The sequence below is a fragment of the Haliotis rubra genome, unplaced genomic scaffold (genome assembly GCF_003918875.1).
Source record: "Haliotis rubra isolate DU_JTF1 unplaced genomic scaffold, ASM391887v1 Scf7, whole genome shotgun sequence".
Taxonomy (NCBI): Eukaryota; Metazoa; Mollusca; class Gastropoda; order Lepetellida; family Haliotidae; genus Haliotis; species Haliotis rubra.
Window position 1 is genome coordinate 3,788,122 of NW_025767412.1, and position 60,948 is coordinate 3,849,069.

General features: G+C 40.8%; 1 protein-coding gene across 1 annotated transcript; it reads right to left on the reverse strand.

Moving 5' to 3' along the window:
- Positions 1 to 22,499: 22,499 nt before the first annotated feature.
- On the reverse strand, positions 22,500 to 59,958 carry LOC124258668. The gene is made up of 4 exons (XM_046692743.1): positions 59,462 to 59,958; positions 41,093 to 41,283; positions 28,211 to 28,302; positions 22,500 to 24,214 (listed from the first exon to the last, which is right to left on the reverse strand). Exons 2-4 carry the CDS (start codon positions 41,251 to 41,253, stop codon positions 23,895 to 23,897), a joined length of 573 nt encoding a protein of 190 aa, XP_046548699.1. The 5' UTR covers positions 41,254 to 41,283; positions 59,462 to 59,958; the 3' UTR covers positions 22,500 to 23,894.
- Between the last annotated feature and the right edge of the window lie 990 nt (positions 59,959 to 60,948).

Here is a 60,948-nt window from a genome sequence, read left to right on the forward strand (position 1 = left end):
TAGTTTTTAAAAACTCACAAAGACATTTTCATTCGTGGTTGGATTGACTTGTAATTGAAGTTTATGTAAACCTTCTTAAAGTATAACTGATATTAATTCTTTGTGTATGATTCGTTTGATAGATATCCAAGACGAGTATTGGTGGACAAGGTAACTTGTCCCCGGAAGCAGCACAATGCATGTTTACGAAGAACATTGATCCTTTGCTATCGCTATACAGTGCTGTTCTTTCCTGTTCTTGTGAGTGCTTGGATTTCTTTCTACATACACGACAACTTGCAATTTACTTTTCGCAGCGATCCTAATTCCAAGGGATAAAAATCCTACAATTAAAAGGAAACGGAACTGCAACGTCTTTGCCATTCGATCGGTGTAAACCGAGACACTATTGTCCTAAAACGGCGCAGGTTGATGTGCAGGGCATGTCTTGAACACATAATTCCCTCACACACAAATAGTTAAGATACAACAGATCTCACATAAAACATAGGTGTCTGGGCGGTATTTGATGTCTTGCATTAAGAGCCTTCAGCACCTGGAACTGAGTTCCTCCCTGAACCGTCAGAAGGTTGAGCAACAGATGAGGTATGTTGTAACATGTCATGACATTGCTACCAGATTGTGATGACAGCGAGGTCCGCCATGTATCATATCAAACCGTCAACCTATTCCTACTCGTGTCACTTGAGACAGTGGTATTGAGGTAATAATACCAGTGTCTTTTGTAGTTTATTAAGTATTCATACCATGATAAAGCCTCATGAGACAACCCTTGGTGATATGCCTCCAGTACCTCTGCCATACGAGACAATGCTTAAAAGGTATTCACAGCATGATAGTGTCTCATCAATGATGATAGTGTTAATTTATTTCCACATGTGTCTCTGTCACATGAGACAATGCCACAGAGGTATTCACACCATGTTACTGTCACACGTATACCATGTTAATGTCAACTGTGGCATCCGATGTCGGTGTTTCTACATGTGCCTCTGTTTCACGAGTCAATGCTCCCAAAGTATTCATACCAAATTAATATCACATGTGACATCCGATCAAAGTATTCCTACATGTGCGTCTGTCGCGTAAACGAACGAGACTCCTTCCACTTTTTAACATATATTTCTCGATTCATTTTTAAAAAAAGTAAATTAAAACTTGTAGACCATAACGTTTGTTATATTAAGATGAACACTTATTGATTCCTAACTTGTTAAACGATATGTGAAAATCTTTGCTTGCCAAATGTCCGAGTTCAATTTTGACACTGTGTCAAAGCAGTTTTTGGTGTCCCGTGTTGCGAGAATGTTGCCAGGTTATTGCTTAAAGCTGCAAAAAGCTTACTTATTTGTCCACTCATTCATTGATCTACCCTTCATATTTAACTATTCAACTTATATTTTACTATTCAATATTGTCTTGAAACAATATAGAACAATGAACCTTGCGCTTGTTATACGGATCAGGAATCTTTTCAGGATCAGGAATGTTTTCGTTTGTGTGAGAAAAGATAAAAAAGATGAACACATTTAATAAACAAAACCTGTCCTCGGAATGTTTCACGTGCAAATGTCCAAACACCTTTTGTGTGTGTACTCACATATTGGGTTTGTTATAGTTTTGACAGATTAGGTAGTGTTACGATCTCATTTCTCTGTCAACATTTAAACTGACTCATATTTGTTTCAAGCATAAGTGGAAATGTGGAACTTGTCTGATCACACAATCAGTTCATTAAATCGTCTGGAGGAAGCTGTGGACTTTCGTGACAAAACCTGTAAATCCTTTAGCCTTTTTCAATATAAAAACGGTGTTCTTTTTTATTTGTTCCCACCAGTTAAAACATTGAAAATGGAACACATGAAATCGAAATCTAGGATTGCAAAAACGATTTTGGCTGGGGCGCTATTGAAATAAGCAGAACCTTGGAAACATTAACGCGTGCTTAAGTCCCGTTTTCGAACAAGGTCGAATGACGTCATCATATTTGCATATTGCATTCGTAATAAGGTGACAAGTTGTTACAGTTACAGCGGCCGTTTTGCAAGCGTTTAATCCCCGCTGAGTATAGACCCGACAAACATGGTTCACAGCCGTCCAGAGGCTGGAAGTCTTGGGAACCAATTATGGCGTGAATGTCTGGCGCGGTGTTATTGTACAATGTATATACCTGTATACGTCATAATAATGGTTATTGTTTGTTTGTTTGTTTGTTGTTTAGTGCCTCACTCAGCTGTATGGTAGTCTGTAAACAATCGAATCTGGTCCAGACAATCCAGTGACCAACATCGTGAACATTAATCTGGGATAGATTGACATGTGACAACTACGTCATCGAGCTTGACCACCCGATCCCGTTAGTCGTCTCTTACAACAAGCATGGATTGCTGAAGACCGATTCTAAACCGGAGCTTCACGTGTAGGCATTTGTGCTGTATGTGACATTAACATCGGGAACAGTCCGTACAAGTATTGCATCTCCAAACTTTATATCTCATACCCCTTAAACATTTAGAGAGGCGGTTGGGTAGCCTAGTGGTTAAAGCGTCATCGCCGAAGTCCTGGGTTCGATTCCCCACATGGGTACAATGTGTGAAGCCCATTTCTGGTGTCCCCCGCCACCAGAAATATTGCTAAAAGCGGCGTAAAACCATACTCACTTACCTCAACATTTATGTCACGTGAGAGTCCAGAGCAAACAGAACGGATTAAGATACTCTCAACTTTAATCTTGTTGAACTTTGTTTGTTTCTTAAAACAAAAACAGTTTGTGTAAATGAGCTTACACTGCAACTTAGAAGGGATTATCGTTTACATAGGCGAGGAAGAATGTCTTAGGAAACAGTGGGCGTATTTCAGGAGTGAGGGCCCTAGTTAATAGTTTTAACGTTGCTTTTAAAGTACAATAAGCTTGAAAGCCTCAGAATTAAAGAATGTTCTAGGCTGCAACGAATTCAAGTCCTGTTTGAATAAATAGCTTCGGTGGATTGATGTTTGGTCCGCATGCATTGTCAGAAAGATCTGGTCCCCAACCCTTTCTTCTACATATTCTGTTGGACGAAATGTGAGATTATGAGTGAGTGAATTGAGTTTTACGCCGCTTTTAGCAATATTCCAGCAATATCACGGCGGGCGACACCAGAAATTGGCTTCACACATTGTACCCATGTGGGGAATCGAACCCGGGTCTTCGACGTGACGAGTGAACGCTTTAACCACTGGGCTATCCCACCGCCCCGCGACATTATAACCATGGTGGACCATATTTGTCGTACAATATCATATGACACATTCTGTGTCTTCCATTACATAAATGTTGTCAAATTAAGAGACGTTAAAAATGGCACTTGTTACTCTGCCTGGCGGTACTCATTAAGGTGATAAATCAAAGACCAGACTGTCCAGTGTCAGTAGACTTTGTCAAAGAGGGGCTTCAGTGTTAAACATCGACATCTCACCTCGCCTTTGTTATCGTAGTTGTTGTTTGATGTTTAACTTCGTTGTACAATGTTGTATTGCGCATCGTGTGTTTGTTGTACACCACCAACTTTGTACAAATATGACTAGATGTCCCACATGCATGTGGCTTCAGTCTTCTAGATTCTCTTCAAACAATAGACAACATGACAATTACATGTTATATTGCCCGGAAGTGAAGACTGTTAAACAGAGGCACTGTAACTATCCAGTAACAGTAATGATTGTTCAACTATTGTCCAACTATTCTTCAATTATTGTTCAACATCGGCAGCTGTTATGAATCATATCAGCTCGACATTTAAATAATCACGCGTTTGTTCTTAGCCTCCTCTTTGAACAGAACAATAAATTTAGATCTTCAAATTAATATTTGACAAGTCAACAATGCCGTGCAAGCAGGAGGAACTAACAACTGCAATAGGAATGTTAAAAATGTTGTGGTAACTAGAATTCTTTTTTAATCAGAGGATTTCTGCTACTGGCAAGAACGGTTTTCTTCGCGAAGGTCATTGAAGGTCATTGAATGCTGTACAGTTGGCTGTATTTCCGCAGGTCTACAAGAAACAGAATTTCTTGTCAGTGTGTTCATCGAATCAACGTCAAGGGATCACTGCTGTAAATGACGAGAAGGTCTGTGTTCGGTTAGTTTTTCACATTCAGGATACGTCCTGAAATCTTACACTATGTCACCCCCCGTGCTCCTCTGCATCTCCTGACGTCAATGGGGTGGTGGGGTAGAATAGTGGTTAAAAGCGTTCGTTCGTCGAAGACCCGGGTTCGATTCCCCACATGGGTACAATATGTGAAGCCAATTTCTGGTGTCCCCCGCCGTGATATTGCTGGAATATTGCTACAATCGGCGTAAACCTAAACTCACTCTTTCATCTGAAGTCAATGTAATCTTGATGTTTCTTTAACAGTTGCCTTTCGTTTTTTCGCCTTTTAACTGAACATCATACCCTAGCCATTCTTCATGCTGTTCATGTTTGTATCATATTTTTGAGTTGCTGAGGGAGTTGATGAATCTACATTGACCAACTTTCCATAGATGCATCTCTGCTAAGACGATTATACAAGGAATATCCCAAACTCTGACATACATTTTCAGAAACTATAAACATCGCCGTTGCGACAATCCGACAAAACGTGTAGCTGACTTCTCTTGATGAAATTATTTCAAATGTATTTACACAACCTTTTCAATACACCTCTTAGCAAAGTTCATTGGTGCATTATATTCAATACCTCGGTCGCAAGAAAACATTATCAAGAACTTTACGAAACATGAAAACAACGGTATGTTATTTGTGTGGTAAATCAGTCAGAATTAGTCAGCAAAGCTAACACACCTCATAAATAGCTTGAGTATCAAGGAAGTTGCCAGGGTTTTATAGACAGATCCGTCTGGACGAAGCGATCAAATTCCATTCGTCTGTGTCACGTGGGGACTCAGAGAGTTAATTACATCCATGGACAGCCTACGTTATCCACAAACACTCACTCGTGTGTTTAATTAAGGAGAGAAAAAATGGTTTCGTATTTCCGCCATTCTCACTGTGAAAAGTGTGGTGAGCTTGCGGAGAATGGGAAAGGCACACTCATTTGCCGACCTCCGGAGTGAAGGTATGTGGTGTTTTATATTCTGAAAATGTCAATTATCATGAATTTTTAGCAGTCACCATTCAGGTGATTCCTTGGTGAGCCAGAACACCATTCTTTTCCAAACATGGTCACATTGTCATCTTCATCATTGTTCTTATTGACTGGGGAATGTAGTTAAAGCGTTTGCTCGCCACGCGGAAGACCCGTGCTCGATTCCCTGCATGGGTACAATGTGTGAAGCCCATTTATGGTGTCCCCCGTCGTGATATTGCTGAAATATTACTAAATGCGGCGTAAAACCTCACTCACTTACTCATTTATATTGACTGAGTCTGTTACCCAGAGGACACTACCGACGAATGCATAACAATTCATTGTAGTGTGTATATTCCACTATCCAAATGTGACATTTTCCATCATTTTTAGGTGAACAGTTGATTTGCCTTTGCATGTGTTTGTGACGTATGTCACAGGTGGGGTAGGAAACGCCCATCTTTCGTGACCACTTAGAGTTTGTATTAATAAAAACATAGTCATTATATAGTCAAATGCGTACAGCTGTAATAGATATTTGTTATATCTATAAATTGAATTGGCGTTCTTTTATTTCATTTGTTATGAAACACCAATGATGTAGTGAACATATCCTTGACTGGCTTAAAACCAAGTCATCATGTTTGTTAAACAGTCATCCTCATTCGCTGCTAAGAATGTTTTTCTCGATATCATCAGAAAATATGTAGTATTCGTTAACAGAGATTACATTGGGAATTATATGAATGGATCATTGAAAATCAGTAACGACACCGGGTGTTCGCGGACACTTCAATCAACAAAAGCACAATACAGTTCTAACTGGAATGTGCTTGATCAGTTGGCCACGTGTTCCTTGTCTTATTCCACCTTTGGAGGAGTGAAGACCTTCATCTAACATTTGAGACCGTGTGGAAGGAGATTTAAGATATTCCCGAGCTTCGATTCCTTCCCATATTAGAACAATACACGAGGTAACGCAAACGACCTTCAATACTTCCAGCTCACATCATGCTATTATTCTCCAGAGCAATGGTCGGGGTACCCCCCAGAATGGGCCTCAGACATTGTACTCTCTCATACGTCACAAGCACTCATACATACAGACATGTATCAACAGAAAGCTTGCCAAAAATGGATGGTTTGCTGTAGATATCTGATCTATTTCTACAGTCAGCAGACGCATTTCTAGAGATTAGGTGAGAAAAATATTCATTCGCGATGACTGATCGTTTTATAGAAAATAGTTTTATTTTAACTGTATTAGAAACATTTGTTATCAAAGGATACTAGGGGAGATTCTTGTATTCATTCTCCGATATCATTTTGAAGCATCAACTACGGTAAAAAGATTTTACATTTGTAAATGAAATTGATTTTTGACTCACTCTTAAATATGTTTCATTTCCGCAGAATCCTTTGCGACCTGACCATTTTATATAAAATATTAAAGATACGAAATATCAATAAAATCACAACAAATGAGTGGCCAACGTTCTTTATGACATCACAGTTAAAAGTGACGTCACATTGTCATGCCGTGACATCACCTAGCAGGAGCAACTTACTTAGATTCCACATGTCAATCAATGGAATCTGCTTCATACATTATATTATATGTACAATAGGACAGATGTTAATTCAAAAACGTGCATTTTTTGTCAACATTTAGAACCCCCAATTTTACCTTTGTAACACAATGACAACACACTCAAACGATAGGCTACATAGGGCATCACACCAATATATACATCGATTTTCATAGAGCTGAACTTTGTGTTGATTTGCCAAAAATAAGTAGGCACTGGTTGAAATGCGCTGACAACTGCATATATACGTGTTGCAGAGATTCCCGTGCCAACACCACTCGTCACGTTCTATCCTGCGGAACCGGCTAGGATAGTCTCGTTGACCTTGTCCTGTACGTGATCTCGCGAATTTCTACGTGATTCACTTCTCCTTGCGTGGGGTCTCTTGGATTAATATAGCATCGGAGAAAACGTTTTAGTTTTGTAAGTGTTGTCTGTTATTAATTTCAAATGTGTGGTTAGTCTTGAGGTGTCCCCATGATATCTTAATGAACCGGACATTTTGTATCTGATTAATAGTATTATACAAGTGAGTGAGTGAGTGAGTGAGTATGTATGGCTTTACGCCGCTTTTAGCAATATTCCAGCAATATCACGGCGGGTGACACCAGAAATGGGCATCACGAAATGGGAATCGAACCCAGGTCTTCGGCGAAAACGCTTTAACCACTAGGCTACAGCACCGCCCCAGCATTATACCAACATACAGTACAACCAGAAGTTATTGAGAATTTAAAGATTGTAATTTTTTTAATTTTTTCACTCATTACTCACGTATTAAATGTGAATATTAGCAGAACATAGCTCCAGATTCAAAGACAGGTGAACAGTTAGTATTTTGTCAAGTCACCATGGGCAGCAATGCAGGCTTCAATGCGGCGGGGCATACTACTGATCAAAGAAGTTAGAAAGTCGTGGTCCATGCTGTCCAAATATCAGACCACCTCTTCTTTCATTTCAGCAATATTTGTCAGTTTTTTCTAATTGACACTTTCCTTCATAAGTCCCCAAACATTTTCTATTGGATTTAGGTCAGGGGTATAGCTTGGCCAATCTAATAATGTCATATTTTGGGTCCGAAACCAGTCCTGTGAATGCTTTGAACGATGTTTTGGGTCGTTGTCCTGCTGGAAAATCCAAAACTTTCCATAGAACACGTAAGCAGATGGAAGTAAATGACCCTCGAGAATATCTGTGTACCGCTCACTGTTCATATTCCCTTCAAATACACAGAGGGGCGTTGCCCCTAACACAGATATGCCACCCCACACGTTAAATTTCGGACTGTACTTTGGGCGCTGATACAAAGGTTTTTCAGTTTGTTTGGTCCAGAATTTCAGTGTATTAGGAAACAGCCACACAGAACTTTCATCTGAGAAAATCACGTTGTCCCAGTTAAAATTTCTATGCTGTAAGCACCAGTTCAACCTTCGCTCCTTTTGTTCAGGTTTCATGATCGGTGATGGAATTCCTCGACTTTTCTGCCAAACCATTGCATGCAGCTCAGTTCTAATTGTCTCCTTACAGACAGCCACAGTTCCTCTATCAATCATATCCAGCCTTAAGTTTTCTAAACTCCTTAAATTCGTTTGTGTTTAGAAACAGGAATACCAAGCCGCCTCCTGTCACCGACAGTCAATTTTCTGGGCCTACCTGCGCCTCCCTGGTGATCAATGCCATATCCATTTGCAATATGTTTCAAAACACGATAAACAGTTGACAAAGGGATGCCTGTTCTACTTGAAATCACTTTAGCTGATTTGATGTCCTAGTTATAATACTCTAAAATCAACTTCCTCTTCTCTAAATCATCCAAAACTGAGGATCACTGAAAATGTCGTCTGCTAGCAAGTAAACAAAGGGGGATAACTCTTCACAAACTAATGAAAAAGGATTAACGGAGTTGTATCTCTTGAATGAAACCAAGCACTTGATAGCTGGTCAAGGTTGTTTATACTACAAATCCAATTAAACATATTCCTAAAATTCTCAATAATTTCTGGTCATACTATATATACAACTTAAACTGGACAGAGCGAACACTCATTATAATATATTTTATATTATTTTGTAAATTTCCTTTGGAAACGGTGTCAGCTTCCAGTTTCTGGGTTAATGTGTTGTACTCTTGTATTGTAAACTGAACGGTCATATAGTCCGATATTTAGATTAGGTTTGTGATAATGAGTTTTCTAGTTACTCACGCCGCTAGTGTGTATGTATTATTTAAGACAATATATCTGGGTCAAAATCTGTAATGGCGTGTGTCCCTCAAGGGTCCGTTTTAGGACCGTTTCCATTCCTGTGTACATTAATGATAAAGCTGATCTATTAATTTCAATACTCGTCTTCTTGCTGATGATACTTCTGTGTGTAGAATCAAAGTATATTCAAATACCACTTCAAATACCACATCAAATATACTTATTGGTACCCTAACAAACATTTAGTAGCGGTTTGGTTAACGGTACGTTACTTTATCCACAAAACACAGAAACTATGCAGTACTCTGAGAGGAAATGTTCCCGCAGCCAGCGTAGTCTTCAAATGAAACTAACATGAATTTTCGAATTCATAGTGATGCTAGAGAGGTAAGACAAAAGAAGAATTGCCCGTGTAGACACATAAATGGCAAGAACATATGTCGTTCTTCTTTCAACCTCATATATTGTATGCTTGTACGAAAGAAAAAGAAATGACACTTGAATATTTATTGAATTACGCATTAGCGTGAAGCAGTCAGACAAGTCAGACACGATACAGGTCATGATAGGCTGCATGGTGAGACAAATTCCTACCATCAGTTCGGGAACAATCGAATTGAGTACTATTTTGCAATGTAATGATCAATCGCTTCACGTCTGAAGGTCTTTCTCACCTAATACCTCGAAATGTCTCTGCTAACTGTAGCAATAGATCCAGTGATGTTATAATTTTAGATATACTGAGATGTATGACAAACTAATACCAAATCGCTTTGTGGAATTGTATTATTCCCTGGAACATTTGCCTGTTGGTGTTATTAATGCAGACATTACGGGTGAACAAAAGACACTATTAAAACAAAAAAATAGTACGCTATTTGTATATTTTGGAAAAATACTTGTCAGGTTGTACATTATTATTCGCCTTAGCCTTGTGCTTTAATGTTCATTGAATGCTTTTGGGTTCGGGCCACTTGCTGTGTATTTTAATCGAAATGCGTACAACCATTGTACACTGTACATCTGTACCATGAAATGCACAAATGCACCTGTACCATGAAGAATCGCACTAATTACCCACTTATGTATATCAAGGAATATACCTCTCTTCTTTTCTTAAAATATTGTTCAGATAATCATAATTGTTGATACCTTACAATATTTATATTTATTATAACCCTACTACTATTTCAACTATTCAAGCTATATGACAAATTACGAAGCACTTTCCCCATGAACACAATTTCATGTATCTGGGTATACTTTATGAATAAGTGATTAAAAAGTTAGATGTACTTTTAGAATTCCCATCGCTTTCATGGAACCTTCTGGGCCGAGTCATAACACCTGTTGCTAACTGTAAAATATCTCAAAGACCTTTGGAAATATGTATCAAAATAGTAATTGAGTGTTTTTACTTCGGTATCTGACGCATACGCCAAAACTATGACTAAAATTTGGGGCAAACACGCTTGTATGGAGATTCTCAGCGCATGAATATGTGATGTGATTCATTATTTTCTCAGTGTATCAACGATTGAACACATATTTTCACATTTTAAGATCTTCATCGACCAGTCTAATTACATGGCGTGTTGCGAGACCCACGTGTTCGGGGATATTGCTGACGACGTAGAAGTACGCCGAGTCGTCCACGTCCACAGTGGCTGGAATGTACGATGACTGAACGCTGGTCAACAGATGCTCCCCGCGGTTGACAAGCCAAATATTGTCTAGTCCCATCTAACGCTACAGACGTTGAACACAGGGACCATCATCTACACTCAGTTCCCCCTGCTGATCAATCATCGGTCATCAAACATCTAGCTAAATAAAACGTTGCTTCTTCAATTAAGACAGTGGCATTGCATTTGATACACATCGGCAACGTCATGAGACACCCCACGGGGCAATTTCGGTGGACAGTTATGTTAACCCGTGTTGTAAGTATTTAGGCTTTGCGTGTGAATCGTCCACAATCTGTTGTCTTTAATTAGACCAACAAGACGCGTTTGTATACAGTCTTATGTTGACATTGGACTTGGTTTGGAGCAGCGGTAAAGGACCTTTGAGCACTAGGAGCCCTACGGGAGACCTTCTGGGATGATATGTAATTAATTAACACATTGATTTAATTTGGATTGTCTTAAACAGGCCAAGGTAAGGAAGCCATTTTGGGAACGTCTTCCGAGTTCCTGTGTTTGGTTCCGATGGCCTTGGTAGTCATTAATTACAGTTGCAGAGCCAAGGTCATGACCTGATTTGTAATTAATTAACAAATTGATTGAATTGGGATTGTTTTAAACATGCCAAGGCAAGGAAGCCAGTTTGGGAACGTCTTCCGAGTTCCTGTGTTAGGTTCCGATGACCTTGGTAGACATTAATTATAGTTGCAGCACCAAGGTCTGGGCCAGGAAGTAGTACAGGACAAGTATTTTGAACATCGGTCTTAAATTTCTTAAAATAACATGACCTTATAACATTGAAATAGTTCTGCGAAAATCGGAAAGGTATCAATGCTTTGTAAAAAGATTTTGAAAAGAAACAACATATTTCATGATTGTGTGAAATTGTGAAAAAGTAATGTATGATGGCAATTTTCTTGTTACACGTTGTTTTTGGAAATTGAACACGTGTTTTACTGCAGATATGATTTTTAACCATGAGCAAGGGTAACTGCCAAGAATATTTCGGCTATTTTAAACTGCTTGAAATTTCTTGAAATTGATTAATCCTAACATTGTGCATTGCGCATATTTACTTTGATTTGTTAAACCGATCTCAGTAAACACTTTTTGACGCATCACGTTTTGGTGATAGCCATCTTTTTTAACATGTTTTGTCTTCTTAACGCGGAGACTTGTGATGCATTCAACAATAATGTAGTAACAGCTGTTTGTGTTATATCACCAGTTTATTCGGTATGCCCTGACGTCATATCGACACTAAACAGGGGTCTTCGTCAGAGACAATACTTACCTCACCGCTAACATCAAAACCCATACCAACACTGTCACCAAATCAACACAAACTACGGTGCCAATGCATCACCAAGATTACACCAACGTATTCACAAACAACTTGATAATCTGCCGAAACAAATTAAACAGACAACATAGTGATGCAAGTTATATGGAATCAGTGATGACAGTAGGTAAAGGCAACCTGAAGAGATGCACATATATAACGTCGCCCAACCTAGAGTCAATTCAATATCATCAGTAACCCCATTTCTGGTGTCCCCCGCCGTGATGTTGCTGGAATATTGCTAAAAGCTAAAAAAACTCAGTCTGTCAGTCATCATCAACCCCAACGCAAAATCTACACAAGCATGACGTCATCCTCATGTTTGTAGTTGTAAGACACATTATTGAAATTTTACACTTCATAGGTAAACAATAATAACTCAGTGCCAGTATCGTCAACAGGTTCTCAAATAAAACCCATTACTGGCCTTTTTATGCGAAAACCTGGTGTTTCAGTGGCTGTGTTATTCATTGTGTTTACAATGTTCCAAGTGTAATACACTGCACTTGTAGATAGTCAGTGAGGGGCAGTGGTGTGCTATATTTAGACTTGTGCTACATTTAGACAGAGTTCTGGGCCTCCTTTCACAAAGCACTAAGGTGGTCGTAAGTCACTAAGGTAACCTTAGTGCAATGTTAAAGAATGGGAGTAAAGGTTGCTTCGTGAAAGGAGCCCCTGGAAGGTACTACGGGGTACTGCAACGCAACTGTATCCATTTCCATTACATAGTCCGTTTGGCTCATAAGCGGACCGATGAATTGCAATCTAACTCGAAAACTAATAAACATATAATACTCAGTGAAACGCTGATCATAATCAAAACATCAGACCAACTCTGTGATTTCTTTGCAGAATTTATGTCCTAAAATTTAAAAAGTTGTTTAACAAACTCTCATTAAAATTTTGACACAGTTCACTATTTGTTACGGGGGAGGAGTGAAAAGAAAGGGACAGCCAGGTGTTAGAGAAGCACGTGCACAAGTGCCGACAAAGTTATTGATTCATTAACCTGTGCTGTGATGTCTCCATCCTTTCTCGCACACCTAGCTGTCCCTTTCTCTGCACTCCTCCCTCGTAACAAATAGTGAAGTTTGGTCTGACGTTTTTATTATGATCAGTGTGTCATTGAATATTTTATGTTTATTAGTTTTCGAGTTATATTGCAATTCATCGGTTCGCTTTTGAGCCAAACAGACTATAGTCTTCTGGAGTGTGTCTCTGGGGTACGTAGGGGTAGCTTACTCTTACTCTTACTCTCGCATCTCACATCACATCTAAAAAAGACCAGCGATTGTGTGGCGATCATTCTTACCAGGTTTTAGACCATCTCTGTCTTTATGGATATAATCACTGCTTTTGTATTTTACTGCATTTGGATTTGTACTGCCAGTGTAATAGATTTGTGTTGATTTGTATTAATTAATAAGTTTAGTTAATTTCAGAATACAGTTTTGAAATATATCGCTTTTCTTTGTTGTGACTACAGGTGAATGTCCGGGTAAGAATATTGATCTTCAGTAACCCATGCTTGTCGTAAGAGGCGACTAACGGGATCGGGTGGTCAGGCTCGCTGACTTGGTTGACACATGTCATCGGTTCCCAATTGCGCAGATCGATGATGTTGATGACTGTATTGTCTGGTCCAGACTGGTTACAGACCGCCGCCATATAGCTGGAATATTGCTGAGAGCGGCGTAAACCTAAACTCACTCACTCATTTTTTACGGACTGATTCCAGTTTAACTTGATTAGTTTCAACTCTGGAGTCAACACGTAACAGTTGTTCATCCATATGATCAGAGCTATTGACACAATACACCAAATGGAATCTCATTTGAATATGGTCAAAACTAAGTATTACTTGCACTGACTTTTTGGATTCTTATGAAAATGAGCATGAAAACAAAACTCTTATACTTTGTGAACACTTTGTATCATCAGTGATCTATGAATATACTGATCTTCTTTATTTTGCCTTTACTCCTCATAGAGTCCGGTTGGGTAGCCTAGTGGTTAAAGCGTTCGCTTGTCACGCCGAAAACCGGGTTCGATTCCCCACATGGGTACAATGTGTGATGCCCATTTCTGGTGTCCCCCGCCGTGATACTGCTGGAATATTGCCAAAGGCGGCGTAAAACCCAACTCACTCACTTACTCCTCGTGGAATATTTTGGGTGAATAAACGAGACTGATTATTTCCTGGCCATGACATTGTATATTTATATAACGTACAACTTTGAGGCACATTGGAAGTGCACTGAGGCACATCAGTGTTGACAGCAACACCTGTCACAATACAAAAGGTCTCTCTGACTTGGCACAAAATGCACTTGTGAAGCTTTTACTATTTGCACCAACAATATTCTCATCATTCTACTCAGCGTTGCCGTCATCCTCCTGGAGTTCTGCGTTCCGAAATCCGTTTATTGTGACTTTTTTCAGATCCTGACTTGATGCTTTGAGAAGAAACGGGGACAAACACAGTCTTGGCTATGAAATGACGTTGTGTGATGGAGATGTTGCTACAAAACATCAGCTGAGAAGTCTCAACTACACGTTCAGTCATTAAATGTCCACATTCTCTGTAGTTATGGTCAACAGAACGTGTATGACATCATGATAAGTATAATAGGATGGTCTGATTAGGTGTTGGTTGTACACAGGAATGTAAATGTATCATCCTTATTGTTGTACAATAAGGATGTCATCATTAGTACATTTGTACAACTGGCATATGTCGTGGTTACAAACTCAATAATGTACACGTGCCATTATAGCTAGTACAATATTTCTTTTTGATTGTAATTGTTTCCTTGCTGAAGTGAATGTACATTGTATTTAAGTATTACCATCCCCAAGGAGATGGGTGGTCTTGCCTAAGAGACATCGTTATGTGTTGCAGAACAGTCCAAAGACAATCCATATAATAAATTATCTTACAATACTTAAAATGCTAATAAACAATTCTTCACTTCACGATGTTTTAAGACGTACTTTGTGATAGTCAAGATCAATTCCCTGAATGACTTCCTATATTTGGGAATACATTTAGCTCACTTTTCTTTCACAGAAACATCTTTAGAAAGGAATGCGATTTCATCCAAAGCCGTAATCAAATTTCCCTTTTGGAATTTCTTTCAATTTGAAGGATTAAAGTAAACGGAAAAAACATTTCACACCATCTAAAACTTTAACAAAAACATGAAGACTGACATAACTATTACCTCCGAAATGTTTCCTACATACCTCAAATCCACACTGACTCCTCCTCCGTTCCCCGACCCCCCTCCCGGCAAGCCTGACCCTCACAGCATTGTTGGAACAGCATTGTTGGGAAGGAATGTCTCTGTCCTCACCCCCATGAGGTAAAAAAGGATGTGACACTGGTAGATTTATGGATTAGAAAGCAAGGCATGTTTACAGGACAACCAGTGCACTTCTATGAGAATCGGTTTGGAGTTGTCTTCAAATTTGATGCACAAAAAGTCATGATCTCAGTTGGTAGATACTAAACTCGGGTGTTCAACTTTAAGCACGCTACATCATTGCACCTTATGAGTGATAACATTAAGTTAGACGCATGTTATCCAAAACTCTCCTGCCCAGATCGCCCAGTTATATACATGTACTCGTTTGAGAAGGATGGTTGACCGGAAACTGCAGACCCCTCGATCTTCTGTCATCCTCTGGATGCGCATTCCGTCGGGAATGTAATCCTTGAGCATTGAAAATGCCATTAAATTGACCAAAAATACCACCTGCCAATATGTTACTCAATTAAACGCAAAAGTTAACTATTTCATTTCTCAGTATAAACCCGTGAAGGTCCGGGTTACACCTAATCTTCACCAACCTACGCTTGTTGTAAGAGGTGACTAACGGGGGCGGGTGGTCAGACTCGCTGACTTGGTTGACACTAGCATCGTATCCTAACTGCATAGATCGGTGCTCGTGATGTCAATCACCGGATTAACTGGTCCAGACTAGAGTATTAAAAACCGGCGTCATATAGCTGGAATATTGCTGACTGCGCGTCAAACAACGAACAAACTCAATTAAAAAAACTGTTTTATTAGGGTTTACGATTCGTTAGATGAAAGGTAGATATTTAGTGAATCATCACCTGTGATGCCTTACCTTTCTCTGTCGCCTTTCAACACAACCGTATACATTAAAGGCCATAACAAATATATTCCTCTGTTCTATCATCGTATCATGGCATGCTTAAATTTGTACACTGCTGCAACTGCCTTAGGCAACTTTCACCAGGTCATTTATACACGAAACACCTTCAAAGGAGTCTATCCATTTGATAAGGCGCCTGTATTTACCCTTAAAGTCCATCGAGGAACATTTGTCTACGTTTATATACACACTTAAGCCCTACTCCAACTTGATCGGCAAACGTTTTCACACGTATTTGGCATGATAAACACTCCAGAGGTTAACTTCAGGTTTCAGTAAGTTCTTCGAAGTTTGGTTTCACTGACTAGTACACTGGACAATTGTTGTCTCAATGCGTTCGTTTAGCTATTTCTATCTCCTGTGATATACAAGGGGCAACGATTTTTTCTGTCTTTGATAGCACTGAGTCCCTAATTCCTTTGTCGAGCGTTTTATGTTGAATTACACTGACGAAATATTCCTCATTCGGAGGAACTAATTCTTAGTATTTCACGCTGTGACGTGGCGATTTTATTAGAATCTGTTTGGACATAAACAACAAAAATAAACAAATAAATAAAAATATCAGTTAACGTTGAAACCAACAAAATTGATGTATGACAACAATTCAAATCTTTTGCATTAGGAAATTTACTAGGTTTACAAATAGATACAAATTCAGGCAAAGAAGTAAGTAAAGTGGCCGAATAAACTTCGATGACCGTACAATTACAATGACAGTATAAACTATGATATCAGTGGAAGCATTATGGCTAAGACTATGGTTGGTCTTGAAGACTCATGGTTACTCTTCACTCAAAACCATTGAATATTTCGCAATTCCAACATCATACTTTATATCAGATGCTAAATGTAGCAATTTCCACATCATTGTTTACATCAGATGCTAAATGTAGCAATTTCCACATTATTGTTTACATCAGATGCTAAATGTACCAATTTCCACATCATTGTATACATCAGATGCTAAATGTAGCAAGTCCTACATTATTGTTTACATCAGATGCTAAATGTAGCAATTTCCACATTATTGTTTACATCAGATGCTAAATGTATCAATTCCCACATCATTGTTTACATCAAATGCTAAATGTATCAATTCCCAATTCATTGTTTACATCAAATGCTAAATGTAGCAATTCACACATCACTGTTTACATTAGATGCTAAATGTAGCAATTTCCACATCATTGTTTACATCAGATGCTAAATGTAGCAATTCCAACACGATCAGTAATACAATATAGAAATTTCATCACCACTGCTTACATCAGATTGTAAATTATTTCCGACAATTGATTGTTAATTGTTAAATCACAATGTTATGAACCTAGAGACTTAATGGAAACAATGTAATGAGTTAGTGAGTGAGTTTTAGTTTTACGCCGTTTGTAGCAATATTCCAGCAATATCACGTCGGGGGACACCAGAAATGGCTTTATATATTGTACCCACGTGGGGAATCGAACCCGGGTGTTCGTCGTGACGAGCGAACACTTTTACCACTAGGCTAAAACACCGCCCCAGAAGGAATGTAACGCAACTGCAACATTATGTTACAATCTCTCTCTCTCTCACACACACACACACACACACACACACACACACACACACACACACACACACACACACACACACACACACACACACACACACACACACACACACACACACACACGTATAATACCCAAATAACACTCCCTACTTGTCACACTATGGCGTGGATATTTGTTGAGAGTTACCATGAGATTGGTAAAATGTTGACCATCCACACAAAAGCGCAACAGAGGCTCAAAATATTTCCATTGCAAGTCTGCTTGTGTAACAAACAGGTAATTCGCCTCTCTGTACCAAATTTCAAAGTTGTCCATATCCCACTGCAGAGCTGTCGCTGCTAAATAAATATAACTGTTTAAGCATTACAGACAGACAGCATTACCACAACTTTTGTAGAATATGCTATATTCATCGCGAACATCTGGTGTCATTTGTATCTAAGAGTCATTAAGTATGCTCATGATATAATCGTAATCTTACAAAAGAAATTTATTATGAATATTTTGAATCGGTTTATATACAGAAAACACAGATCCACAAGCATCTGTAACTCTAGCGTCGCAGAACATAGCATACTGTCCTCCATCTTCTCTAAATATTATTTGAAAGAAGTACATGTACTTTAAACATTTTTGAAAATATCAGAAAAATAGACAGTTCGTTGACCTGAAAAGTATTGTAATCTTTTTAGCCTGGAAGAAAGGGCCTGTTTTGAAAACTGTTACAATGATGGATTGTGCCCAGCCTGCCGCATAGGCAGAGCTAAGTGTTTGTAGATACAGGTGATGACGTTCTAAGCAAGTATTCAATATTATTTACATTTCTCAACAAAGATCGAAACATTTTAGCGAATGTGTGTGAAGGTGGTATTTGCATAAACCCCCCGCATTCAGTGAGTAACATTCTTGAGTCATAAAAAGGATACAGCTGTAAACAGAAACGCATCGATTAGATAAATGCAGTGTTTGGACATTAAACTGCTAATATAGCCAGGAGGGACTGTATAAGACGTGTCGGTGATGTATTGAAATATTTAGCGATTTAATGTACGTACTGATCCACATGGCTCTCCTCAGCACAAATCCTTTGATGTGTTGTTTGATAATCAACATTGAATTACACAACACTGTCTTATTATTGCTTGACAAGAAATGAATCAGTGGACTTTTGGGACGGTCCCCATAACAAATCGAACCCGGTTTTGACAAGAGTTGTTTGCCCTTGAATGGATATATCTCACTGTTGATGGTTAGTTGAACGTCACTGCACCTTGTTTCAACATGAGAGACATCGAACTGAACAGTTTTGAGAAATTGGCAATTAAACATTTGACAGAAGGTATGACGTCTTTCAAGGTTGTCATATTGATCTGCTTTAGATGGCATTCCTTTAGCGAGGGCCATATGTATAAACTGGGAAACGGTTTCAGAAAGATGCTTCTTCATCCAAATGCTGCACCTGCACCATGTTCCTCACGCCCTAGGGGATATGTTTTCGGTAAACAGAAACGATAAAACCTTTTCCATATCCGTAGGCTATCTCCTAAAGCAGAGTCGGAGCTGACTATATCATGAGTCTGTGTTTGGTGACGCCGCATTCAGCAGTATCACAGCTGTAGGACGCGGTGTGTAAACACTCGAGTCTGGACCAGACAATCTAATGATTCACACCACGAGATACGATGACAGAGCATGTGTTTATTAGGGCTGCGCAATATAACCGGTTTACCGGTATTTACCGGTTCAGACATGAAAACAATACGTATTGCGATACGCTGATCATAAACCGGTATTTCGACATGCATTCGGAAAACTTCGTAACACTCGGAAATGTTCGGATACTTCCTTGTTTCATTTGTGCCAAATATTATTTACATTTTTATTTTGTCATGATTAAACAACATGGTTGTTGTTAAAGCTTAATCAAGCATAGAGATTTTGTTGTGTTTTTGCTTTATAAATCAAGAATATATCGCAATATGAAAATCCTTTGCAATACCCACCCCTAGTGTTTATGACTCACTATCAAATAGTGACCATACCAGGTTTTCGTGAAAAGGCGAGCGTATCCTGCCCCACCAGTGGCACCCGTCATAAACAAATGCAATGGCTAGTCAATTGTTCACCTGAAAAACATCGGGAATGTATGGTAAAATCAAAATAGGAATTGCGTCTGGGGCACTTGCACACCTGGAAACCGTGTATGTCTACACAAAGTCGGTTCCATTGAATGAGTTGACATCCATGTATATACATGGGGGTGAGGTGTTGGCTGGTTGGTTGTTTAACGCCGTACTCAGCAATATTCCAGCTATATGGCGGCGGTCTGTAAAAAATTGAGTCTGGACCAGACAATCCAGTGATCAACAGCTTGAGCATCGATCTACGCATCATGTTGATATAGGTCAGTCTGGGGACATGGTGCTGTGTACAGCGAACAGGACACAAATCAGATAAGGCTGAGGAACGTTGAAGATTCTCTAGGGCTGTCCCACCCTGTTTACTCAGCAATAAAGGGGTTCCAGGTAGGATTTGACTGAAACATAGTAATGTGACTGTAACGTCGAAGATTCTCTAGGGCTGCCCCATCCTGCTACACAGGGTGTCTCCATTTGTGTGTGTGTGACTTTGAAGTGTACTTCTGTTTACTCAGCAGTGAGGGGGTACCAAGCAGGATTTGACTGAAAGGTAGTAATGTGACTGACGTTGAAGATTCTCCAGGGCTGCCCCTTGTGGCTACACAGGGTGTCTCCATGTATGTGTGTGTGTGTGTGTGTGTGTGACTTTGAAGTGTACTTCTGTTTACCCAGCAGTAATGGGGTACCCGGTAGGATTTAATGGTAAGATACTAATGTGACTGTTAACCTTCTAGCGCCCCACAGGCAGATTGGATTGTACACCAATGAGCTGAGAATGAAATTCGATTGAGTTACGAATCTGGGATGGTCACCCACATAATGAGGGCGGGTGGAATCTTCTCAAACCAAAATGTTCGATCCATCTCAGACACATCATACCTCAACCGTCCCCACACTTCTGACGAATATCAACAGAAGCATCGGCGGTTATACTTTTTATTGATCTCATTATGATTACACGGGTTATTACAAGTATCAAATAATTCATAATCTTTCACTTTGATCTGCATGTCTTCTATGTACATAGAGAAGCGTTGTTTGAATGATTCAATGGGTGCCAAAGTAGAAAAAACGTTTATGAATTACAATATCCCCATTATACTGTAATGGCGAAGAGTCCATATAGATCCCCATACCACTGCTTGACAACAGTACAAGGATCTATAATGGAACGTCGCTATTACAAAATACTAAAGAAGCGGTGTTCAGGTAGGTCTTGTAATCCGTCAACTTGCAGGAAACACTAGTACTTGTCAAACAATCTACACTCGGTGGGTGTCTCTCATCCGCCAATATTCCCGCTGTTTGGACGATCACAAATTACCCTTCAACAAGTCGGCCGATTTGTCTCCGGTATAAGGTATCAGTATGTACTTGATAAGTATATAAATACAGTAGAAAACGCTATGAGAATCTTATCTTCCCAGGACTGTTATGATTTACTAACGTATCTGGTAAATCAGACCATATTACTTCAAGAATTGATTTTTTTATTAGCAAACACTAGTACTGAAAATTCATGATTATTTTTACTTGAATTTGTCTGTTATTTATCAGAGCAATATATGCCAAAAGGCTATTGCAAGTTATGTCCGTTCTATGTCCCTCCTGCTGAGTCAAGACTATCACATCTTTTATCAAGATCTTTGTGTAATAAACGGTGTCTTCATGACCCTTCCACCAATGTAGTCTGTCCTCACAGTCAATGTAGTCTGCGAAATGCATCAACTTAGTTGAACACCTTGGTTAACAACATTATATAACTACCTGCCAACAACATTATTTATAACACCTGTCGGCGCCTGCAATTAGTCTGTCTCACAGTCCCTGCACATTATTGTCCCTACAGCCTAGGCCTGAAATCTGATGCTGTCTGAACTAAATGACAGTTCCTGAACTGTCTCACAGTCCCTATTGTCCCTACAGCCTAGCCCTCTCCTGCAATGTAGTCTGTCTCACAGTCCCTGAACCACATTATTGTCCCTACAGCCTAGCCCTCCCTGCAATGTAGTCTGTCTCACAGTCCCTGAACCAGCCCTCCCTGCATTATTGTCCCTACATTGCCTAGCCCCCTCCCTGCAATGTAGTCTGTCTCACAGTCCCTGAACCACATTATTGTCCCTACAGCCTAGCCCTCCCTATGTAGTCCCTCCCCTGCAATGTAGTCTGTCCCTCACAGTCACCCTGAACCACATTATTGTCCCTACAGCCTAGCCCTCCCTGCAATGTAGTCTGTCTCACAGTCCCTGAACCACATTATTGTCCCTACAGCCTAGCCCTCCCTGCAATGTAGTCTGTCTCACAGTCCCTGAACCACATTATTGTCCCTACAGCCTAGCCCTCCCTGCAATGTAGTCTGTCTCACAGTCCCTGAACCACATTGTTGTCCCTACAGCCTAGCCCTCCCTGCAATGTAGTCTGTCTCACAGTCCCTGAACCACATTATTGTCCCTACAGCCTAGCCCTCCCTGCAATGTAGTCTGTCTCACAGTCCCTGAACCACATTATTGTCCCTACAGCCTAGCCCTCCCTGCAATGTAGTCTGTCTCACAGTCCCTGAACCACATTATTGTCCCTACAGCCTAGCCCTCCCTGCAATGTAGTCTGTCTCACAGTCCCTGAACCACATTATTGTCCCTACAGCCTAGCCCTCCCTGCAATGTAGTCTGTCTCACAGTCCCTGAACCACATTATTGTCCCTACAGCCTAGCCCTCCCTGCAATGTAGTCTGCCTCACAGTCCCTGAACCACATTATTGTCCCTACAGCCAAGCCCTCCACTGCAATGAGCCCTCCTCTTAATAAAGCAAGTTTAGATTTCCTTAGGTTCTGAATCTCACATCTCAATGGGGCTCCTCAATTTAAATGGTTTTATTTGTTAAGAACAAAATTATATATATTCAGGTACTAAGCGTTTTTTTAGTCTATTGTATTGTATGCATAATAAACAATTTGCCATCCATTATACACATGGTGATTAAAAGACATCGTGGTAAAGATTCCGATATACTTTAGTGGTAATTATAGTCGATTCCTGATATAGCCATGTCTGATATGAAAGCAGTGTTGTCTTACGGATCCATGATTATCTTTGGGAGGTTTTTTTGTTCTACTTTTGAACTTCGTTTCTGTGATATTTTGATTTCACACCACGCACAACCAGCATGACCAGAGTACAATCATGATTTCAACCTTTCTTTCTATGCGGTTTGGTACAGGTGCTGGTATTTTCGTCATTCGTGTGACGGTCAAAAAAATACTGTCACATTTATCAAACAGGTGTTTATTTGTTTATCAGACACTGGGGCAACATTAACCCGAGCTAAATTGTACATATGCAAAATATATTTACATATTCAAATACAAAATTTCGTTGAAAGCTATGCAAGGGTATGTTTGATCGCGGACGTCAATTGTAAGAAGACACCTATATACATATATACAGTTTGTTTTCCGGTTCGAATAAAACACTCTATTGCGGATTCAACAGAGTACCGAAAACTTAAAATAGGCGATCATTAAAAATTTTCATTATTTGAACAAGTAATCTTTTTAACAGAACGAGATAATTTAACGCGTAGAAAACAGTTGGCAATAGACATCTGCTGTGGGCCTGTATGTTTAGATGAATGAATAGTGAATAAAAATAAGCGAAGCAGTTGCCCTGTGAGAAAGTAGGTGAGTAATGTTTTAGGCCGCACACAGCACTGTTCCAACTGTGTGACGGGGGTCAACATAAACGAGGAGAAAAGTTAGCACTCGAAATTTAGACAAAAATCTCAAACACGTCAGTCAAAGGGTAGCTCATTCTGACCACCCAGGGTCGCGCACGATCATTTATGTAGGTGTACACTATCGATGTTTAGTTTCAATTTAATAATATTTCAAGACTGAGTGAAATTTGACAAATCCAAAAATACATGTCTTGTTGCAAACGTTCAAATAAACCCCGGAACAAAGATCTACTGAAGCATTATCTGGAGAACGTATGGTAATCACTACGCAAGTTCACTGCACTCCTGATAAAAACATACATCTTGGTTGAATCCAACCACTATTCTATTTCTGTACAAACATGTCGTCAGCCTTGTACATCTGGCAATGATTCCTTGCTTTTCAATATATTCTCTCTGGAATCGGTTCTCTTGTTACCATGGGAACGAGGTGTAAACCCATTTAAAATAGTCCACCTGGGTTCAGCTTGTGTGTTCTCTGTATTGATCATAGCACTGGGTTTGCTGCTCCTAACTGTGATTGGTCGACGAAGGTCTGACCGGAAATGCTCCGACTGAACGTTAAATTCTGGGAGACTTGGCCTGGGGATGGAATGTCTGGTACCCGCGCGACTCTGCACGGTCTGGCTGATAGTCTCGCCGAACACGCTTTTCCTGTGCACCAAACCTGGAGAATAAAACAAGAATTGCTCTGCTGAATATCGCCATTAACATGTTTATGCTTGAGGTCTTATTGTATACTACCCATCAAAAGTTTAGACTCACTGGTGTCAAACTAGCCACTTACTTTAGTCAACTGTTCTAAACTAGATTTTGCTACATATTCCATAATGTTTAAAGGTACTGTTTACACATGAACTAATGCATTGTAAAACACATTCGTAGCGTTGAAAACATGATTTTCATGAGTTCAATAAATTATGAAACAGTGAAAATTGGTGAATTCTTAACAAAACGTTAAAACGCAGCTCTTCACATGCAAGATATTTGCACAATGCTTTTCAGAAAATTGATGCATGATCCTTGTGCAATTCATCTGCATAAGCTTTGCAGATGGTTCCCCTAAGTTCCCATAACATATAGTGAGTGCTTTAAGTGAGTCTAAACTTTTGATGGGTAGTATATTTAGAACGATGGGGCGAATCGGCGGATGGGTGAGGGGTTGACTGGATGAGTAGGTAAGTGAGTGATGAATGAGTGGGTGAGTGAGGGAATGATTGTATGATTGAGGGAATGACCGGGTCAGTGAGAGAAGAGTGGACTAGGCAAATAACTGTGAGCAACAGTGAATGACTGCGAGGGAATGACCGGAACAGTGAGTGAGTGAGTGAGTGAGTGGGGAAATAAATGGGTAAGTGATTGGTTAGATTGGTTGAATGAACATCTAATGTATGATGGTTGACCGAGCGAGCAAAATGGTGTGGGGGATTCACAGTTCATTTTCAACCGATTTCACGAGAGTGTCAATGGTCGTTTAATAAACTTTCGGGGCAAATAATTAAAAAGGGGGGGACCCTTTTACCCCACCTCTGGATCCGCCTATGGTGAAGTTGTGATTATGGTAATCATCGACTTTATAATGCGTACCTATAATATCATTCAACCATGAGGTCTCAAACAATACAATTATGTACATAATTATTGGCAGACGTCACCTATACAAGCTTCAAGATGTTCAAAATATATCCTTCAGACTACTTTGAAGCGTCTTCTTCTGGATGTGATACCAGCTCTCATTTGTCCTTCTACAAATCTCACCTACCACAATAATATTGTATTAGCATCCCTTTCTGAATGCGGATATTTACACATAACCATGACAACCTCAAACCATTTCACTCTTTGTATAAAAAAGACAGTATCGTCACTGGAGGACATTCTAGAGAGTTGTGTGAATCTTCGCCCGGCATTGGCCAGATGCTTGATAACACTGACCGAACCAAGGCAAACAGTGTCGTGATACCAACACCCACTTACACCAACTCGGGGATTAACACTGTGGATTCAGCCAGACGGAATTACTATATTCGGACTCGTTCGTGTCAAATAAATCTTGTAGAATGCAGTAATGGAAGAACATTTTAATGTGCCATTTGTGCGCTTCGGATGTACTGATAAAGAACCATTTATCGAGTACCATGTTCGCGCTTTTCTGGGCAGTGATGAAAGAATCATGACATTGTAATAACATGTACCATGTATGCACTTCTGTGTGTAATAATGAAAGTATCATGTAATATGTACCATTGATGTTCTTCTGTGTGTGGTAAGAGAAAAACAATTTATCGTGTACCATTTATGCACTTCTGTAGGGAGTGGGGGAGTGAGTGAGTGAGTGGGTGGTTTGCTAATGAGTGAGTGTCTTTTTGTTGTGGGTAGGACCAATGGTGCAGTTTTCCGTTTTGAAGCCGATGAGTGATTGAGAGTCATTGGGCGAGAAGGTGGGTTTAGTGAGTAAGTGAGTGAGTGAGTGAGTTTAGTTTTACGCCACACTCAGCAATATTCAAGCTATATGGCGGCGGTCTGTAAATAATCGTGTCTTGACCAGACAATCCAGTGATCAACAGCATGAGCATCGATCTGCGCAATTGGGAACCGATGACATGTGTCAACCAAGCCAGCGAGCCTGACCACCCGATCCCGGTAGTCGCCTCTTACGGCAAGCAAGTAAGTACGCAACTGAACGAATATTCGGGGCGGTTAAGTGGGTACATTTATGTATGTGTGGTTCAGCGAATGGATTTTGGGTTTTGATGCAGAAGCGTGAATGAGTAAGCAAATAAATCTCAGTATTACCCAATGTCCTTCAAAAATACACAAAGTGGAGTATTCAAATTGACTTTCTCGGGCTAGGACACGTTTCTACCAATACTGGAAGGCAACACAACCTCTTCTCCCTGGCAATTTTTCAGTGGGCCCTTTTGGCTCAGTTCTACATGACCAAGGCAGATTCACGCCATAACCGATTATAGGCTCAACTTACGTGTCTATCAAAATTGGTTCTTGGTTAGACGTGTTTGCCATGAAAATATTCTGAGCCTGGTAGTAAAAGAATATAACCGGGACAAAAAATCGTCAAGGTGATCGATGGAAGCCACTTCATCTGCTGCGACAACGGCGAGACATGTCGCCGTGGTGTCGAGGACAGCGTTATTCGCCAAGAAACACAGTTGACGATGTGTCAAAACAGATCTACATATTCAACATGGACACGTGAATTCGTCCTTGTCGCTTTTTGTCTGAGCAAGTCATGTTTTGAACTGCATGATGCAAGATACATCTGGTGTTTAATGTAAACTTGACGTCATAGATATTAATGAGCCGAGTGTTTTTCTAATCATAAATATGACTTTAGTAATTAATTCATAATTAAAACATCTTTAATTTCCGTGTAGGAATACATTGCCCGTGTGAACAAATGATTTACGCATGCACTCAAACATCGGCAAACATTCATTTGAACTTTGTTTGAAAGTTAGGCAATGGTGTTTTGAGCTAAATGGCATCGGGGGTATGTATGGAGCTCCTTTGCATATTTATCTGATCGTGATACAATGTTTATCGCAACCGGTAATGCTATACATTTTTATAATATAAAACAGGGAAATTAAGAAATTCCACATTTACTCAAAGACACTAGAGGGGCGGTGGGGTAGCCAAGTGGATAAAGCGTTCGCTCGCCACGCCAAACACACGGCTTCGATTCCCCACATGGGTGCAATGTGTGTAACCCATTTCTGGTATTCCCCACCGTGATATTGCTGGAATATTGTTAAAAGCGTCGGGAAACTAAACTCACACAAATCTTTCTCCCAATGTCCTTATTATCTCGATCCGTCTTTGTTTAACTCTCACTCCCTAAATCAATGTCCTAGGCGGGGGGATAGTCTAGTGGTTAAAGCGTTCGCTCGTCACGCCAAAGACCCGGGTTCGATTCCCCACATGTGTATCATGTGTGAAGGCCATTCATTTCTGGTTTTCCCCACCGCGATATTGCTAGAATATTGCTAAAAGCGTTGGGAAACAAAACTCACTCAATGAGACACTAGATATGTCATTTTGGGCATAAACATACATGATGTAATGAGACATTGAAATATGCTCTGCATGACAATAAGACCAGTAGAAGTAGACTACTATTTCTTATTGGCTTAGTAATATATACTCATGCCAATAATGGTTGTCATCCCCTCCCCACCCCAACCCCCTACATACCTCACACCCCATCCCACACCCCCTCTCCAATTAAAAAAATTGAAGGGGGTGACAACCATTATTGGCATGAGTATATATTTCACAATGTTTTTACTGTAAGGAATAATTTGTAATATTAACGACACATTATTTCAACGGTTACAGCTGCTAAATGATTTAGCCCATGGTAACAAATTCAAACACTGCCCACCAACAATAGCCATTGAAGCCCCCCGGGGCCCCTGGGTGTGAGGACGTTTTGCACGCAATGACCTCGAGGCCTTGATTGACACAACACAGACGGTGAGTGAGTGAGTATGTCTACGCCGCTTTTAGCAATATTCCAGCAATATCACATCGGGGATTTACATGGTGAATCGGCGAGACGAGAGAACGCTTCCACCACAAGGCTACCCCACCGCCTCGACACAGCACAGAGAGTACACAGTAAGTGTGAGAGACCACTTACCATGGAGAGGTTTCCGGTGGCGACAGATGACGTAGGTGATGACGAGAATGATGACGCCGAATGCTGCTAAACCGGCGAGTATCAACCAGAATCTGTGAATTACAGTTGCATATTATCGTACAGATTTAACAAGACATAATGTTTTGGGAAAATTTTATGCATGGTCTTGTAATTCAGTTGATGAATTGTCGCATCTAGAAACCATATAGTGATCTGTTCGTGGGCTTCTAAAGAGATGCAACCCGGGCGTCTAATTTGTGTACGTATTCCTGTTTACAAATTAAAACACTTATGAGGTGACGTTTCAAACCGAAACATGAGTCTCATTAACCAATTCAGACAATGACCTACTTTTCAGCAGATGCAAATTCTCTCGTGTGAAAGTGAAAAGAGACACTACAAACAACTATGGTTATACTAAATTCCAATTCCTTGTTTCATCAGAAAATAGTATTTACAAATTAATTTTAATTTCAAAGTTTAAAATAATCGTATTTCTATATTTTCTGTCGAGGTTTAGGCAGCATGTTGTTAACTAAGACGTCACAGACTGCCCCTGTTTAAAGAGGTCGTACAATGATTCACAATTCATCTGGCTCACTGGTTACACCTTTTATGTGTTTTTGCGCTTATTAAATGTATTTTTGTAACGTACAATATGATTGATATAATATCAAGTCCGTACCAGACCGCCAAACTTCTCTAGCGCCAGAGCCTCGTTTTGAGATTTCCATTTGTGAGCGCGCTGTACGACAGGGCTCGCTGCAAGACGTGTTTGCAAGGATTAGAAGGAGCGTAGGGTTGCAATATACAAGTGATTAAATGTATCAAATAATACTGATTAATATTTATATATCCAGTTGAATGAGTTTGTCTCAAAATTCTGGACTGGTTATTGTAATAAGGTGCGCAATAGGACGGAACCCGGTCAGCAGGAAACGAGACTGTTGTGTAATCAATGGTTTGACTTGTCAACGTTGGTGGCGGAGAGAGGTTGGATTGGTGACCCTGTTCGGATCCTGACAGCCAAGTTGTTTTTAGTTCGGTCCAAGCATAAAGCACAAATGGCGTCTCCTGGAAGACGCGGATTGTTTTTTCGAAGTAAACCGGTAAGATCGAGTAGTAATGGGGCTGTTAACGTTATAGCGCCTCAAAGGCTAGGATTGTATACTTCCCAGGGAGTTGAAAATGAAAATCGAGTTCACACAGATCTTTCCACTAACGTAATAATAGCTTCGGATTGTTCGGTCTGGGGTTTAACACTACAGATGAAACGTTGTAGTTCTTATTGCTGTTTTGTTGTTCTTGTTTCATAATCTGACCCAGGAATTCGAGAAAAACTCCAGGTCTCTCTCGTGTCTGAGAAAAACGTACCTGATACGTCTCTTAGAAGATAAACGTTTCAAAGTACATCCCCTACACAGTATACTATATAATCTATATATACTACCCATCAAACGTTTAGACTCACTTAAAGCACTCACTATATGCTATACTGTTACATCGAAGATGGATTTCTCCACTAACTTAGGGGAACCATCTGCAAACCTTATGCAGATGCATTGCACGAGGATCATGCATCAATTTTCTGAAAAGCATGTGCAAATATCGTGCATGTGAACAGCTGCGTTTTGGTGTAAAGTTTTGTTAAGAATTCGCGAATTTTCACTGAGTTTCATGATTTATTGAACTCATGAAAATATTTTTTTCAACGTTACGAATTTGTTTTACAATACATCGGTTCATGTGTAAAGAGTACCTTTACACATAATGGAATATGTAGCAAAATCTAGTTTAGAACAGTTGCCTGAAGTAAGTGGCTACATTTACACTGGTGAGTCTAAACTTTTGATGGGTAGTATATTATAATTTATAAATACTCCCTACCATTACACATGGAAGCAGCATGTGCAGTGCGCCCTCAGTACATCCTCCCCCAATATTTTGGTACCCAACACACTCTCAGAAAACCAATACAAGCTTGACAAACCATTACCTGTGGTCCAGTTTGTGAAATTAGTTGTTTAACTTCAACATTTGGGTAAAATAATTTAGACAAATATAATCGCTGAATTTTTCCTATGCTGAAGTTCAAACGAATTAAAAGCCAGTATTGTGAACAGACTGTAGCTATATGTTTCTGTACAAACCGTCACAGAAATGTTGTAACAGCATCGATGACAGAAATGTAACAACAGCTAGCACAGAGTATAACAATAACAAACACGGCACCCCATCGCCATAAAGGTTTGAGAGGGTAATTGTACTTTATTCACAATATCACGTCACAAGTAATATCCTCTATTTCTACCTCAAAGACCTTGAACCTCACAACGCCCTCTACAAAATACTAGCACAAGGACGAAGCCAGTACCCAAAGGTGTTACAGAAAGTCAAGAAACCCCAAAGTGTGAAGCCCGGACAGCACTCTGTTAGACACCCAAGCTGTTGATATGTATACAGGGTTCAGTTGTTCATATATTCTAGGTTTTAGTCCGCTAAAAAGAAATGTGTCAAAAATAAGCGTAAGCAAGTAAGCGATAACTTGGCCAGATACGTCTGTGTGCCCTGCTTAAGACGGCTGGTGGATTTCCAACCGTAGGATCTGGATTAGAGAAGATCTCACGTTATCATGACAACGGCGATATCAACGAGATTCCGGGAGATTTCCTCTTGTGTGCCGATGCCAGACGAAGTTAACGTCAGTTTGGAACGACGTGACCTCAGAGCCGGAATAGCTGACGTGACCTTGAATCGTCCGAATCCAGCGAACTCATGGTGCCAAGGGATTCGTGGGTTTAGCGTACTTTCTGTGAAAATAGCCTCGACAAGCGTGAAGGAAGATAACGCTGCTTGAATAAAAAATACAACACAACACATATTTGCATTTTAGGTAAGAGTCCTTTTCAATATTGATACCTGATTTTAGTTATTTGTATATCGATGGAGAGTTTTGATAGTTCGGTTATTTTACAATCTTTTAGTTGATACTCAGAAAATTCACATTTGACTTGTTGTCAGCGTTTAAAACGTTATATTGACAAAAGTTGTCTGTGGTGTGCAATGTGTTTATTCTACAACATTTGCCTCTGTGTTGAATCTATCTGTCTATATACGTATATAAGGTGGAATAACAACAACGTATAGACGCTCACCCAGGTCAATACTCTGCTCGTTCAGCTATGGACATTCGCCTCAACATTCAGTGGAACTTTATTGACTTTGTGTGATATTGTATGTACCACGGGTTACTCGATACCCGTGTTTATATCGTGTTTATCTTCATCCCTCCATCAACTCAACCTTCCTTCCCCCATGCCTGTGTGGCTGTAGGTAAAACATCATGTCAAGCGCCCTTCAACGCGTAATGCCCACCGATCCTTACTCAGCTAACAAATCGTTATAACATGAAGATAGAAATGTGTACATGTCTAAATCGTACTATTGTTGGCAAAATATGTTGTCTTCCCAACAGCATTTCTTTTCTCTTTTTTAAAAAATAAAATCTTTATCAACATTTATAACAATTGTATGCTTGAATAGAAGATCTAAATAGTATAGCCGAATTTTGAGTATAATCTGTGAAATATGTAAAACATCGCTTTTGTTTAAAGCAATGGTTTATGGAAAAGCTTATAGTTCAGATGTTCTGATAGCCTCCTTGCTTATGAGGGCGTTTGGGTAACCTAGTGGTTCAAGTGTTCGCTCGTCACGACGAGGACCGGGTTCATTTCCTCATATGGGTACAATGAGTGAACCAATTTCAACATTGCTAAAAGCGGGGTAACCTAAACTCACTCACTTGCAGCAGAACGTGTTGTATATCTGTCTTAGGTGGGTTACCTTAGTTTCCGCATTCCTATTAACCTAAAACAATAGAGACAAGTTTGTGGATGCTTGTCCTAGTACTTCATTATATAGCATAATTGAATGAATCCTAAGAAGAATGCAAGTGAGTGAGTGAGTTATTATTTAACGTCACATCGGCAATATTGCAGCCATATCGTGACGAGAGGAATGCAAGACATATATATCCCGTGTGTGTAAAGTGTTCACGGTTGTCAGTTGTTCGTTTGAACCTCGTTCAACCCTTCAACAAGGGTTCGATTTGCTGTTTTGATGGGCTTGTAAAAAGTTTCTTCTTATTGATTTGGAATATCTAAAGTGGTTTTGTTGCTGAAATGTCTTGATTTGATTGATTTTGTTAATTAATGTGCATTTTAGGACGTGTGACTTATTAGTTGGCTTTTTATGGATTATATTAGGGAAGGGTTTTGGGTACTGATTTTCAAGAATTTAAACTTTCTGTGAATAAAATTACGGGTAGAGGTTGGGTTGGTTTGTAAGTGTACGTTTAGTGGACTAAACGTTATGGTAAACAAGCATCAAATAATTGTATTAGGGACAGGTGTTGCTTTATCAATAGATTATTACGAAGATATCGTTAAAGCATCTCGCCTAAGTGTCCATTCAGCCATTACCGTTACCCGTTACAGATGTTATCTGAATGGAATACAGCGTCATCAGATTGAGTATTTATCCGTTTTTATCCCAGTTCTGACAGAGACTCATCCACGCCATAATCTGGGATATAATCTGATGACAGAGCGATGTAAATGAGTGAATTATACCCAGTCAGTATCAGTAATAACCGCCATCATCTGGAACCATCTCCTTAATGGGGAGTCAGGGTGACCACACCTAGAGGCTTATCGCTTAATGCATGTCCGCTTCGGATGGACTTGTACTTAACGCTACGCTGGTCAATCCTGTTATAATCTGTGGGTAAGCGGGATACAATAGATTATTATCACGATAATCGATACCACTTGTGATTGACTTATCGATCTGACAGTTCCTTTGAAGCTACAAAGCATCAGGAGGTGGGCTGTGGAAGCTGAATGTACCCGGTAACTTTGAACAGCCATTGATCGAAAGATATAACCCAAGCATTGTTTATATGTTTATTACCCTGCTTCCTATTGACTGGCTAACTTGACTGACATCTGAAATTGTTGTTTTGTGACTTCGAGTCAACTTACACAGACTGCAGCATGAACGGCGCCTATGTTTATTTCAACATCCTTGATGCTGTTGCCTCTTCGGAATATACAAAGAAAGATAGGAAACGGAAGGGACGTAACTCTAACATTTGTGACGACATGGTGCAAAATCACTGAAGCGACATAAAAGATACGTTGAAAGGCAACATGCTGAGTCAATAAATATTATTAAAACCCAGTCCGTTTCATATCATTGAACTTGCTGGCAATGACACAGCATTATTGTGATCTACTGCGGGGACGTTATTGATAACTGACTGTTTGATATTAATGCATAAATAATCCATGGATTATTAGGTATGTTCTTAAACATAATGCATTTGTCAATACTACATTATTTTCCAACCTTTTAATGTTATTGTAAATACTGTTAATGTTCCAAATGCGTTCGCGTGCCCTAGACCAATACATCATGTTCCTGCTAAGGATTGAAATATTTCTAAAGATGTCACACAGGAGTTCTTTAAACTTCAATCATGAATGGCCGGGAGAAAATTTATGGTCACATAATACCATTAGCGGTTATTCCTATGGAAGTGATTATGACAGATTTAATACATAAAAGTTGACTCTGTAGTAGATTGGAAGCTGTATTTCTCGTTAGGAAGGAATACATTATGTGTTCCACGTGTGTCGGTCTATACAAGAATCATAGAAAGGGTAATATATATTATACAGATCAGAGATCCTGCTGGGGATTTCGGGTTCTCTGGGTATTCTGGGTTCTGATGGTCCCAGGATTCATCTTGTGTCTCTGTCAGGATTCCGGGGGATTCTGAGTTTCCCATGCTTGTGTCTCTGTCGGGATTCTTGGGGGATTCTGAGTTTCCCATGCTTGTGTCTCTGTCGGGATTTTGGGGGATTCTGAGTTTCCCAGGCTTGTGTCTCTGTTGGGATTCTGGGGATTCTGAGTTTCCCAGGCTTGTGTCTCTGTCGGGATTTTGGGGATTCTGAGTTTCCCATGCTTGTGTCTCTGTTGGGATTTTGGGGATTCTGAGTTTCCCAGGCTTGTGTCTCTGTTGGGATTCCGGGGATTCTGAGTTTCCCATGCTTGGCTGTCTTGTGTCTCTGTTCCCAGGCTTGTGTCTCTGTTGGGATTTTGAGGGATTCTGAGTTTCCCATGCTTGTGTCTCTGTTGGGATTTTGAGGGATTCTGAGTTTCCCATGCTTGTGTCTCTGTTGGGATTTTGGGGGATTCTGAGTTTCCCAGGCTTGTGTCTCTGCTGGTTCGGGATTTTGAGGGGGTCTCTGTTCCAGGGGATTCTGAGTTTCCCATGCTTGTGTCTCTGTTGGGATTTTGGGGGATTCTGAGTTTCCCATGCTTGTGTCTCTGTTGGGATTCTGCTTGGGATTTTGGGGATTCTGGGGATCTCTGTTGGGATTTTGGGGATTCCCATGCTTGTGTCTCTGTCATTTTGGGGATTCTGAGTTTCCCAGGCTTGTGTCTCTGTTGGGATTTCCGGGGGATTCTGAGTTTCCCATGCTTGTGTCTCTGTTGGGATTCCGGGGATTCTGAGTTTCCCAGGCTTGTGTCTCTGTTGGGATTTTGAGGGATTCTGAGTTTCCCATGCTTGTGTCTCTTGGGTGGGGATTCTGAGGGCTTGTGTCTCTGTTGGGATTTCCTGTTGGGGGATTCTGAGTTTCCCAGGCTTGTGTCTCTGTTGGGATTCCGGGGATTCTGGGGATTTCCCATGCTTGTGTCTCTGGGGATTCCAGGGATTCAGGCTTGTGGGGATTCTGAGTTTCCCATGCTTGTGTCTCAAGTTCGGGATTTCGGGGATTCTGAGTTTCCCAGGCTTGTGTCTCTGCAGGATTCCGGGGATTTACCAGGCTTGTGTCTCGGGGATTCAGGAGCAGGCAAAATGTTTTTACCACCGGGGGATTCCGAGGCAAAAATGGTTACCAGTGCCTCATGCTTGTCTCTTGGGATTCCCGATTAGGACATGCTCTCGATAACCAATGTTTATATCGCCATTGGGATTCCTGGATAGAACAGCTCTCCAGCATCCAAAATGGGATTCCGGAGCAAACTAGTTTCTCAGTGTAACATGTTTGCCTATAGGGCATTACGGGTCAGAATACCTTCTCAGTGCCCCATGTTTGTCTGTTGGGATTCCGGGTCAGATAGCTTCTCAGTGTCACATGCTGTTCTGTTTGGGATTCCGTGTTAGAATAGCTTCTCAGTGACACATGCTTGTCTGTAGGGTATTCTGGATTCAGAATAGCTTCTCAGTGCCCCATGTTTGTCTGTAGGGTATTCCGGGTCAAATAGATTCTCAGTGTCACATGCTTGTCTGTAGGGAATTCCGGGCCGGAATAGCTTCTGTTTCACATGCTTTTCTGTTATCGGATTCCGGGAATATGTCTTTCCGTAGGATTCCTAAGTAGAATATGTCCTCAATGACCCATGTTTGTCTCTGGCGGATTATCGGTGAGAACCGGTTCCAAGTATACCTGTCTCTCTGGGGATTCTGAAGCAGAACAGTCACTCAGTACATTATGTCTGTAATATTATCCCCATGGCTGTCCCTCTGGTGGATTCCGAAGCAGAAAAGCCACTCAGTACACGATACTTGTCTCCCCGTGAGGTTCTAAAGTAGATTATGTACGTACTATACTGGACCACAAAAGAAACGTCGCTTTTCAAAACCAAATACGAGATTTTGTTCTTACAAAATGGTGTTTGTATTATGAATGTATCGTTTTGTTAACATGTTTTTCAATCTAAATTGACAGTTATTACCAACATCAGTGTTTTCTGATGAAAAAGCATATTGACCAAACGCACCTAAAAAGGCAGACGTGGTAAAAGGTTCCGTATGACATTCGTGAAAATGAAAATGCACGTGCATATCGTGACAACCCTACCAATGAAAGCGAGTTCTAAACTCGCTTGAAATCATTTTGGTTTAGACACAATCGCCATGGCACGAATTAAGAGAGATCAGAGGAACCAAGTCTTGGAACGATTGCAAGTTGGCCAGACTGCACGGAGGGTAGCCAATCATTTTAAGACTGTTTTATATCTCTTTTCAAACAGCGCCTATGCGATATTTTCATTCAAGAGTGGTCTATGTCCATTAGTACTTCTAGATATTTAGAATATTATGCCTCTCATAAGTCTTTGCTAGAACCAGAATTGTATATTTTAAATTTTCATGATAAATCTTTGATAAGAGCTTTATGTAACTTTAAGAATTGGTTTTCATGATTTCTGTGTAAATAGGGCACGTAAACATGGTATTTCTACAGAATGTAAAAGTGATTTGATCTGTTCTAATTGTAATACAGGCGCTATAGAGAATGAGTTCCATGACATGTTTGTATGCACCCAGTATCTAAGTTTGCGAAAAAAGTATATGCCATTTCTTTCACACACTGTTATAGATAAACATTCACTGTCAAATTTGTTAAATTCTAAGAATATTATGACCATTAAGTCTGTAGCAATTAATCTCAAACATATTTTTACTGTGCGTAGCCATAAATCTAACCATGTATGAAACCATATGTTCACGTGACTTGCATAGTATTCTGTAACAACGATAATTGTAATGTAGGCCTTAAGGCCAGAATTACTGAATAAACTGAATCTGAATCTGAATCAATCATTTTAATGTTCATGAAAGGACAATCTACCGACTGCAGGAGTGGTATCAGGGCACTAACAGCATCCAAGACCGTCCATGCAGTGGGCGACATTAACTAACATCGTAACGTCAAGACCGACAGATTGTGCGCCACCATCTGCAGGATCGCTTCCCCAGAGCGACGGAAACAGCACGCCAGGCCATTGGGACTCACAACAGACCCGTCAGTGCTGATACAGTGCGTCGAGGTTTGCGCGGAAGAAACCTCACAGACCATATCGTAGTCCCGTCCTCACCGCTCATCACCGACAAACCGACTGCAATGGGCAACTCAGCATCGAAATTGGTGTTATAGACAATGAAGAACTGTGCTTTTTTTTCTCATGAAAAGCCCATATTGTGTTTCGACTTTCGATGGCAGAGTGAGAGTATGGTGAAGGCGGGGGAATTGTTTTCCAATGAGTGTATTGTTGAAAGAGACTCGTGGGGTAGTCCAAGCATCATGGTGTGGGGTGCAATCGGTCTGAGTAACATTGGACTTCCTAAGACAGCATGGCATCCCAAACCCTACAACAGCATGCACTAAGTCTTGATTTGAGTCCAATAGAACACCTCTGGGACGATATTCAAGGAAGACTGAATGACCTCCACCCAAGGCCGACAACTGCTGCTGGACTCGATCAGGCATTTCACAGAGTATGAACCCAAGTGCCTATGGCCTTCATCAACCGGCTAATTCATTCCATGTACAGACGATGCAACGCTTTCATCGATGCCCATAGAGGCCACACACAATACTGACTTTGGGGTATCTTTATGATACCATATTTGGTGATTTTTTTTGGTATGAACTCTAAATTTGATTCCCAAAATGTGGTAGCCATAATTATCAAGTTTGAACTCAATCCTTCGTTTTGATTGCTAATTAGAGTGAATTGAAGTGTGTGCTTCAAGAAACCGCTTTCGGTGCGACATTTCTTTTGTGGTTCAGTATATTATTCCTATACCTGTCTCTCACAGGGAGCGGGTATTTTAAGTTGGATTACTTGTCCCCAATCCCTTTCACATTTGTGAATAAAATATATATGTTTAAATCAAATTTCAATCAAACCTGTCTCTCCGGGGATTCAGAAGCAGTACAGTCACTCAGTACGTTATGTCCATTAAACTATCCCCACGATTGTCTCCCCGTGGGATTCTTGAGTAGATTATGGCCATAATAACCTTTTTTTGGCCTTCTTGAGGAATCCGGTTCCTACCAGGCCTCCAGGACTTCATGCTTCAGACCAGGACAGGTTCTGTGTATCCCACCCATGCTGGTCTCCCTGTGGGATACAGGATCAGAATATGTCCTCCATGTTCCACGCTTGTCACCCTGTGGGATACAGGATCAGAATATGTTCTCCATGTTCCATACTTGTCTCCCTGTGGGATTCAGGATCAGAATATGTCTCCCATATCCCATGCTTGTCACCCTGTGGGATACAGGATCAGAATATGTCCTCCATGTTCCATGCTTGTCTCTCTGTGGGATACAGGATCAGAATATGTCCTCCATGTTCCATGCTTGTCTCCCTGTGGGATACAGGATCAGAATATGTTCTCCATGTTCCATGCTTGTCTCCCTGTGGGATTCAGGATCAGAATATGTTATCCATGTTCCATGCTTGTCTCTCTGTGGGATTCAAGATCAGAATATGTCTCCCATATCCCACGCTTGTCTCCCTGTGGGATTCAGGATCAGAATATGTTCTCCATGTTCCATGCTTGTCTCCCTGTGGGATTCAGGATCAGAATATGTCCTCCATGGTCCATGCTTGTCTCCCTGTGGGATTCAGGATCAGAATATGTCCTCCATGTTCCACGCTTGTTTCCCTGTGGGATTCAAGATCAGAATATGTCCTCCATGTTCCACGCTTGTCTCCCTGTGGGATACAGGATCAGAATATGTCCTCCATGTTCCACGCTTGTCTCCCTGTGGGATTCAAGATCAGAATATGTCCTCCATGTTCCACGCTTGTCACCCTGTGGGATACAGGATCAGAATATGTTCTCCATGTTCCATGCTTGTCTCCCTGTGGGATTCAGAATCAGAATATGTTCTCCATGTTCCATGCTTGTCTCCCTGTGGGATTCAGGATCAGAATATGTCCTCCATGTTCCACGCTTGTTTCCCTGTGGGATTCAAGATCAGAATATGTCCTCCATGTTCCACGCTTGTCACCCTGTGGGATACAGGATCAGAATATGTTCTCCATGTTCCATGCTTGTCTCCCTGTGGGATTCAGAATCAGAATATGTTCTCCATGTTCCATGCTTGTCTCCCTGTGGGATTCAGAATCAGAATATGTCCTCCATGTTCCACGCTTGTTTCCCTGTGGGATTCAAGATCAGAATATGTCCTCCATGGTCCACGCTTGTCTCCCTGTGGGATACAGGACCAGAATATGTCCTCCATGTTCCACGCTTGTCACCCTGTGGGATACAGGATCAGAATATGTTCTCCATGTTCCATGCTTGTCTCCCTGTGAGATTCAGAATCAGAATATGTTCTCCATGTTCCATGCTTGTCTCCCTGTGAGATTCAGAATCAGAATATGTTCTCCATGTTCCATGCTTGTCTCCCTGTGGGATTCAGGATCAGAATATGTCCTCCATGGTCCACGCTTGTCTCCCTGTGGGATTCAAGATCAGAATATGTCCTCCATGTTCCATGCTTGTCTCCCTGTGGGATTCAAGATCAGAATATGTCCTCCATGTTCCATGCTTGTCTCCCTGTGGGATTCAAGATCAGAATATGTCCTCCATGTTCCATGCTTGTCTCCCTGTGGGATTCAAGATCAGAATATGTCCTCCATGGTCCACGCTTGTCTCCCTGTGGGATTCAAGATCAGAATATGTCCTCCATGTTCCATGCTTGTCTCCCTGTGGGATTCAAGATCAGAATATGTCCTCCATGTTCCATGCTTGTCTCCCTGTGGGATTCAAGATCAGAATATGTCCTCCATGTTCCATGCTTGTCTCCCTGTGGGATTCAAGATCAGAATATGTCCTCCATGTTCCACGCTTGTCTCCCTGTGGGATTCAAGATCAGAATATGTCCTCCATGTTCCATGCTTGTCTCCCTGTGGGATTCAAGATCAGAATATGTCCTCCATGGTCCACGCTTGTCACCCTGTGGGATTCAGGATCAGAATATGTCCTCCATGGTCCACGCTTGTCACCCTGTGGGATTCAGGATCAGAATATGTCCTCCATGGTCCACGCTTGTCACCCTGTGGGATTCAGGATCAGAATATGTCCTCCATGGTCCACGCTTGTCACCCTGTGGGATTCAGGATCAGAATATGTCCTCCATATTACATGATTGTCTCACATTGGGTTATTACCGCCACACTCAGCATTATATCAGCTGTATGGCGGCGGGTTGTAAATGATCGAAACTGGACCAGAAATCCAACAACATGAACATCGATCTACACAATTGGGATACGATGATCTTCACGGGTCTATGCCATAAACAACACTGTGTGTCTATCTGGGAACACTTTCACCTCTTCCCATGCAATTAGATACAGTCTCGGTAATAATCATGATCAAGCAGCAAACGAGACTTTTTTTCACATAACATCCAAATGCATTTTGCACACATAGAATATATTCAGCGCAACTGGATTGTAACTTATTAATGGCTTGTTTTCATTCATATAGAATGGTACAAATAGAAAAGAGCTTGCATTTGTCATGTCAAAATACGTTGCCACATCAGTGTTCCGTCTCAAGTCCGTGTCCTGTACCAATATTGGTGACTGGGCTGAATGGACATGACAAAACAAAATAATGAGAATCGACAGAATACCTTAAGACAACATGGCTGTTTGATTGGTATTCTAGAAGTTGGTGAGGAAACATACAGCTTTAATTTGTGGGTTACAACTTTGTGGGGTTTTTTTGCATAAAGCAGCGTCTTGATGTAGATTCTAAATAAGCGAGTCTGGACCAGACAAACCGGTGATTGGGAGGGCCCCTCGCCGAAGGAATTACATGCGGTCAGCTACGTCACTGAGCCTGACCACATGACCCCATTGTCGCCGAAGTAGGATCAACAGACGTGGCTGGGTCCAACGCTGACCCGGAACCTCCCTTGGGTTGCTCTAGATGGATACGTGACTGTATATGAGTCTCTCCTACACTACACCAGCTGTAGTATATGCTGTCGTTATACTCACGCGTATGTGGAGAGGGTAGGCGTCACGCTGACACCGCACGTCGACGACGAGCAGACTTTGACTTCACCGTTGAGGCAGCAGAAGACAGTGTCCTCGACGCACTTGTTCTCGTGGTAGACGTTGGCGGAGTCAGTGTAGCTACAGTCAGCGCCGGTGTCCATCCTCACTGGAAGGCATGGTGCAGGTGCTCACTGGAACACAGAGGGAGTCAGTGAAAGGGTGAGTGAGTGAGTTTTACGCCGCTTTTAGCAATATTCCAGCAATATCAGTCAGTCACAACTGAGGGAGTGAGTCAGTGAAGTTTGGTTATTTCTCGGACTTCGGATTGTGGGACATGAAGGGGCGGTGGGGTAGCCTAGTGGATAAAGCGTTCGCTCGTCATATTGCTAAAAACGGCGTAAGACCTTACTGAAAGTGAGTTTTAGTAATACTCCAGCAATACCACGGCGGGGAACACCGGAAATAGGCTTCCCTCATTGCACCCATGTGGGAAATCGAACCCTGGTCTTTGGCGTGACGAGCGAACGCTTTAACCACTAGACTATACCATCGCCCCAGGACATGGATTAGGGGGTGAGAGTTAAACAAAGACGGAGCGAGATAATAAGGACATTGGGAGAAAGATTTAGAAAATAAGAAATAGGTGAGGTAAAATAGGTAATAAAGTGGCCTTTAAGATTATTCAACTCGCAAAGCAACTTGCTTGCACGTGTGTGTACCTGGATGCGTACGTGACTGCGTGTCTAGACTGAGGTCAATGGCATCAAAGGCATCTAATAAATACCCGACATACTATACTGACTCGGGACAGTGGATCCTTGTTTTATCACCTTAATGGCGACTGCCAGGCAGGGTAACAACAAATACGTGTTTTAACGTCTTTAATGTGACACGGCAAGAGAATCCAACCGCTGACCTGCTCGCCGGGCATACGTTACACTACGTAGGCGATGATACATCAATGGTGGAATGAGATGATAGAGAGAAGGCAAACAGAGAGTGAGAGGACGGTGAGAGGGCAAGCGGGGACATGATAGAGTGAGCAGTCGGGGAGTGAGGGAAAGAAGGAGTGTGGTGATGACTGATTGACAGAGTAAGGCAAAGGGGAGGTGAGGTGAAATTGGGTTTTACGTCGTGCTTGAGAATATTTCGCTCATATGACGACGTGCATGCGTGTGTATGTGTATGTGCGGCTGCTTGTACTAGCCCAGACTTAAGCTGGTTTTATAGTGCTAGCCCACTGAGGATACCATGCCGCAGTGAAGCATGAATACCCCACTCAGACACATTATACTGACTCCGAGCCGACCTGTCCTTGTACCCATTAATGCCGAGCACCAGGCAGGGACTAACAAGTACCATATTTTAACGGTGTTTTTGGTATGACGCGGTCGGGGATCGAACACGCAACCTTCCGCTCTCCGGGCGGACGCTCTAACCACTACACCACGGAGGCGGTCAGTAAGGCAAAGAGTGAGTGGAAAGGCAATGGTTGAGAGGGTGATACGGAAAGGCTGAATACTTTGGGGATTTGACAATGCTGTGTATTACGATTAAAAGCGTTTCAGGCAGATATTCTGCTTGTCGCAATTTGCATCGTATCAAATACATACGGTATGACACAAATCGTTCAACGATGGATTCACGCAAAATTCAACAGTTTTACAGGACTATTCAAGTGAACGAGTGAATGAGTTCAGTTTTACGCCGCTTTTAGCAATGTTCCAGCAATATCACGCCGGGGGACGGCTTTTCAAGACTGTGTTACCACGGACGGTGGGGTAGCCTAGTGGTTAAAGTGTTCGCTCGTCACGCCGATGACCCGGGTTGGACGAGACAATACTATGATTGAAATCATGAATATCGATCTCCGCAATTATGGTTCTATGGTATGTGTCAACCAAGTCAGCGAGCTTCACCAACCGACCCCTTGACAACACCAATAAGACACATTCAACTTGGAATAAGACCAATTCAACCTGGAATGGTCTCTGGAATACAACATCAACTTGGAATAAGACCAATTCAACATGGAATAAGACCAATTTCCTGAATATGACACATTCAAACATGGAATAAGACCAATTCAACATTCAAAGACAAATTCAACATGGAATAAGACCAATTCATCATGGAATAAGACCAATTCAACCAGGAATAAGACCAATTCAACCTGGAATAAATGAGTTACGCTAATTTTGTCATGTAACTGTTGGGGTCCTTGCAGGTCTGAAGGCTCACCGTTAAAACAATGTAAGAGTTCCCCGGATGTGTGAATCATGAATATTGTCACATCATTAGCATCTGTTCTGTTTGTTGTTTCACACTGCACCCCGCATTATTGTAGCTGTATGACTGCGGCCCATGTGGACATCCAAGTAATTGACATTAGGATCATCGAGGGGCGGTGGGGTAGCCTAGTGGTTAAAGCGTTGGCTCGTCACGCTGAAGACCTGGGGTCGATTCCCCACATGGGTGCAATGTGTGAAGCCCATTTCTGGTATCCCCGCCGTGATATTGTTGGAATATTGCTAAAAGCGGCGTAAAACTAAACTCACTCACTCACTCATGACCATCGATCTAGACAAATGGGAATCAATTACATGGTTATCATTCTGTCAGAGCGCCGTAGAGACAGGTTTGCCCAGATATTACTTTTAGACTGCAAGACAACCGAACCATTTCATGTTCAATTGCCATTGACGTGCCATTGACGGCAATATGGCGCTATCAGTTGACATTATCAATCAATCATTTGCGATTTTTGTTATCTAATAAAACAGTTAAACAATGGAGACCCCTGTGTGAACATAATCAAAAAGAAACACAAAAACGGTATAGCTCTCAGTTGTATTTCAGGACAAACAGTTATTACACGGAACTGACCTTGTACTGGGTAACCTGTAGATGAATTATACGCCGAGGTTCGTCTTTGAGAACGATATGTCTGGTAAAGCTAGGAGTGCTGCAGTCTCGCTCACAGATACAGTCACACAAATGTGAGAATATAGTGAACATAAGTGAGTGAGTATGGTTTTACGCCGCTTTTAGCAATATTCCACCAATATCACTGCGGGGACAACATAAATTGGCTTCACACACTGGGATAAAATAGAAACGTGCGCATGTATGTCTCTGTGTGTGTGAGTGACTGCGTGCGTGCTTCAGTGAGTGTAATTTTGTGTTTGGATACGTGTGTGTGAATGAATCTGAGAAATTTAGTGAATTTGCGTGAATTTTGCTGTTGAAAAGTATGCATGCGTGTGCGCGTATGTGTTTGTGTTTCTGGTTGAGTGGGTTTGCGTGTTTAAGTGCGTGAATGCGTGTTCACATATGCACGTGTGCAAACTGAAGTTACAATGGAACATAATTGTAAGCTAAACGCCATGTTTCACATCTCGTCTTTAATTAGGCGGAGATCTTACAATAAGTCACAAAAGAAGTTCCACAAATGGTACGATAGTATGTGCCCTCAGGATTCACATACTCGTACCTGTCAACTCTCACACCTTGGCTTGAGACTCTCGTTTTTATCACTTAATGACATGTCTCACAGCAAAACTGATAAATCCCTCGCCAAACTGGGACCATATGAAAACCAAAAATACAAATCCGTAAAAAATCGCAAAAATAGGTATTAATGCATCGATTTTAGTGACTTTTCTGAAAAGGGAATTTGCAGTTATGCGTTGGACTCAGGCCCCGCCCGGGAAGAGCAGCTCTTGGACACCGTCATCTCAAGCTTTTGGGATTGGGGGCTCTCTTGGGGTTGGGGGCTCTGGATTCATGTATGTTTGACAAGGGCCTATAATTACAATGAAATACTAAAAGGTTTATTTATGTTCTCTACCCCTGTCACGGGGCCTGGGACTGGATTTATCAAATACTCAAGTGTCCGATAAATGGCGACGGCATTTTGAAATATGTCTTATGTTCCGACGCCTCAGTCGTCTTAATGTCACGTGGTTGATGTACATAACGTGACACCATGCATAGGTATTGTCAGCCAACACGCGAAGCACGTGCATTCACCACATGACACTGTCGTCTCGCGTGTCAGTTTTTAAATCCCGTGCTGCACCTGCAGTTTCCATTAGCGTCGAAGCGTGTATCTGCTTGAGTTACTTGACATCAAACATCAGCTTTTTCACGTCACGAGATATTTCAAAAAATGTACATTTATTCTGTATTCTGTATTGATCTTCACGAGCTTACTCTCCGAAACCAGGCGTTCATGCTCTTCAACACAAAAGGGATGAGTGTGCTATATTACAAGTGTTTTCTTTTTACTCTTAAATGTTTAAAATCAAAATGAAAGCATGATTTTAAAGCAGCGATAGCATAGAAATGCTCACACATTCACAAACATCTGAAGACAAAAAAACAGAAAGTTTGGAACTGAAGTCGAGTAATCTGAGAAAATCGTCGGATTTTGGTTAAAGATGAACCGTATTCTTTAAACGCGTCAATACAATCTTAATTTATGCAAAGGTCAAGGTTATTTGTATACGTTTTCAGACACCATCCGTGTTTGACCATTCCAGCATTTCATCTTAAAGATCTAGACGGTCTGGGTTGTATAAGAGACGGAACATTTCGTCAACTACTTCTTCGAGACAAACAATGGCTTTTCTCTGAACTCCGTACTCTTTAGTTTTACTGTATAGTTTTCAGGACATAGGATATGGAATGCATAATATTAATCTTCAAGCCATACTCGTGTTATCTGCCAAAATGGGGGCGGTAGGGTATCCTAATGGTTAAAGCGTGCGCTCGTCATGCTGAAGACCCGGTTCAATTCCCCACATGGGTACCCATTTCCGGAGCCCCCGCCGTTGCTGGAATATGAATAAAAGCGGCGTAAAGCCACACTCACTCACAAAATGACAGTAACACTCATTGAACAAATGTCTAAACTGTTTGTTGTACGCGGATATTACATTTAAAAAAAATAAAATACAATGTACAAACATGTTTTCAGTTTTAGAAAGTCAGAGGCGTTCTACAACGCCTACAGCACCCTTGGGCCCTTGAATTTCCGTAGCATTTTCAAATCAATGCCGATAAAATGTACTTTATAATAAATACGTAGGAGTATTTTTACGCCTGAGCATCACAAGTGGTGCCTCAGATCACTCACGGACAAACCCGATTGTTGGGAGAATCTATGGCTTCCAGATATCGGATTAGAAAGGAATTGATCCCAACTTGTATTGATTATTGACTGTGTACAATATAATGTCCTGAGTCATATGGCTTGATGAGGAAGTGAAAGCGAGGCTTAAGACACCTCTTACCAGCTTAACGAACTGGCCTGTTTTCTGGAGAATGTTCTACCTTGTTTTTTTAATCGGCTTTCAGCGCCCACCGACGTCTGAAGGGTTCAGGGATCTAGCAGAGGAAGTTCTTTGAAGCCGCGGCTCACAAACACACTCTTTGTTCTGATTTATTCAAAACTAGCATATTATGACCCAGTGTGGCCAAATTTACTCAGACATTGAACAGGAATCTAAGTCAGACAAGTGAAACCTCTTAACCTAGTGGGGCGGTGGGGTAGCCTAGTGGTTAAAGCGTTGGCTCGTCACGCCGAAGACCCGGGTTCGAATCCCCACATGGGTACAATGTGTGAAGCCCATTTCTGGTGTCCCCCGCCGTGATGTTGCTGGAATATTGCTAAAAGCGGCGTAAACCCAAACTCGGTCAGTCTTAACCTAGTGTTCAACTATTATGGTATATGGCTGACCTTTAACTTTGTACACTTTCTAAACATGGCTTACCAAACACACTGAATTTGTAAACCATTTGATTTTGGAAACCTTTGTTGTATATTGTTTTCGACGACGCTTTCATAGGGGAAAGTATATGCGATTGTGTCAGCACTGACCTTAAGTGTCTATTCATTTACTACAAAAATGAAACATACAACTATATGATGATAACTTCTATTTTTTCGCCATCCATAAAGTTGTATGTTTCATGTTTGACTCACCAACGTCTGGGATGCCGATCAAACAATTACTTTTACTACTATACCGATGAGTGGAGGAGTGCCAACGGTACAGAAGCTCACCTTTGGCAACTCTTATCAAACTACAGAGAAGCTGTATATATGTTTGGCAGCATATTGGTCGTTTATTCTCATTTGGTCTTTTCTCTGTTTTCACAACTCACTGAATCCTTTCAAATTTCTATCAGCGTTAAAGCAGAAAAACACAGATAATATGATTTAACAAAAATATTCGACATATTCAAATACAGAGTTACTTAATGTAATGTGTACATGTAGTACCACAATAAGGAGACATTAAGGTCGAAAGACAAATATATTGGCCGTTTAATAAGCCCGGGGTTGCATAAATAAAAACGATAAAACTCTTTTCAGATCCATAAGAAATCTCTGCTCAACCACTGTATGATTCCGACTATATCACGAGCATGTGTTTATTAATCACTATCAAATAGGGTGTGCGGGAAAAGGTGAACCTATCCTGCTCCAATCGGTGGCACCGTTATAAACACATACAAATAAGCCTATCCTGCCCAATCGGTGGCACCGTTACAAACACATGCAAATGTAAGACAATGCAACTATTCCCCGAAACAATACGGGAACATTTGATGCATGTCAGGAAGGCAAAAAGGTATATTTACCAAAGTCGATAAATCGATTGTAGATAATCCATCTGTAAATCAGAGTATAATACCACATACGTAAAGGTACGTATCGTCTACCAAGATGAAATATACTTTACATGTACGTAGATGCAGGTGTCTCCTGCGGAGATGTAAGTATGGTAAAGTACCCACGGTTAATTTCATTAAGTACACTATTTCAGACACCTGCCGTGACAACCATTTTTTTCAAAATTAAAACCCTTACTTCAATATAAAGAAGCTGTTATTAATATCTTCAAAATATTTGAAACCAGTATATCTAGGTCGATATATTTGTACACGAGAAGTGGGAGAGATTGTTCCAAACACCAGCAGAATAAATGACTTAAATGTAGAAAAGAAATATATAAAGATAACTCAAGTCTAAAATCGTTTGACAAATCTAGATTGCCTCGGTGTTGAAATTTAACAGTCCTTCTGGTTGTATATGCATGTTTTACTTTTTAGATTTGCATTTTTAAAAAAGATAACTTTATTTCTGGGACAAAATAATTTCTAACAGAAAAGGCTGACGTGAAAGCTGTACTCGTATAATGTAGGGAGGTAGCATGAATACTTTTGGAACATAGAGATCAGGAAACGAGAATGCTACAATGATGTTTCTGTAGTTTTAACAAGAAATAGTTTAGACATCTCTTGTCACAGACAGAAGGACGACCATTGTACAGAAGCGGCCTTCAAATAAGCTCCGAGGAGCTTGTAGGCCAATACATTCATGACTTGTATATTTTCATGAATAAATGCATGTTTAAATCATGTACAAAAAAGCTTGACCATGTCAAGGTGAGCTCTAAGGATGAAGTATTCACAACTTCTAACACCACACATGTTTTTGTAGTGATACATTCAAAGACATCGTACTTGAATGCTCACGTCATGCTTTGGTGCAAGGAACAGACATACTGCTGCATTTTCGTGTATGTACAAATGACTGTGCGAATTTCAAAAGCCATAAAAGGCAGTGGGTGATCGATATTTCAACAATTTGATACTACGTATTGAGTGATGTTCACTGTTTGGTACGTCAGTGTGTTTGTAAGGTGTCAACCGATCGATCTGCCAAGTTTAATGATGCCTTTGTGTTGATCCATGAACACCTCATGTGTTATTACTGCTTAGTCTCAGCATGTGTCTGTGGCGTTTCCAAACAACAATTGTGAAACACACACTCATGCAAATAGTAGCTCAGTTGAAATTCTAGAAGTGTGGCTGAATTCGTTCCCGTATACAATACCCCTCAATGTCATTATCGATGGGGTAAATATGCGTTATCTTCTAGGTATGTAGGGACCTGTATTGAACAAAAACAATTCAATGTCGAGACACAGGACGTCGACATCCGAGAATCTTTACGTGTGATATATAAATGTCGCTGTTTATATTTCCATGTACAAAAACAGACCGTATGCTATCTATGGAAATTATATCCCAAATATCTTAATTCCGAACGGAAAATTTTTGGGAAAATAATAAACCTGCACCAGATGTTTGTTTGGGGAATTAAAGATTTTGCAGGAAATATGCACTCGTTTTGGTTCTGACGTCAGTGGCAGCTTCTACAAGGAAATGGTCTCTTCTGAGGGTACAATCTCTTCCCACAGAGGTTACTTGTCATATCTTCCTACGAACCTCTGTTCTAATACCGCCCTTTCATGGTGCGAGTGTTCAGGATTCGTGATTGGTTGCAATCAGATTTAGTTGTGCAATCAGCGACGTTGTTTCAAAAGTGATCATTCGCAAGGCCTCGGTAATTTCCGTATGCTTCGGGAAAACTAGAACCTCTTCCCTGCACGATGCGCAAACGTTTCTCCATCGCCCTCGTTGACAACGGACAAGCTAGCCATTAAATGTCTTGTGTGTCACATCAACACAAGTGCCCGGCAGAGGAGGGATATTTGTGGCTCAACATTTGCTTGTATTAGTCAAGTTGGATCTAAGTCGATGTAACACGTGTTGTGATTGGCTAGAAAGAAGGGAGATAATTCGTGTTACGATTTTTTGCCGCTAGGCGATTTTACGAGAACCGGGAAATATGGCCGTATTAGAACAGAGGTTCGTAGGAAGACAAGTAACCTCTGTGGGAAGAGAATGCTGAGGGTATGGTCTTGTTAGGAGTCAATGTCACGGTGGTTCCTCGGTGCTATATGATTCTGGACTATGGTGTAATTCAGGTGGTCAGGTTCATTAGTCACACTCACTCATTCATTCATACCCCACCCACCACCCGACCATTCAGTCACCCACTCGCCTGTTCCCTCACCCACCCACCAATTCCTTCATCCATTCACCCATCCACCAATTCCTTCACTCTCTCGCTCATTCACCCCATTCACACACTCACCAATTCCATCAACCAGCTGTCCATTCACTCACTCACCCACCAATTATTTAATCCTCTCGCCCTTTCACTCACTCACCCACCCGCCATTCCTCCATCCAAATTCACTAATTCACTCACTCACCCACCATTCCTTCATCCAAATTCACTCACTCACTCAGCCACCAACCATTCCTTCATCCAAATTTCACTCACTCCCCACCATTCCCATCCAAATTCACTCACTCACCCACCCACATTCATTCACCCAAATTCACTAATTCACTCACTCACCCACCCACCATTCCTTCATCCAAATTCACTAATTCACTCACTCACCCACCCACCCATCCGACCACTGGAAACATACATTCTATGTTCTGTATGCGTGTTGTCGGTAGCCAGCATTATCCTTCTGACATCAGTGACCAACGTTAAAATTGTACTGGATTCATATTTAAAACGGTAGCTCCGAAGTTATTTTGAATGATCACGTTTAAACAAGACTTTAAAACAGCATACTGGAGTTGTCATGTTTATTTAATTTTTATTATTTAAAGGCAAATCCCGATGTACCGGAAGTTGAATGTCTCCAAAAGTTGAATGGGTGTTTTCAACAATTTAATCCATAAATTCAATTGCGTGTTACACATGTAACACCAGCATGTAACATCAGAAGTATCTATTATTCATCATTGTTTCTCGTTGCAACTCTTGGATGGTCTCTCTTTGTGTGTACGACATTGACAAGTGGTACTAAAGGATAAGACGACGGGTTTAATCACTTATTTAACACAACATCGCAAAAGCGCAAGTTGTTATATTGACGTGCATCCCAGGGGGTGAATGGTATTAATGGCATCGGCAAGTCATTTGGGATGGGGGAAGCACAGACCCGCGAGTCTTTGCGAGGAGTAAAGATTAACAAAAGGTTTTGAGATGACCCCCGACTCGAAATGCTTCACAGTACAATGCATCATGATATATTGTACTGTGAAGCATTTCGAGTCGGGGGTCATCTCAAATGTTTTATTTTGAATCTTTAATCCTCGCACAGACACGAGGGCCTGTGGGGAAAAAGAGTGTGGGAAATTGCAGCGTTCAATAGCTGGTGTTCACTTTAGATGTTATGCTTTACCGATCTACATACGTCATGTACGGATTCCGCGAAAAATACGTCCACACGTGTTCCGTCGGACCGAAGACATTCATTTTTCGTTGACCTTTCTCCGACCTTGTGAACCGTCGTTCATGGTCTCAGTCACTGGTTTGTCTGGTCTGAGTTCATCTATTGCTGACTGTGACCTTACATAGGCGTCAGATTATATCATTCTTAACGAATTAAATTGTGCGCTAAGTTACGGTGAGTGAGTGAGTTTGGCTTTACGCTGCTTTTAGCAATATTCCAGCAATATCACGGCGGGGAATACCAGAAATTGGCTTCACACATTGTACCCATGTGGGGAATCAAATCCGGGTCTTCGGGGTGACGAGCGAACGCTTTAACCACCGGGCTACCCCACCGCCTCCGTTTCACAAAGTTGTAACAGCGGTACGGTTGCCGTAAGTCAGTGTTATAGCATGGGACCCAGGGCAGTCGTTGCTCTAAGATTATTTTGATGGACAGACAGGGGTGGTGATGTCACAGAACGAAGTCCAGGATATTGATCTGGATTCAATACATTGAGTGAGTGAGTGAGTGAGTGTGGTTTTACGCCGCTTTTAGCAATATTCCAGCAATATCACGACGGGCTTCACACTTTGTACCCATGTTGGGAATCGAACCCGGGTGTTCGGCGTGACGAGCGAAAACTTTAACCACTGGGCTACCCCACCGCCCCAAACGAATCATGAGTGTGGAACATCTTTAATTGTATACTTGTGGAGTGTATTTGTTGCTTACATCGCAATTAGCAATCTTCCAGCTATATGATTGCGGTCTGTAACAAATGTTTGGCTAGACGATCCAGTGATCGACATCATGAACATTAATGCAGGCATCTAATAGTCGCCGATCCATTACGTCGCCTCCTACGATGTGCATAAGTTGCTAGAGGCACATAATCTCGCCTAAAATCTTCTCGCGTCAAAACTAACTGTATTTCAAAGCTAAAAATAGTTGTATGGATTGAGGAGTTTTCAGAATGACGAGGTTCCGGACAACAAGGTTACAATGACATGCAGAATCAGTGCAATGCATCCATCCTAGGCAGACAGTCTGGCAGTCTGCTATAGCAACATCGGATTGTTTGCTGTTAATACTTCCACGGTGCGGTGAAAAGAAGGGTGTTTATGTTCCACCTAACTCAATATAAAATGCTGGTCCTGTATTAAGCACCGACCCACATGCTTTTAATTCGTATTCAATATATTGGGAAATGCCAACAGCCTTTTGCTGGAAGAAGCACGAAGTGGAAATTTCCATGACTGACTGAAAAGGGCAAATCAATGGGAAATAAAACCAGGAACTATTTCCATTAGCTGTTAAGGCAGCCTTTCAAGAAACTGTCAGATGGGGCCAAGGTTAAGTGCCAGCGATATGCTCTTTTTCAATGCAAATGCGCATTTAGTTAATGTTTAGTTAACATTTTTGTAATCGACCAGCGACTCTGAACATATATAACACGGAATCTCTCAACAGAATATAAAATATATAGCATTCCATCGGGACATGAGCATTAGTGGTACTTTCATAATTAGAATAATGGTCGTATTTGAATATAATTTTTTAATCTATCAGATTACAATTAATTTTTTTATTATATTTAATCATTTAAATATGCAAGAAATTAGTTGTACAATGTCATCATATTTGCGTGGGAAATTAATAGTTTGCTTTGATGCCAATAGAAAGTTTGCGTTGAACAATGGGATTCAATTCACCATTACCAATGACGTTTAAGCACAAACGTGAGAGAGTTGGATTTAAAGTCAAATTTAAACCATTTACTTTGCAAAATAACATCGGAGGAAAGTAAAAGTGACAATCGCCATAGACGTGAAGAGAGAAGTTAAACTAGAATGTGAGAACAGATTTGGTGCCGTCAAACCACATATCAATATCTTCTGACGTCATAATTCTTTGAAAACGTAGGTTTAAATGCCACAGTGTCTGTTCAGGGTGTTATATTTAGGAGATAAACATCATTTGTTGGCCAATTTCCGGGTGTTATTGAGTATTTGAAGCACGGGAATTCATTTGGAACCGACGGCGTCAGCCGGAGGTTTCAAATGGAATATTCCCGTTCTTCCCGTGGACCTTTTGGTTTACTTTTGTGTTTACAATGCGATACAACGTTTGTATTGCACAAATATCAACGTAAACGCTGAGAATATACGCAATGGTACCTCTTGGGCTGCGTTAGGGTAGAATATTTAATTTCACTCTGAAAGGTATGGAATCCAAGAAGGGACATTGTCACGTTGTTGTAGTGTCATAATTAACCAAATGCGACAATCCGACAAAAGGCCAGAATGTCGCCTTTTGTAATCTCCCTTCTTGCTTTCCACAGAGAGAGCACAGGCCCAAATCACAAATCTATTTTCAGAAGTTGTTGTAAATGTGTTTAACAGTTCATATTCTAATGGACTTAGCATATATAACTTATGTAGAACATGAGTATCTCGAGATATCGCGGTGTTAAGCATTTTTTTTCAGGATGTGTTCTATTTATTTCTGTGGGTATAATAACAAAATCATACAAGTAGCATATCGGGTGACAAGTATTTTCTCAGCGATAGATAAACCAAATTTATTTTAAAATTCACAGAGTAACCCTTCTAAGAGATTGATCGCAAATTATGCGAGTATTGTCAAATTTAAAACAGCATGTCAAAAAATGCAATGCCATATGGGAAAACTCACTTATTTCAGTCTATGCTCAGTGTGGCCTCCATCTTTCTCCACAACTAAACGAAGCCGTTCCTTCTAAGCAGAAATGCTTTTACGTATTTCTTCCACCGATATCTCCTCCCATGATATACAGTACAACCAGAAATTATTGAGAATTTAAGATTGTAATTTTTTATATTTTTCACTCATTACTCACGTATTAAATGTGAATATTAGCAGAACATAACTCCAGATTAAAAGAAAGGTGAACAGTTAGTATTTTGTCAAGTCACCATGGGCAGCAATGCAGGCTTCAATGCGGTGGGGCATACTACTGATCAAAGAAGTTAGAAAGTCGTGGTCCATGCTGTCCCAATATCGGACCACCTCTTCTTTCATTTCAGCAATATTTGTCGGACTTTTCTTATTGACACTTTCCTTCGTAAGTGCCCAAACATTTTCTATTGGATTTAGGTCAGGGCTATAGCTTGGCCAATCTAATAATGTCATATTTTGGGTCCGAAACCAGGCCTGTGAATGCTTTGAACGATGTTTTGGGTCGTTGTCCTGCTGGAAAATCCAAAAATTTCCATAGAACATGTGAGCAGATGGAAGTAAATGTCCCTCGAGAATATCTGTGTACCGCTCACTGTTCATATTCCCTTCAAATACACAGAGGGGCGTTGCCCCTAACACAGATATGCCACCCCACACGTTAAATTTCGGACTGTACTTTGGGCGCTGATACAAAGGTTTTTCAGTTTGTTTGGTCCAGAATTTCAGTGTATTAGGAAACAGCCACACAGAACTTTCATCTGAGAAAATCACATTGTCCCAGTTAAAATTTCTATGCTGTAAGCACCAGTTCAACCTTCGCTCCTTTTGCTCAGGTTTCATGATCGGTGATGGAATTCATCGACTTTTCTGCCAACCTATTGCATGCAGCTCAGTTCTAATTGTCTCCTTACAGACAGCCACAGTTCCTCTATCAATCATATCCAGCCTTAAGTTTTCTCAAGTCCTTCGTTTGTTTTTAGAAACAAGAATACCAAGCCGCCTCCTGTCACCGACAGTCAATTTTCTGTGCCTCCCTGGTGCTCAATGCCATATCCATTTGCAATATTTTTCAAAACACGATAAACAGTGGACAAAGGGATGCCTGTTCTACTTGAAATCACTTTAGCTGATCTGATGTCCTTGTTATAATACTCTAAAATCAACTTCCTCTTCTCTTAATCATCCATACTGAGGATCACTGAAAATGTCGTCTGCTAGCAAGTAAACAAAGGGGGATAACTCTTCACAAACTAATGAAAAAGGATTAACGGAGTTGTCTCTCTCGAATGAAACCAAGCACTTGATAGCTGGTCAAGGTTGTCTATACTAGAAATCCAATTAAACATATTCCTAAAATTCTCAATAATTTCTGGTCATACTATAATTATCCTGTCCTTTAACGCCTGCTCGGTCAATTTGTCTCTCACTCCTCGGTAAACTTTCTCCTTTAGAGAGTGCTATATGGCATTACATTTTTTGACATGCTGTTTTGAATTTGACAATACTCGTATAGTTTGCGACCAATCTCTTAGAAGGGTTACTCTGTGAATTTTTTTTAATAAATTCGGTTCATCTGTCGCTGAGAAAATACTTGTCAAAAACCGGTTCACTTTTTTTGCGACACCCGATATATTCACATTATATTTGTACAGTTTTAATTTTTAACGTAAATGGGATGCAGTATCAATGACATAATACCACGAGGAACGAAATTTGTCAGAATTTCTTAAATATAGAGAGATTTATTTATGGAGATTCAAAACATAAAATATACTTCACGTTGAAACGATGCATTGCGTTGTTTACTTTTGCAATAATTCATATGAATACACACTGGTTAGTGGTTTTTACAAATCTGTGTACTGCCTTTTCATCAGCTATCATTTTAGGTATTAACGGACCTTTGGAAACTTACTTGAAAATGTGCTTATTTATAACTGAACTTACAGAACTCATGCGTCAAACAATAACCCGGCTTCCAGAGAGTATAAAATCTCACAGAGAGTATAAAATCTGGAACGTTCCCCCATTACATCGCATTACATTTCTCTAATGATCCTCAGTTCGGTATACGGTATAAATAGCGGGAAGGATTTGATTCATGCCTTACTAGTATAACCAATTGTTACAGGTAGATTGTATGATATTTTTCCGGAGTTCTATTTAGGTGTGTTTATTGGGATGAATTAATATTCACATTGCCTTCTGAATTTGTTGTCACGAAAAGCACGGATTGCACGTACGTGCAACCTGACATGCGACCGTCGGACTGGTTTGTCCATGTAGTTCCGATTGCCACTATGAAGGTTGCTGTTGAAACAATTAAATTGTTTGTTTATCATTCGTAACAGCAAGTTGGTCGATTTGGTTTACACGGGTTACAGAACGTGTTATAATATAGTAATAATGATTTTGTTTGTTAGTTTGATATTTTGATTCAATGTTATAATTATTAATGTTGATAAAATGTTATTTTGCTATAGTTCTTCGATTCCCTTGTGTGAAGCCATTTCCTGTCTCCCTGGGTTCCGACCTGTCGTAACTTTATAGTTTGTCATAGGCTTACGAATGTCGCAGCGCTACGAACCTAAACTGATGTACAAAAGAAAGTACACACCTGATGTTTTGGGATTATTTGAAAAGTGTTGTGATTTTAGTTGGCAACCTCGCAATTGGGCACGAAATCTGTGGTGTTTTGGCAACATATTAGGAAAGAATGTGACTTATATATCACTGTATATTCACTATCTCACTCACTCACTCACTCACTCAATGTGCGGTGATATGTGCACCCCTGCCTTGATATGGCTGAGGGTGGGGTGGCCTAGTGATTATGCATTCGCTCTTCACGCCGAAGATCCCGTTTCGTTCCCCTCATGGGTAGAATGATGAGGTCCATTTCTGGTGTCCCCAGCCGTGATATTGCTGGAATATTGCTAAACACTTCGTAAAAATATACTCACCTACTATGGTTCAAGTGTTAAAGCGAGATACAATTCTCATCACTCACACACTAAACTGTTCCCCGAACTATGTTCTTCCTTGTAGCCTGAGATCCGGGTTAGAATTGATCTTCAGTAACCCATGCTTGTCGTAAGAGGCGACTAACGGGATCGGGTGGTCAGGCTCGCTGACTTGGTTGACACGTGTCATCGTGTCCCTAGATCGATGCTCATGCTGTTGATCACTGGATTATCTTGTCCAGACTTGAATATTTACACACCACCGCCTTATAGCTGGAATATTGCTGAGTGCGGCGTTAAACAACCAACCAGCCTTCTAGCTTGAATTGAGTCTGTTGGTTGCAGAGTCTGTCTACTACATCACTCCGTGCGTTACCTGTGTCAATATTGACGCACTGGAACTCTACTTTGAAGTCCAACAACAGGATACCGGATCAGACATTGACAATGGCAAGGTTACTAGGGGTAACGAGATATCGTTTATGAATATAATTGTGTTCCTTGATAAATGGGATATGACTGTTTTATGAATGATTTATTCATCATCGATTTAGCTTTTTAACGGCTGCTGTCAATATTAATCCTTTACACATAATTAGCCAAGCTGATTTAACTCGCCGATAAAATATCTATTCCTGCAACTTTACTGTTAACTTTGAGTTTAATAATTAATGAACTAATTGAAGAATGACTAATGAAGAATAATATCAAATTTATTTCATGTTGGCTGATATAATTAATGATATCACATCTCGTTTAATGTAAAATCGTGCAATATCACTTTCAAAGCGGGTCATGCGTTCAAATATTTAGTTCCAGTGTAGCATCAAAAAGTGAGGAAATTATTTCAAACATCACGGGACTAAAATATATTTGCTACATGTAACCAAACACGGTTCCAGACAACCAGTCTGATGACAACGATAATGAAATATAAACTTGATACAGAGGTACTGATATGCCGTGCTTGTCAGATAGTATTTGCTCATGGCTGCCGGAGTGTTCAGACCTGCTTGGTATATACTGACATTTTATAAAATGAGTACATGTCACTGGTGTTCGGTGTCCGTTTAAATGACGTCATTGCATGAAGGGAATTATTTTCATCATTTGAGCCAATGAGTGAGTGAGTATGATTTTACGCCCCTTTTAGCAATATTCCAGCAATATCAAGGCGGGGGATATCAGAAATGGGCTTCACACATTGTACCCATGTGGGGAATGGAACCCGGGTCTTCAGCGTGACGAGCGGACGCTTTAACCATTAGGCTACCCCACCGCTAAGCAAATGAAAGTTGGTTTACGCCACTGTCAACAAACCGACAGTCTGCACATATTACATGATTTCTCGACCGAGTAAAACGGTGGTTGATAGCATGAACACCTTTGCACATCGTTGTGTCACAATTAATGACATCATAGCCCCAATTCTTGTTTTAGTTTTCTTTCAGTCAAGCGCTAAGATTTCTTAGTATGAAAGTGGAAGTTTCTTAGTATATAGTGGAATTAATTTACAAAGCCAAAGCCATCAATACTTTGTATATGTTTGTACTGGTGTTATATCTACTGCACGTACGCATATATAACGCATATTTGCGCAAACACAATTTTCGGTTCGTTTATCTGTAAGTTTGTTTCATGGCTGTCTAACGCTGTACTCAGTGTTCCAGCTTTGAGAAGGCCGATGGTAAATACTTTTCGATTCTGGACCAGACACACCCGTGATTGATATTATGAGTAATAAGGCTGTGCATTGGCAATAAATTTTATTGCAATGTATTGCGATTCAGGTACTCGTATTGCGATACGTATCGCGATATAATGGGAACTTAAGCTGACAGAGAGTGACACCAATTGTGCATGTCAATCCTATTTTCTATATTATTAGTCCCTACACATGTATGGCATGGTTCTGATAACCGCAATCTCAAAATTAGCTATTTTCTTTCTTATACAATTATGAATGTCTAGCAATACAGTATGCCGTTTTGTCATTGCATAACGAAAGAAAACTTTTTTTGTGAATGATAGTATGTGTAGATTTTAATTTAAACCATAAAGATAATTTAAAAAATCCATACATGTTCTTTACCCAATGTACCTGTTCTCAGAAAAAATATTGCAATAAGTATCGTTTGAAAAGCGTATCGCGATATACCGGTATACCGGTTATACCATACAGTCCAAACGAGTAAAGATCCACGCTTTTGGGACACGATATCATAGAATCGGACATCCCGAACAATTGCTGGCCGCTGGACTAACAAGCACGGCTCGCTGGCAACCTATTCTAACACTAAATCCTTGCAAGGTACTCAGATATACCAACATATAACAAATATTTATATATGTATATACAAAACTGATATTATTTTTTTATAATTCATAGCCAGGTGTTGTTGTTTTTTAAACATTTTCTTTCAAACAAATGTTCGGAACTCTAATTTCGATATATGGATATTATATATAAGCATACATATTTTTCAACTTTCACGTCTAATAGCAAAATACACACTGTCACTTACCCTCGACAGCTAGAGTTCTCCCATTTACCCTCTGTTAGTTCAATTTGTTGAGGCGGTGTGAACAAGTTATCCTGTATCAATGAAATTACTCCTTGACAGACTGTTGACCGGTGTATTGCGGCACCGAAATCCGCGGGCACACTCAGCGTCGCCTCCTGAGACTGGCGCTCAAGCGAAAGCAATCAATTATTGATTAACCGCTTTTATCAGCTCGTGCTGATTGATTGACTAGCAGACGACAGTGACGTCATTAGAGATAGATGGAGAGAGTCTTTTGTGGAACCGGTGAATTGTACCTGACTGGAAGGAGTTGATAGGGAGAAATCAGGCGTGTCTAACTACTTGGTTAAGATGGAACAACAAATGGTTTTCTGAATGTTAATTGCTTTCACGAATGATGGCGTGTTTCTGTATTCTCTTCCAACACGACCCGTGAAGATCCGGGTTAGAATTGATCTTCAGCCACCCATGTTTGTCTCCCGTGAAGATACGGTTCAAATTGGTCTTCAGCAGCCCATGCATCTTTCCCCGTGATGATCCGGGTTAGAATAGATCTTCAGCACCCAATGCTTGCCCAATGAGGCGACTAACGGGATCGGGTGGTCAGGCTCGCTAACTTGGTTGACACATGTCAAAGTATCCCAATTGCGGAGATCGATGCTCATGCTGTTGATCACTATTGTTAAGTCCCGACTTGATTATTTACGGCCCGCCGCCAAACACTCGTCGGGACCAAGGAAAAAGTTCGACATATCCGAGTGTTCGACACACCCGTCAGCACAGAAATGATGTAGCTATATAAATAATCGAGTTTGGGCCTGGCTCCCCAGTGGTTGACAGCATGAGGAGCGTCTTTGCTGTTGGAGGTCAGTGATATACAATCAGCCGGCTAAATCACATTCTAACCACCATTTCCCATAAGGATATTAGGACAAGTATAGGGTACGGTGAATACACAATACCTTTTGGAAGTGGTTCAGATGGAACATGCTTTATATTTTGGATGAAACGTTCCCAGTAATGTACAAATTCTAGTACTTTTTCGGGTTGTCCCATCCGGGATTCGAACCCACACTTTTAGAGTAAGGCACCTAATCGCCAGGGCCTAGATTTTCGAAGTTCTCTTAGCGCTAAGATAGTCGTAAGTCCCATACGTTAACATTAACATACGACTATCTTAGCGCTAAGAGAGCTTCGAAAATCTAGGCCCTGGCGATTAGGTGCCTTACTCTAAAAGCACAGGGTACGGTGGGCTCACTCACATTGTCGGAAATAGGTGCTTGACCGCTAACCTATTGCAAATGCCAGTGACATTTAAATTAGACTAGTAACCTCTCTAGCAAAGCTAGTTTGACTGTCTTGTTGAAACTCTTGTCAATGCCACAAGCTAGTGAATTATGATGCACCTGAATCACAAACACAAAACGCTACAATTAAGCTAACGGCGACCAAGCGAGAACAGATAAAGCTGAACCTCAAAACAAAAC

Excerpts from the sequence above, each read along its gene's own strand:
- LOC124258668 (XM_046692743.1), bottom strand. The coding sequence starts at position 41,253 with ATGGACACCGGCGCTGACTGTAGCTACACTGACTCCGCCAACGTCTAC. Across the intron at positions 28,303-41,092 it reads CCTACCCTCTCCACATACGC|ATTCTGGTTGATACTCGCCG; the intron begins GTGAGTATAACG and ends TGTAATTCACAG. Across the intron at positions 24,215-28,210 it reads CCACCGGAAACCTCTCCATG|GTTTGGTGCACAGGAAAAGC; the intron begins GTAAGTGGTCTC and ends TTTATTCTCCAG.